The sequence below is a fragment of the Lissotriton helveticus genome, chromosome 3_1 (genome assembly GCF_964261635.1).
Source record: "Lissotriton helveticus chromosome 3_1, aLisHel1.1, whole genome shotgun sequence".
Classification (NCBI taxonomy): domain Eukaryota; kingdom Metazoa; phylum Chordata; class Amphibia; order Caudata; family Salamandridae; genus Lissotriton; species Lissotriton helveticus.
The window spans coordinates 1,707,880,780-1,707,952,868 of NC_136061.1; positions in this window are offsets into that span (position 1 = coordinate 1,707,880,780).

Genomic DNA, 72,089 nt, shown 5'->3' on the forward strand with positions numbered 1-72,089 from the left:
CCAACTGTCAAAGAAGCTAGACTGATGAAGATGCAGGAAAGCGATACCGATCTTTTATCAGTGAATGAATTGACAACTTTGGAAGTTCTAGAGGGCTTACGTCAAGAGAAAGATCTGCAATCCACTATAAGTCTTAGTCAGCGTGTCAGACAAGTAGATGTGGAACAACAAGCACCCATCAGTGGTCTTAAACCAGCTTCTCAGTTTCTTCCTCAAATGCCATTAGATGCTATCGACATCTTTAGCGAGGCAGTAATGAAGGAGCTGTTAAAGTTTAGGGAGAATCCACCTCGTCCCAATAAACTTAACAACTTGACGAAGTCACAGAAGACTGCTATTAAAAGCCTCGAGGAAGATAAATCTGTGATCTATAAACCATCCGACAAAGGAGGTGATATAGTGGTTATGTCCCGGGAACAATATACTAGTGAAGCATATCGATAGCTGAAAAATTGTGAATGCTATGAGACAACCAACATGACCACCTATCAGGAGAGCATTCGACAATTTCACATGCTCATCAATAAGTGGTTTGAGAAACGGATGCTGGACAGTGATGAACATTTGTTTCTTCGAACTATTAATCCCATCTTACCAACCTTCTATCACCTGCCAAAGGTGCATAAGGACTGTGTGAGGCCACCAGGGAGGCCAATTGTCTCCTCGATGGGAAGTCTAACCGAAAATCTGTCAAAGTTCTTAGATCATTATCTATTCGAAGCTGTGTTGGAACTTAAATCTTACATCAAGGATACTACAGATTTTATAAATCATATAGAATCTATAGAATGGCAACCATCATACTGTTTGATAGCATTAGATATCACAAGCCTATACACAAGTATTGATCACCGACAGGGTCTTCATGCTATTAACTACTTTCTGAACAAAAGACCATTGAAATTTGCCATCCACAATACAATGCTTTTGGAATTCATCGAGTTCTGCTTGTTTAACAATATTTTCATTTTCCAGGGAGAACTGTTTAGGCAGGTCTCGGGGAAAGATCTAAATTATTCAGTAGCACGTCACTTTGCCATCAAACACGGTAGTAACAGGGATCTGTTACAATACTTCAGCATTGATTGCATACCGTCCAGTGTCAGAGGGGAAGATAGAGTCTTGAGACTGAGAAGACTAGAGTCTCGTTACATTATAGACTTACAAACCAAATCACCCAATGGATTAAATTCAGGAGAAGAATTAACTGTCCATTTATGTTAATGAGCTGATGAAATAAATAGAAAATTGTAACAGCTCCAATAATATTGTGAAGGGTTTTTGAAAGTATTTTTGTATCTTGTATTTTCTTTTTTGTTGTCTTTCTTTTGGAAGAATGTCTAATTACAGCTGATACACTGTGCAATTCATGACATGAGGGAATCTCGCCAGCAACCGGCGTTGTAGGTTGCTTAAGCCGATCCACGGCGAGATTATTGGACATCTGGTACATGCCATTCATATCGCTATTGAAAACATATTCTCTAAGGTTTTGATGTGTATGATGCTTTTTTTGTACATAAGGTTAACAAATGCTGGCATGTTTTGTTTATTTGAATGTTGATCATTTAAAGATGGCGCGTGTTTTGATTTGCACAGTGGCGCCAGTCCTCTCTTCATTTCATTGAATGTTCCTCTAAAAATGGCGTCCGTCAGCGCGCATTTTGTAAATACACACTGACGAAGGTAATTCACCGAAACGCGTCTGTGTAAATAAACTGCTGCTACCACACTGTGAGTGCTGTGTACTTCTTTCCTGGATTGAAAGAAATAGAGTGACAATATATATAACTCGGAGCACTGAGTTTCGCTATGCTCCCTGACGCTTGCCAGCAGGCGTCAACCAATCGTAGTGAGGCCAGCTGGGTTAAATGGTGGACTTGGAAAGCACTTCCCTAACATTAGGGCATTTGAGAAAGTCTAACGACGAAACGCGTCATGCCTGGAAATGCTTAATAAAGCGCGTTTCTGACCTGCTGAACTGGTGTGGCTTGTTCTTTCCGTTGGAAGGGAACGTGGTTTGGAGATGTTTGTGTGCGGCCACAGCACACAGAGGGCCCCCCACTCAACAAAGATTGTTCGGCGGCAGTAGTGGCAAACAAACTTTGGTATTACCTCACAGACTGGGGATGCTGCCGAACCACCGCATTGCACGTCTGTGACCTGCCCACTGTTTGGATCGTGATCGCACGAGGGAGCGCCTCTCACTTGGATGTCGCTCCTGGCAAACAGAGTGTGCCCTGCGGGTGGGTGATGGTTCCTGGTCAGCCGCTTTTTCCACCGGGATTCGAGCGCCAGGTGAGAGGAGGCAGTCACCGCCCACTTGGGGGAGTACTGACATCGTGACTGCCTTCTGTGAAACTCAGAGCACTGAGTTTCGCTATGCTCCCTGACGCTTGCCAGCAGGCGTCAACCAATCGTAGTGAGGCCAGCTGGGTTAAATGGTGGACTTGGAAAGCACTTCCCTAACATTAGGGCATTTGAGAAAGTCTAACGACGAAACGCGTCATGCCTGGAAATGCTTAATAAAGCGCGTTTCTGACCTGCTGAACTGGTGTGGCTTGTTCTTTCCGTTGGAAGGGAACGTGGTTTGGAGATGTTTGTGTGCGGCCACAGCACACAGAGGGCCCCCCACTCAACAAAGATTGTTCGGCGGCAGTAGTGGCAAACAAACTTTGGTATTACCTCACAGACTGGGGATGCTGCCGAACCACCGCATTGCACGTCTGAGACCTGCCCACTGTTTGGATCGTGATCGCACGAGGGAGCGCCTCTCACTTGGATGTCGCTCCTGGCAAACAGAGTGTGCCAGCGGGTGGGTGATGGTTCCTGGTCAGCCGCTTTTTCCACCGGAATTCGAGCACCACGTGAGAGGAGGCAGTCACCGCCCACTTGGGGGAGTACTGACATCGTGACTGCCTTCTGTGAAACTCGGAGCACTGAGTTTCGCTATGCTCCCTGACACTTGCCAGCAGGCGTCAACCAATCGTAGTGAGGCCAGCTGGGTTAAATGGTGGACTGGGAAAGCACTTCCCTAACATTAGGGCATTTGAGAAAGTCTAACGACGAAACGCGTCATGCCTGGAAATGCTTAATAAAGCGCGTTTCTGACCTGCTGAACTGGTGTGGCTTGTTCTTTCCGTTGGAAGGGAACGTGGTTTGGAGATGTTTGTGTGCGGCCACAGCACACAGAGGGCCCCCCACTCAACAAAGATTGTTCGGCGGCAGTAGTGGCAAACAAACTTTGGTATTACCTCACAGACTGGGGATGCTGCCGAACCACCGCATTGCACATCTGTGACCTGCCCACTGTTTGGATCATGATCGCCCGAGGGAGCGCCTCTCACTTGGATGTCGCTCCTGGCAAACAGAGTGTGCCCTGCGGGTGGGTGATGGTTCCTGGTCAGCCGCTTTTTCCACCGGGATTCGAGCGCCAGGTGAGAGGAGGCAGTCACCGCCCACTTGGGGGAGTACTGACATCGTGACTGCCTTCCGTGAAACTCGGAGCACTGAGTTTCGCTATGCTCCCTGACGCTTGCCAGCAGGCGTCAACCAATCGTAGTGAGGCCAGCTGGGTTAAATGGTGGACTTGGAAAGCACTTCCCTAACATTAGGGCATTTGAGAAAGTCTAACGACGAAACGCGTCATGCCTGGAAATGCTTAATAAAGCGCGTTTCTGACCTGCTGAACTGGTGTGGCTTGTTCTTTCCGTTGGAAGGGAACGTGGTTTGGAGATGTTTGTGTGCGGCCACAGCACACAGAGGGCCCCCCACTCAACAAAGATTGTTCGGCGGCAGTAGTGGCAAACAAACTTTGGTATTACCTCACAGACTGGGGATGCTGCCGAACCACCGCATTGCACGTCTGTGACCTGCCCACTGTTTGGATCATGATCGCACGAGGGAGCGCCTCTCACTTGGATGTCGCTCCTGGCAAACAGAGTGTGCCCTGCGGGTGGGTGATGGTTCCTGATCAGCCGCTTTTTCCACCGGGATTCGAGAGCCAGGTGAGAGGAGGCAGTCACCGCCCACTTGGGGGAGTACTGACATCGTGACTGCCTTCTGTGAAACTCGGAGCACTGAGTTTCGCTATGCTCCCTGACGCTTGCCAGCAGGCGTCAACCACTCGTAGTGAGGCCAGCTGGGTTAAATGGTGGACTTGGAAAGCACTTCCCTAACATCAGGGCATTTGAGAAAGTCTAACGACGAAACGCGTCATGCCTGGAAATGCTTAATAAAGCGCGTTTCTGACCTGCTGAACTGGTGTGGCTTGTTCTTTCCGTTGGAAGGGAACGTGGTTTGGAGATGTTTGTGTGCGGCCACAGCACACAGAGGGCCCCCCACTCAACAAAGATTGTTCGGCGGCAGTAGTGGCAAACAAACTTTGGTATTACCTCACAGACTGGGGATGCTGCCGAACCACCGCATTGCACGTCTGTGACCTGCTCACTGTTTGGATCGTGATCGCACGAGGGAGCGCCTCTCACTTGGATGTCGCTCCTGGCAAACAGAGTGTGCCCTGCGGGTGGGTGATGGTTCCTGGTCAGCCGCTTTTTCCACCGGGATTCGAGCGCCAGGTGAGAGGAGGCAGTCACCGCCCACTTGGGGGAGTACTGACATGGTGACTGCCTTCTGTGAAACTCGGAGCACTGAGTTTCGCTATGCTCCCTGACACTTGCCAGCAGGCGTCAACCAATCGTAGTGAGGCCAGCTGGGTTAAATGGTGGACTTGGAAAGCACTTCCCTAACATTAGGGCATTTGAGAAAGTCTAACGACGAAACGCGTCATGCCTGGAAATGCTTAATAAAGCGCGTTTCTGACCTGCTGAACTGGTGTGGCTTGTTCTTTCAGTTGGAAGGGAACGTGGTTTGGAGATGTTTGTGTGCGGCCACAGCACACAGAGGGCCCCCCACTCAACAAAGATTGTTCGGCGGCAGTAGTGGCAAACAAACTTTGGTATTACCTCACAGACTGGGGATGCTGCCGAACCACCGCATTGCACATCTGTGACCTGCCCACTGTTTGGATCGTGATCGCACGAGGGAGCGCCTCTCACTTGGATGTCGCTCCTGGCAAACAGAGTGTGCCCTGCGGGTGGGTGATGGTTCCTGGTCAGCCGCTTTTTCCACCGGGATTCGAGCGCCAGGTGAGAGGAGGCAGTCACCGCCCACTTGGGGGAGTACTGACATCGTGACTGCCTTCTGTGAAACTCGGAGCACTGAGTTTCGCTATGCTCCCTGACGCTTGCCAGCAGGCGTCAACCAATCGTAGTGAGGCCAGCTGGGTTAAATGGTGGACTTGGAAAGCACTTCCCTAACATTAGGGCATTTGAGAAAGTCTAACGACGAAACGCGTCATGCCTGGAAATGCTTAATAAAGCGCGTTTCTGACCTGCTGAACTGGTGTGGCTTGTTCTTTCCGTTGGAAGGGAACGTGGTTTGGAGATGTTTGTGTGCGGCCACAGCACACAGAGGGCCCCCCACTCAACAAAGATTGTTCGGCGGCAGTAGTGGCAAACAAACTTTGGTATTACCTCACAGACTGGGGATGCTGCCGAACCACCGCATTGCACGTCTGTGACCTGCCCACTGTTTGGATCATGATCGCACGAGGGAGCGCCTCTCACTTGGATGTCGCTCCTGGCAAACAGAGTGTGCCCTGCGGGTGGGTGATGGTTCCTGGTCAGCCGCTTTTTCCACCGGGATTCGAGCGCCAGGTGAGAGGAGGCAGTCACCGCCCACTTGGGGGAGTACTGACATCGTGACTGCCTTCTGTGAAACTCGGAGCACTGAGTTTCGCTATGCTCCCTGACGCTTGCCAGCAGGCGTCAACCAATCGTAGTGAGGCCAGCTGGGTTAAATGGTGGACTTGGAAAGCACTTCCCTAACATTAGGGCATTTGAGAAAGTCTAACGACGAAACGCGTCATGCCTGGAAATGCTTAATGAAGAGCGTTTCTGACCTGCTGAACTGGTGTGGCTTGTTCTTTCCGTTGGAAGGGAACGTGGTTTGGAGATGTTTGTGTGCGGCCACAGCACACAGAGGGCCCCCCACTCAACAAAGATTGTTCGGCGGCAGTAGTGGCAAACAAACTTTGGTATTACCTCACAGACTGGGGATGCTGCCGAACCACCGCATTGCACGTCTGTGACCTGCCCACTGTTTGGATCGTGATCGCATGAGGGAGCGCCTCTCACTTGGATGTCGCTCCTGGCAAACAGAGTGTGCCCTGCGGGTGGGTGATGGTTCCTGGTCAGCCGCTTTTTCCACCGGGATTCGAGCGCCAGGTGAGAGGAGGCAGTCACCGCCCACTTGGGGGAGTACTGACATCGTGACTGCCTTCTGTGAAACTCGGAGCACTGAGTTTCGCTATGCTCCCTGACGCTTGCCAGCAGGCGTCAACCAATCGTAGTGAGGCCAGCTGGGTTAAATGGTGGACTTGGAAAGCACTTCCCTAACATTAGGGCATTTGAGAAAGTCTAACGACGAAACGCGTCATGCCTGGAAATGCTTAATAAAGCGCGTTTCTGACCTGCTGAACTGGTGTGGCCTGTTCTTTCCGTTGGAAGGGAACGTGGTTTGGAGATGTTTGTGTGCGGCCACAGCACACAGAGGGCCCCCCACTCAACAAAGATTGTTCGGCGGCAGTAGTGGCAAACAAACTTTGGTATTACCTCACAGACTGGGGATGCTGCCGAACCACCGCATTGCACGTCTGTGACCTGCCCACTGTTTGGATCGTGATCGCACGAGGGAGCGCCTCTCACTTGGATGTCGCTCCTGGCAAACAGAGTGTGCCCTGCGGGTGGGTGATGGTTCCTGGTCAGCCGCTTTTTCCACCGGGATTCGAGCGCCAGGTGAGAGGAGGCAGTCACCGCCCACTTGGGGGAGTACTGACATCGTGACTGCCTTCTGTGAAACTCGGAGCACTGAGTTTCGCTATGCTCCCTGACGCTTGCCAGCAGGCGTCAACCAATCGTAGTGAGGCCAGCTGGGTTAAATGGTGGACTTGGAAAGCACTTCCCTAACATTAGGGCATTTGAGAAAGTCTAACGACGAAACGCGTCATGCCTGGAAATGCTTAATAAAGCGCGTTTCTGACCTGCTGAACTGGTGTGGCTTGTTCTTTTCGTTGGAAGGGAACGTGGTTTGGATATATATATATATATATATATAAACAGGGCCTTTTCAGGCCGAATCACGTCATGGCGGTGTAAAGGAGAAATAAAAAACATATTCACCAGTCAATCAGAGTCTCAGAGTCCATGTTCATCCTTCCCGGTCTATGGGAATGGGAATTCACAGGAGTGAAGTATATATATATATATATATATATATATATATATATATATATATATATATATATATATATATATATATATATATATATATATATATATATATATATATATATATATACGTCACTCAGACGTGGGTGGTGGCTTGCTACCAAAGTGCTGGTTGAGCCACTGACCTAAGACATCCGTGAGTGCCTCACACATGCAAAAGAATTAAAAAACTGAGAGCAGCACTCCAAATCATGGATCCCAAATGATGTTTATTTCAGGGTAGAGCGAAAGTCAATGCGTTTTGGTTGTCCAGTTACAACCTTGCTCAAGACAGTGAGCGCCATTTCTGCTTCCACTTTAGACAAACTAAAGAACTCAGGCAATGTCATTGTGAAACCCTCAGATAAGGGGGAAAATATTGCCCGATGGGATAAGGAAATGTACCAGAGAAAAGCACACTCCCAACTTAATCACATGAATTGTTATAAACGCATCACTATAGAAGATTACCTACAAGTGAAAGAGAAATTCATGGATATATTGAACTCCTGGAAAGATCAGGAACTTTTGAGCTGAGATGAATTTAGCTTCTTGTAACAAGAACACCGCAAGCTAATGATATTTAATTTAATACCAAAAATTCACAAAGATGCAGCAAGACCAATTATAGCTGCACAGAACAATGTGTTTAGGAAAATGTATCCAAATACATTGACGACTGTCTAAATTTAATCATAGCTATGTTAACCTCATATGTTAGTGATAGCGCAGATTTTCTTTGATGTATATTTTATGTTAAATGGGAAAATTATATGCTTTTAAGGACTCTCGCTGTATCTACCTTTTACACAAGAATTAGATACCACAATGGTGTGATTGTTACACAGCATTATCTCAGAATGAGATTCATCAAATCTATACTCTAGTTGAAGCACAAACGATTGATCGCTTCAAACAGAGGGGATCCCTAGATACAATTCTTAAGACAGCCTCACATAGAGCAAGAACACAGAAAAGTAAGACAGCCCTCTGTGATCTTATAAAAGACTAAGAAAAGCAAAATGAAAAATCAGCCACACAGATTTATTACCACCTACAATCTAGAGCATCAGACTGTACATCATACCTTACATGAACATTGGCACCATATTAGGAAGGATCCTATCATAGGCCATACAATAATAAATCATCCACAGATCACAAATAGAAAGTCCAAATCACTAGGAGATCACCTAGGGGCATATGTAGGTAATCTCCATTTTGCGATTCAGAAATAGCGATTTTTAAGGAATCGCTATTTGAGAATCGCAAAATGGAATGTAGGTAATAATTCGCAATTTTTTTGCGATTACCTAATATTCCTTAATTGCGATTAGCAAATTGCGAATCGCAATTAAGGAATGAGTGTCCCATTCATTCCTATGGGTCAAGAGGCCCATAGGAATGAAGAGGGATACATTCTCAAATTGCGATTTTTTTATGAGAAAATCGCAATTTGAGAATCGCAATTCCAAGGGTGCCAGCGTGTCCAAAGGACACCTGTTGCACCCCTGGAATGTGCCTGTAAGTACACGTGGCGCACAGACATGCCCTAAGGGCATGTCTGTGCGCCACATGGCACTTTGAATTTTAAAAAAAAAGGCATTTTAAAGGAAATCGCAAAATAACATCTACTTGGAGTAGGTGGTATTTTGCGATTCCTTAAGCCTGAATCGCATTTTTTAATTGACTCCTACATAGCATTTAAGGAATCGCAAAATTGCGATTCCTTAAATGCTTGAGCAAAATAAGGAATCGCAATTTTTGCGATTCCTTATTTTGCTAATATGCACCTACAAAGCAAAACGCCGTTTGCGATTCGCAAACGCCGAAATTAGCCGAATTTCGCCGTTTGCGAATCGCAAACGGCTACCTACATATGCCCCCTAGTGAGAAGTGACGTAGAAATGGAACATGTCAAGATAAGATGGCTTCCTTCCAAAGAGGGCTTTCTAAAATGCATGAAATTTAAAGCCTGCAAAAATGGCAAAAACTTGTCCAAAATCTTTACCCCATTGAAATAAGCCATCAACCAAGGGGAACCTGATTTGCAGATCTAGTTTTGTTATGTATGTTCTCAGATGCTCATGTACTAAGGTTTTTGTGGGCAGAACCACTGTGCATAAACTCATATTGCAGCACATTAGAGCAATCACAAACATTGATGGCAGTTACCCTGTAGCATGCCATTTTGAGAAGGTCCACCACAGCAATCCCACTGAATTGAAACACAGCTCCCTGGCACATGTCCCCAAAGATAAAATCAATCAATCAATCAATCAATCAAAGCATTTATATAGCGCGCTACTCACCCGGAGGGTCTCAAGGCGCTTGGGTGGTCCTCTACTGCTCGAATAGCCAGGTCTTGAGTGTGGAAAATGACAATGTATATGTACATAAGTGGCGTTCATTTGTGTTGACCATACCCCTCGCTGTAAGCAGAACGAATACCGCGAAGCATTGCCCGCATCATCTCGCCAGGATAGGCCCATGCACGCACGTACACGGCAGCCATTTTAGGCACCAAGGCCTCTCTGCCCACTCCCGATAGCCAACGTCCCTCTCTCCCCCTCACTCCCCAGCCTCGCAAGCATCCCCGACAGCCCCCGGTCCCTCATGCATAGGCCATAAAACCCTCTCCCTCTGCGCGACCCCGCTCTAAAAATGACACCCCTGCCTGACCGACACCCCCTACATTCCTCCCAGGAACACCCTTCCCCTCTTCTGATGACCCCCCCTCCGGCTACACCTGGCCTCTCGACCCGGTCCCAAGTCATAAACCAAAGTCTCATGGATGTACCCCCCCCCTGACCCCACATAGCAAAGCGTGATACGCCAACCGAAGTGCTCGATCTTATCGCCTGCCCAACCTTAGATTTGACCACCCCCCCTCTTGCCCTCGTGTCCTGTTGGAATGTCCGGCTGCTAGATTACAATCACATGTTACATTTGGGAGGGGAAACGACATCCGAGCGACGGGTGTGGGAATAGGCCTGAAGCTGGGATCCCAAACATGCCTTTTCGTACTTCAAAGTTTCTTAATTACAATAAGGAATGTTTGTGCATCATAAACCTGTGTATAAAAGACGGAGCCTCAGAGAAACTTGTTAGAGCACCTCTTGAAGACATTGTGCGTGTGTCCGAAATGACAGGCTCTCCTCATGAAAAAAATAAATCTGTTCCTGCCTTCCCGCTTCCAGCGCCCGTCTCTTTATTTGGTAACTGTTCAAGATGGGAACTAAGAGGCGTCTTGTGCCAGCAGCCTGGGCATCGGTTGTAAATTGGGCTGTTTTTTCCTCAATTGGCGTCCCAACGCGGGGCCCACCAGCGACATAAGGTCCGGTAAGAGAGGTCCAGACGATGGGGTGAACATCTGAACGATTGGAGTATACCTGCCTTGAGAGGGCCCTCGTCCGGCTGCCGATTGAATGAACGTCACCGATTCCGAACGGACCTCTCTCAAGCGACCTACGGTCCTGACTGGGATCCCACAGGAATGCTGCGGTAAAAACATGGAGTAAGAGAACGATCGGGCGCTGGAAAGGGAAGGCGAAGAACTGTCCACACGGTCCGGTTCGGGTAAGGTTAAGTAGGACGTCTTTACGTCTGATTGATTGTTTATATTGGAATCGGTATTTAAATACTGGTATTTTTCATTGATTGATTCATTTAGCCTTGGTTGCTACTTGAAGTATTGGTTCTCTTTGAGACATTCTCTGTTTGCAAACAGCGACGAATAGGAACGTTCCTCTCTCTTTGCAAATAGTGAAGGATAGGTAATGCGGACTTTTGTCCCCCGTTGTAATCCATCATGCCTATTTTTCTCCCCACTGATTGATTGGTTGCTCTGTTGCTCTTTGAGACATTCGCTGTCTGCAAACCGGGAAGAATAGGAATATTCTGTCTCCCTTTACAGATAGTGAAGGGTAGGTAATGCAGACGTTTGTCCCCATTGTAATCCGTCATGCCTATCTTTCTCCCCACTGATTGTTTGTTATCGATTTTTATCGATTATCGCTCTTTTGAGATATTCCCTGTCTACAAACAGAGAAGAATAGGAATATTATGTCTCCATTTGCAGATAGCGAAGGATAGGTAATGCGGACTTTTGTCCCCCGTTGTAATCCGTCATGCCTGTTTTTCTCCCCACTGATTGATTGATTGTCTGGACATTTATTGTTCAAGGAATAGTTCTTTTGAGGAATTCTCTGTTTGCAAATAACGTGGAATAGAAATATTCTGTCTAGTCTTTGCAAGTAGTGAAGGGTAGGTAATGCGGACTTTTGTCCCCCGTTGTAATCTGTCATGCCTACCTACTCCCCACTGATTGGTAAACTAGTTCCACCCGGACCATTTATTAGAGGTAGACCATCTGGCTCAACCGGAGGGCGCCCCTAATAAAAAGGACATACGTAAAATATGAAGTAATCACCGTATCCTGTTAACAGAACTTTAGCGCAAAAACACACTAGAAAAGGAAGGAAAAAGAAATTGAGCCAAATCAGTAGGCCACTGATGAGTTTTTTTGACTTCGCTAGAAATAAGAAACGTTAGAAATAGCCCGCAATAAGAAATATGAAAGTGGTGAGAGAAGCCAAGCTTGACATCACAGCAGCCACGAGGTAGCTAGGCTCCGCCGCCCCTCACTGCTCCAAACATGTCTGTCCCACCGCCCGCCACGCCCAATAACGGTAACATAAGACAGATACAAGTCAGCAGATACCTACCCCCATTCCGGAAGCACCCGAAGTGCAACAGGTCCACGGTCACGCCCATCCGGAAGACGAGGCCTCGACACGTGCAGGGCGGGGCCCGGCTGGCCGCCATCGGCCGGAGAGGAGAAGGGGTGGATGGCCCGGGAGGTACTGGTCTTCCCATCCTCTTCTTCTAGCGCCTTGCAGGCCACGGGGGGGATGTCTTGCTTATGCCTCCGACCCCCCCCCTCTCTCATCACCTGGTCCGGCCACCACGAATGTCAGTGGCCGGAGAAGTCGTGGGATGGATGGGCCGGAATGTACTGGTATTCCCTTCCTCCTCTTCTGGCGCCTTGCAGGCCACGGGGGGGGGGATGTCTTGCTTATGCCTCTGACCCCCCCCTCTCTCATCGCCTGGTCCGGCCATAACGAATATCAGCGCCAGGAAAAGGCGTGGGGTGTGCTGGGAGGGAGAGGCGGCGCGGACGAGCCTCTCCCACCTCCCCAGGTGGAGGCCCCTCAGCTGCACCCCCAACGCTCCACTCACCCGACAAGGGTTCGTCCACTCTGGCGGTGCAACACCACGCCCGACAGGCTGGAGTCCGTCTGCTCTTGCGAGCCAGCGACTGCTGATTGCCGCGGAACTCGTAACATGACGGTCGACTCTGCAGGATTGGGCCTGGCGTGCAAAGATGACCAGGTCGCTTGCCAGCTAGAATTAAAAAAAAAAAGAGTTCCCCGTCCAGAAGCGTTCTCCTCAACTTTGAAGATTCTATGAGAGCCGCAGGGGCCCCCGACCCCCGCGGGCCCCCGATGGAGAATGACTGCCATGATTGCCCGCGGAACGACCAAGACGTAGCCACGAGACGTCGGCGCTCTCATGCTGGCGCCAGCCTCAGTTTGAATGACCGAAATCCTGCCGACTACCAATTTGATCAGTTCCGGTGGAACACCAGTATGACCCGGTAGGAAAGATTGTTGCCTCCCTCCCCCCTTTGACTGATGGTTCTTATCGGCGGCCCCTTCTGTGCCCTTTAACAAAACTTTTGGACTGCCGAAAGAGGCTCTGGTCCAACCACGAGTTGGTGGAGACATTTTGACTATACTTGGACCTGCCTGACCTCACCCAAAATGGCGCCGGTACAAATGAAATTCGCAACTCCCTGTTGTGTTCCGGTTGCTCAGCCTTGATATCATGAGATATGAATGCAGTTTTTGAAGCACGTGGAGGGAGGGGATGGGTACTGATTGAACACTTGGACAATGAATTGATATTAAGTTCTGACGCGTCATTGATTACGGTATTATTGAAAGTTTGAATTTTCGACACTTATGGTACTTACCCACAATGAATTTTCGATAAGATTTTATTGCACTTGTCGCACCTTTATGAAATCAACGGTCACTGACTCCGTTCAAATAAATATCCCCTCATGTACAGTTCCAGTCTGCTCCGTGGCTGGCCCACGTGGTTGTAGACCCGTATTTGTGCGCCAACATTTTTAAATAAAGGTTTTGTGAAAAGCAAACTTAGTTGTAGCGCTTAAATCTTTTAAGTTTCGAATAGATGGCCACTGTTTCCGATATAAGTAAAATACAGGTGAAATAAAGCCACTCGATTACTTGAAGGTTAAAAAGCAAAGTACACAGAAATATCGCAAATGTGAATGGTCCAGGGGTGTTGTGTATATGTCTTTTATTATATATTTTTATTTTTGTGCAACGTAAAGCAATCGATAAAGGTCCCGGTATTTAGCCTTTACCTTATGTGCCACATGTATCAGGGAAGTTGTTTCAGATGCCCCTAAGCCACTCCGAAGGAATGCCACCTAGCCCCTCTAGTCTCCGTGCCTAGTGACCCTTCCCTACACACGATCCGTAGTACCACACTTGGGCGATCTATGCGATACACAGTCCATCAAAGGTTATCTCTCCCGCACTACCGGTCCCTCTGGGCTTAAACGCCGAGATGAAAGAGATTGCATCCCGCGGAGATAGGTCGAGTATGTGGTAAGTAAAAGCATTTTCGGGTGTATGCGCGCTGATGTGTTTTAAAAACGCTGCCCCCACCCCCTTCTTTTTCCCTTCTTTCTGCAGGACACATCGGAACGTCGACCGAAGTATGGAGAAGGCCTAAACAACACGCCATGGTCGGCACTGGAAAATTGTATATTGTCTATGGGGACTGCACCTGAGAACGTGCCGAATTTGTGTGATATGGATGCACGCGTGTATGCCCTGATGTGTATAGCTCGACTGAATACGCGTTGCACACGTTTGGATTGATAAGAGAAATGTTTTATGTATGACTTAAGTGATGATCGAACGGCCGATGGAATGGGGAAAAGGGGTCTGAACATGGCGCCTATACACAACGAACAGACAAAGATATAGCACTCCCTTACTTAGAAACGACTGTCTCTCTCTCTCTGAACCCAGCGACTGGGAGGGTGACCTGAAGCAGAAACTTGACGGGTTATTGCAGTATGATGATATATGACTCCAACCGGCACCCCAAATAATGCAACCAAGAATGACGTGCACCCATGAGTAAATTCATACGGTGACTAAATAGGGAAAAGTTCAGGAATGTTCCGGGGTGAGGTTTACCCAAGTACCCTCCTCCTGGAAGACTAGGAATATTGTCAATGTTTAAGATTTACCACCTCCTTCTTGCACCCTCATAGACATGAAACTCAAAGCTGCCCCATTGTTCTCCCGACTGACACCCTCCGTTGCCTCAGCCCGGATGCCCATTCGCTAAAACTGATTCGAAGATCCCACCGTGAGTATTAGCCCGACCAGGTTAGTTCCCGAACAATTGACAAAGGTGTAAGTATTTGCAACCGAGGCCACCAGCAAAGGCAGCCAGATGAATTAAGTAGGATACTAAGGATGCACAGCATGCAGGAAGAAATCTTTTCGGCCAAGTACTGTTCTATGTTTTGTCTTGGATTCTTGTATATAATGCATGTACTACTCCCCCCACCTGAATTCATGTGTACGTAATGTATGGATCTACGTCGTCCCTCAGCCCGTGTTTCTATATAACTTGACCCCTGCTGTTCTGTGTTGTGTGCGCACTAAATGGCCTATTATTGTACACGTCTCTCTCTCTCTCTCCATGTCGTACGTGTGCCGAATAGTTCGTTTAGAATGCGGACGACTCTCTCTCTCTCTGAGGGTCCCCCTGTTCCCTCTTCCTTTGTGTGGTAACGTTGTGCCCCGCCGGCACAAGCCTAATTGGTTTTTCGAGCACAAAGGTGTTCGGCAAAATTGACAGAAACTAAAACAATTGTAATTTGCCATATTACTACCTCTCCTTTCTGTAAAATAATGAAACTTGAATTGGCTAAGGAGGAAAGGACAGGTAAGACGACTGATGCCCCCTAATCTGGCCCTTTTATCGGGGGACTACATGTCAGTGGCCTTCTGTTCTCAGTTCATTAGAAACACAATCCCCAATGCCCAGATTGCCCCACCTCTCTGCACCCAAGTACGGATGTCCAAAGCGTCCTCGTTTCTCCCGATTGACCCCAGCTCCATATCCCGAAGTATAACTGATGACCCTGATTAATCGTTGCTCCCTGAGAAAAGAATGTTTAGCCTCTGTCCCTCTCTCATGATGGTAGAAGACTGCCAGGGTTTGGGTTAGAAAGACGAGTCTCTACCGAAGGATCCGATTTCGAGTTTGATGGAATACGCAGTTCATAGGAGCCTGACTTCTCTCCATATACGTCATGAATGAACGCCAAATAGACTTAGTGCAAACTCAGTAGAAATGCTCACATACATACTCCATAGTGATAACTTCTGAACGTGACCGATGAACGTACCCCCAACTACTTAAGATTGGGGGCGGAATTGAAATGTATAAATGTCTTCTCCTGCCAGTTCTCTAAAGCTTGTTTTGTACCCATTCAAAGATACACAATCACCGGAGGAGAGGGGCCGGATGTGACGCACAGCCTAGCCGCAGATCATGAAGCACGTGTGACACCGACCAAAGGTGGAGCCGCAGAGCAACGAGACGCGTGACGAGGCACCACTCTCAAGCACGGAAAATGAAAGGATGGAGGGCTGCCTTGAAGCCCTCTGCTTGCTGACCCACGCGTGCCAGAAGTCCCCGCCCTTTGAGCCCGATCGATGGGCCTGCCTGCTCGTTATCCTTTGCTCCCTTGGTTTGTCTCAAAGATCTGATCCCACTCTGCCCTCTCTTCCCTCGATTATCCGACAACACCCTCCTTTTTTTCACATGGATTTTGACTCAGAGAAGAAGAACAGCATTTAGGTAAATGTAAATGTAAATGTAGTATACTTGTAAAGCGCACAGCTGCCCCAGCAACGGGGCGTCCCGGCGCTGTATAACTCTGGGGAACCCGTCCTGGCTTTCCCTGTGGGATGGTCCCTTGCTGGGAGTCCCCAAGGTGGAGCCAGGCATCCCCGGAATTGGTGGGGCCGTTGTGGAGATTAGGCAAGCTAATGCCCAGAGTTGCCGAGTGGAACCCCTGATTAGAGTAAGCACCGAAGCGAGAATTATCGAGTCCGCTGACCAAGGTCCACGACCCTGCCGCGTCGGGAATTGAACCCTGGTCCCGGGCCGACTTCTGCTCTCAGGCCTGCCGCCTCTAACCAGTGAGCCACACTACTCCACAATAGGGTTTGCCACGGAAGGAGAAAGAAATGCAGGTGCCCAGCATGAGGCACCCTTAAAAAGATTAGTTAGGAAACAGGACTGTGGTCTAACAGCAGAGGACAGATCGCACCCTGCGACGTAAGGATAGATCCGAGCTGGACCTATAGCTCCACCGCCGGTGCTCAACAGCGCCAACGGAAGAAAACGAACTACTAGAGCCCACCAGTGATGGCTCGCTGCCAAAAAGACACTGTGGCGAAGACCCCCCCCCTCCCCTTCCTGGACTTTCTACCCCCCCCTGGACTAATTGCTTGTATTGAACTGAATTCCTCCCTCAACCACTTTGTATTGTTTTCAAAATGTTTCATCGGCCACTCTTTACTGTACATCGATACCGCCGGAAAGAGAGTCAGAACATGGTTCCATAATGTGTCGAGACATTTCCTTGATTGATTCCGACTGAGTTGTATACCGATCTCTAGACTCGTATATATATCACGACAAATGTAAATTCATATGTATTGCACCACGTCTATTGTATCGACTGCACAGGGTTATGCGCAACCCGCCAGTATTGACAAACGCTATTTCATTGACCACCCATGGCTATATGTACACCCCGTCAGTTATGATAAACACGGAAATGAACTAACTCATGTTAAAAAGCGGCGACTGTGGAAAATGACAATGTATATGTACATAAGCGGCGTTCATTTGTGTTCACCATACCCCTCGCTGTAAGCATAACGAATACCGCGAAGCATTGCCCGCATCATCTCGCCAGGATAGGCCCATGCACGCACGTACACGGCAGCCATTTTAGGCACCAAGGCCTCTCTGCCCACTCCCAATAGCCAGCGTCTCTCTCTCCCCCTCACTCCCCAGCCTCGCAAGCATCCCCCATAGCCCCCGGTCCCTCATGCATAGGCCATAAAACCCTCTCCCTCTGCGCGACCCCGCTCTAAAAATGACACCCCTGCCTGACCGACACCCCCTACATTCCTCCCAGGAACACCCTTCCCCTCTTCTGATGACCCCCCTTCCGGCTACACCTGGCCTCTCGACCCGGTCCCAAGTCATAAACCAAAGTCTCATGGATGTACCCCCCCCCCCCCTGACCCCGCATAGCAAAGCGTGATACGCCAACCGAAGTGCCCGATCTTATCGCCTGCCCAACCTTAGATCTGACCACCCCCCCTCTTGCCCTCGTGTCCTGTTGGAATGTCCGGCTGCTAGATTAGAATCACATGTTACATTTGGGAGGGGAAACGACATCCGAGCGACGGGTGTGGGAATAGGCCTGAAGCTGGGATCCCAAACATGCCTTTTCGTACTTCAAAGTTTCTTTATTACAATAAGGAATGTTTGTGCATCATAAACCTGTGTATAAAAGACGGAGCCTCAGAGAAACTTGTTAGAGCACCTCTTGAAGACATTGTGCGTGTGTCCGAAATGACAGGCTCTCCTCATGAGAATTAAAAATCTGTTCCTGCCTTCCCGCTTCCAGCGCCCGTCTCTTTATTTGGTAACTGTTCAAGATGGGAACTAAGAGGCGTCTTGTGCCAGCAGCCTGGGCATCGGTTGTAAATTGGGCTGTTTTTTCCTCATTGAGTTGCTTCCTGAAGGAGAGGTGGTCTTGGGTCAGTCGGAGGTGGATGGGGAAGGAGTTCCACGTCATGGCAGCCAGGAAGGAGAAGTATCTTCCTCCCATGGTGGCTCTTTGGATGTGAGGAACGGCGGCGAGGGCGTGGGTGGTCGATCGGAGTTGGCGGGTGGGAGTGTAGAAAGTCAGGCGGTCGTTGAGGTATCTGGGGCCTTGGTTGTGGAGAGCTTTGTGTGCGTGGGTGAGGAGTCGGCACGTGATTGTCTTGCTGACGGGGAGCCAGTGCAGGTCTCTCAGGTGTCCGGAGATGTGGCTGTGTCGGGGGATGTCCATGATGAGTCGTGCTGAGGCGTTCTGAATTTGCTGGAGTCTTTTCTGGAGTTTGGCTGTGGTTCCGGCGTAAAGGGTGTTCCCGTAGTCCAGTCGGCTGGTGACGAGGGCCTGGGTGACCGTCTTCCTGGTTTCGGTGGGGATCCACCGGAAAATCTTCCGGAGCATGCGTAGGATGTTGAAGCATGACGAGGAGACAGCGTTCACTTGTCTGGTCATCGAGAGGGAGGAGTACAGGATGAAGCCCAGGTTTCGTGCGTGGTCCGTTGGTTTGGGTGCGCTGCTGAGGGCAGGGGGCCACCAGGAGTCGTCCCAGGCGGCGGGTGATGATCCCAGGATGAGGACTTCCGTCTTATCTGAGTTCAGTTTCAGGCGGCTGTTCGTCATCCACTTGGCTACGTCCTTCATCCCTTCGTGTAGGTTGGTTCTGGCGGTGTAGGGGTCGTTGGTGAGGGAGAGGATCAGCTGGGTGTCATTGGCGTAGGAGATGATGTTGAGGTTGTGTTGGCGTGCGATGGCCGCGAGGGGGCTCATGTAGACGTTGAAGAGGGCGGGGCTGAGTGATGATCCTTGTGGTACGCCGCAGATGACTTCGGTGGCCTCTGATCTGAACGGGGGGAGGCGGACTCTCTGGGTTCTTCCGGCAAGGAAGGAGATGATCCACTCCAGTGCCTTCTCCTGGATTCCGATGTTGTGCAGACGCTATACTAGGGTGCGGTAGCAGACTGTGTCGAACGCCGCGGAGAGGTCCAGGAGGATGAGGGCCGCCGTTCCCCCGTTGTCGAGCAGGGCTCGGATGTCGTCAGTGGCTGCGATGAGTGCGGTCTCGGTGCTGTGGTTGGCCCGGAAGCCGGACTGTGAGTGGTCGAGGGATCCATTCGTCTCGTGGAAGACGGCCAGCTGTCTGTTGACTGTCTTCTCGATGACTTTGGCAGGAAAAGGAAGGAGCGAGATGGGGCGGTAGTTCTTGAGGTCGGTGGGGTCCGCTGATGGTTTCTTCAGTAGGGCGCTGAGTTCGGCGTGCTTCCAACTCTCTGGGAAGAGGGAGAGACAGGGAAAAGGAACTCTGTAAATTAGAAACACACTTCATATTGGAGCTAGATAGAAAGAACCACATGGCTTCAATATGGATGAAGAAATGTATACTTGCCTAGGTTGACGTCTGTCTCTCTCATGCACACCCCCAGAGTGCCATACAGTATTGATTGTTTTCAACATGATGATCGAACCAAGAATAACGCATTTTAGCTTTTTTTCAGCATATTTTAACACATATTGTTTTGTAAATAAAAATGTAAAATGTAAAACCCAACTACCGGTTGCAGTCTAGTATTGATGGATATTGTCCATCTAGAGAATCATAATGTGGCCTTTATATGGCCATAAATATACAAGGACTTGCTACAAATCTTTAAATGTCTTTTTGGAATGGACATCGCAATGTCCAATGGACAAACAGTTTCACCTTATTTGTATAAATTGGGATTTTTCTAGTGATCAATACACTATATATACTTGAGCATGGTGACACGACAATGGCTATAGTAATGAATGTGGCGACATTTAACACAATTTTCAGTTTTCTCTCAAATGATTATTCTTATCCTTTTTCTTTAACATTTATGTTTCAATGCTAATAATGTTACACAGAATTCACTGTATTACAAGTGAGAAGTCATTTATTTGAATGATTTAGCATGTTTAAAGACTGTGGTTATAATGAATTGTGTCAATGCCACCACTCCCTTGTTCGTTTCCATGTTTTACACCATGTGACACAATAAAAGCGGAAGCAGAAATGGTGCTCACTGTTGTGTGCAAGGTTGTAACTGGACAAGCAAAATGAATTGCCTTTCGCTCAACCCTGAATAAACATAATTGGGATCCATCATCTGGAGTGCCGCTCTCAGTTTTTGAATTTTAAAGATGAGACTTTTGAATAAGATCTCATCATGATGTCCATTATGTCTATGCTTTGCTTTGCACTGGCTTGTCTGACTCCATACATTGGAATGCATAGCACATTCCGCATGCTGACTTAGAATAGCCTCATGGTGGTGTATCCTGAGGCCATAGCCACTGGAGCTGTCCTTGCATATAGACTCCAATTGTACATGCCTCTTGTACAAGAGGCCAAATTTATATTTGAGTAAAGCCCACACACATGGTACTGTATCCAAGAAGATGCCAGGCTGAATCTGACACATCTCAACATATCCCACACATGTTATTGTTCAATTTTCCAATAAAAATGTTAGGGATGCATAGAACGTCTGAACAATATCTGGTACTCTGCTGCACTGACAGGTACAGAGCTCACCTAACTTAAGGGACAAGTACACATAATGTGTGATCTATGTAATGTACTCATTTCCTGGTGTCACAATTAGGAGGGCATGGGTATTGCTATACCTTGCTGAGTATGGAATGTGAGTTATGTAGGTGCCGAGACTCATCAAAGTCAGCTATCATATTGAAATATAGCAGTGATGAGGTTGAAAAACTGGCTCTGCTAATTAGCCAACTGGTGCATGTTTTGGCTCATCATATGTATATACAGGTCTGCCTGCCTTATCGATGTTTATCATTCAGGCATGTCAACGGTGCTATTTGATTAATAACAAACTGAAGGGTTACATAGACAATAGCTATGCATATGTACTATGCTTCTGTTGCATATAATACATGAGTTGTTAGTTAACTGGTGGGTTTTATATGTTACGCCTTGTAGGCGCACCACCAGAATACTCAGCTGGTGAGGTGGATGGTTTCAAAGACCGCAACTTCACCCGTGAGTGCCTTCATCAATGCTAATTTGCCTAGTGCAAGGATTGACTCTGATGCTGTGTGAATTTCCAGATTCAATGTTCATCTGTATCACAAATAAACTTTTATATAATGATTATTAGGTCAGAAAAAGTGGATGTTAATTGTTGCATGTGCATCAGCCTCTGACTAATGTCAAGGAGAATACATTGCCAGTGACACACTTTGTGAAAATGTTTGGTATTGGATACACATCTGAACATGACCGTGAGTGTGGAAACTTCAGAATGTATGTCAGTTGCACATGCTATAATATTGGGAGCATGTCATGAGCAATGACATGGTCCACCATGGAATTGCAACAGTCCAGATAGAAGAGGTTTTGTTTGCCTCTGTGTGATGTGAGGTACTTATCCAGTGTCCATTTTTACATGTAATACCTGCCAAATAGTTAGTGTAGTTAGCATTGTGTCTGTCTTCAGGCAGGTCGCTCCCCCCATGCCGCACAGCTCCACCAGTGTGCCCTGTGTGCCTCTGCTGCTTGTCACCGCCACTGCCACAGGTTCGAGGCCCCTCTGCCTCAGTAGTCCTGTACTGCTGTTTTTTGTATTGCTGTCTTTGTCTATTTTGTATTGCTGCCTTGTCTCCTTAGTTTTTCCTCCTTTGTCTCTGCACCCCCCCTTGTTTTGGCCTTTGTGCCCTTGCCTTTGCCAGTTTCCTGCCACTGCGTCCCTTGCGGCCCGCCCCCTGCTTGCCCATTTGGCACCCCACTCCTGCCTCCTAGCTGCTCCTCCCTCACACCTCCCCTTATATGGCAGCTGGTGTGCAGCCGTGCTTAAGGCAAGCCCGTCTGTGCCCGTCTGCACCTAGACCGTGCCCAGCACCAGACCCCCTGGGCCCCACGAATGCCACAACGCCTGTCACCGCTACGAGACCAGCACCCTCCACGCACTCAACACCAAACGATCACACACCTGCTTCCTGGCCCTTCGAAGCACACCCAAGGACCCTACTCCTGTCGGAGCTGCAGCTTCACCAGCATCTGATCCGCCAATCCACCCACCGAGAGAGGATGCAATCTCCTCAGATACATCTTACTCAACACCCGCTCTGCACGCAAACACGCCATCAAACTCTGGGACCTACTCGACTCCACCTCCCTTGTCGTCGCCTTCCTGACGGAGACCTGGATGAACCCCTGCTCAGCACCCGGCATTGCCATAGCCATCCCTGATGGCTACAAGATTACTCAGAGGGACCGCACCAGCAGGAGGAATCACCATTGTCCACAGCAACATACTCAGTCTCGACCAGCACCGACAACACACTCAGCACTGCTGAACGCCTGCACTTCCAGATCCACACTGATCCCAACACCACCCTCAGAGGAACCCTCATCTACAGACCCCCCCCCGGACCCTGGCCACAGTTCAGCAATGCCATCACTGACTTCGTCAGTATGCAAGCCCTATCTTCCACTGAGCTGAACTTCCACCTCGAGAACAACAATGACACCAACTCCACCACCTTGATTGACAACCATGCCAACCTCAGACTCAGACAGCTCATCACAACACCCACCCACTCTGCCGGCCACATGTTTGACCCCATCTTCTCCGCAAGCCCCCACGTCTCCTTCAGCCACACCACCGAACTCCACTGGACCGACCATCGCTGCATCCACTTCACTTTCCGAAAACCCACCACCGCACTCAACAGATCCCTCGCCGCTGCTGGAGCAAAGTCACCGGAGACCAGAGACCAGCTAAACACCACAATTCGCCTGAAGCCCACCCGTCGACCCCACCGACCCCGACACCACCACCCGCAACCTCAGACAATTGATCGATGACTACGCCAACACTTTCGCACCGATCAAGAAACCCTCCAACAGACACACCAACAAGAAAGCCAGCTGGTTCACCGCAGACCTCCAGGCCTCCAAGCAAACCTTCCGAAAACTAGAGAAGATATGGCACCGCAACCCGACAGCTATGCAGCCCACAAGAATGCCATCCGCCGACACCATCACCTCATCAGATCCACCAAAAGGGCCTCCTTCAAAGACCGCCTAGACAACAATGCACACAACACATGGATCCCCTGTTCACCTGGACCAACATAAACGACGACGACACCATCAAAATCATGAACACCATCCATTCCAGCTCTCTGTCAGACCCATGCCCACACAACATCTTCAACAAAGCCAGCGATACCATCGCACCCCATCTCTGCAAGGCCATCAACATCTCCTTTGAGACCGCGACCTTCCCGGAGAGCTGGAAGCACGCCGCGATCAAAGCCCTACTCAAAATACCCAAGGCTGATCCAAAGGACCTCAAGAACTTCAAACCCATCTCCCTGCACCCGTTCCCGGCAAAGGTCATCGAGAAGATCGTCAACAGACAAATGACCCGCTACCTCAAGGAGAACAGCATCCTGGACCCGTGCCCATCCGGGTTCCGCAGCAACCACAGCGCCAAAACTGCCCTCATCGCTGCCACTGATGATATCAGCACCCTACTGGACAACGGCAAAACCTCGGCCCTCATCCTCCTGGACCTGTCCGCCGCCTTTGACACTGTCTGCCACCGCACCCTATGCACACGCCTCCATGACGCAGGGATCCGAGACAAAGCTCTGGACTGGACCACCTCCTTCCTCTCCGGCAGAACCCAGAGCATCCGCCTCCCACCTTTCCGTTCTGAAGCCACCGAGATCATCTGCGGCGTACCCCAAGCATCATCCCTCAGCCCGACATTGTTCAACATCCACATGGTACCACTCGCTCACGTCGCCCAGCTGCACGACCTCAAAATCATCTCCTACACTGATGACACCCAGCTGATCCTCTCCCTCACCAAGGACCCCTCACCGCCAAAACCAACCTCCAAGAAGGAATGAAAGCTGTCGCAGAGTGGATGAAGAACAGATGCCTGAGGCTGAACTCAGACAAGACGGAAGTCCTCATCCTTGGCTCCACCCCCTCGGCATGGGACGACTCCTGGTGGCTGACCGCACTGGGAGCAACACCAACACCCACCGACCACGCACGCAACCTAGGGTTCATACTCGACTTAACACTCTCCATGACCAAGCAAGTCAACACCGTCTCGTCCTCCTGCTTCAACACCCTCCACATTCTCCATAAGATATACAGGTGGATCCCCACCGAAACAAGAAGAAAGGTCACCCAGGCCCTCGTCAGCAGCAGACTGGATTACGGCAACGCTCTCTACGCCACAGCCACATCACACCCCACCTGAAAGACCTGCACTGGCTTCCCGGACCAGCATACCTCAACAGACGACTCACCTTCTACACCTCGAACCGCCAGCTCCGCTCCGCCACCCTCTCCTTCGCTACTGTCCCCCGCATCCAAAGAGCGACCACCAGCAGCAGATCATTCTCCCATCTCGCTGCCAAAACCTGGAACACCCTCCCCATCCTCCTACGACAGACCCAGGACCTACTTACATTCAAGAGGATACTCAAAGCTTGGCTATTCGAGCAGTAGCAGCACCCCTCCCTCAGTGCCTTGAGACCCTCAAGGGTGAGGAGTGCGCTTTACAAATGTTATGATTGATTGATTGAACATCTTACTGTGGCAAATGTCTATAGTATAAAGGCCATTGCAGGATGCACAATTGCTAGACCTGGCTCCAATGGTTTGAGTCTCCTTTCCATTTTTCGCTGTTGCCTCATGTGTTTTTCTGGTAATAGATGCTTTGGGCACTGTGCCCCTGCTGTCCAGTGCCACAGTGCAAGTGCTCCCTACTGTAAATTGATGTATTGATTAGTGGTTCCCTGATTGGATGTTTGGTTTACTGTCAGACCCAAGTACAGTGCACTGTGTGTGCCCAGGGCGTGTGAACCAAATGCTGCTAGTGGGCTTGCAGCACTGGTTGTGCCACCCACAGAAGCAGCCTTGTAAAATGTGTCTAAGGTCTGCCATTGCAGAAACTGCATGCACTCTGGTACTGTCATGCTGACTGGGCAAGTGCACCAACTTGCCAGTCCCTAAACCTTCCCTTGTCTTCATATTAGTCACCCCTATGGTAGGCCCAAGGGCAGGGTGCATTGTAAGTATAAGGTATGACATGCCCTGATGTGTGTGGCATGTCATAATAGTGAATTACAGCCATTTTCGTGTTTCACTATTGCAAGGCTACCTGTTCTCCATAGGCCAGAATGGGCTGTTAGAATTGTTACATTCTATAATCCTAACAGACTCAGAGAACATGGTTGAAATTCGAGTTTAGTATACCTGGACTGAGAATAATAAAATACATCTTTTAGTAATTTTTATTTTAATATTCTGTGTTTGCAAATACCACTTTTAGAAAGAGGGTATTTGCTTGCCTAACCATTTGAGCCCGCTTCTGCTAGGTTGTGTATTCCTTGTCTGGGTTTGGGTGTGACAGGACTGGGGAATTCCAGGAGACAGGCTGGGGCTGCCCGGTGGTGAATAGGGAGATCTGCATCTAGATGGGAGGGAGGAGTTGCACCTGGGACCTGAATAGGGATGGGCCTTCCCTCTACAATGCTGGCTCCACCCCCTGTGGTGTGTCTTATGTCTCCGCCCTGCTCACTGAAAGAAGAGAAGGAAGAATGTCAACAAAGTGCTCCAGGACTATACTTGCCTTCCACAATGCTGGCTCCACCTCCTGTGGTGCATCTGATGTGCCTGCCCTGCGCTGTGAAAGAAAAAGGAGAAGTCTGGTAAACAGAATGCTTCAGAACTGGCTTGAACTGGGCACAGGCCCCTCTCCCCTCAGAGAACAAAGGATTTTGGGGTATAAGTATTGGGACCCTGATCCCATGAAATTTGATCGCTCCTGGAACTGACAAGACGAAACCTCTGCTGAGGAGAAGGAACCTGAAGAAACTGAGGAGAGACTATTCCCAAGCTGAAGTGTTTGGGGATTGGCCTGCAGTGGTTTCCTGACTGCCAAAGAGAGGAGAAAGGACTTTGTGGACTTTACCTTTAATTTTCAACTCGTGCAAAGATCTCCAAGGGCTTGGAAGAGAGCTTGCCCCTGACCGAAGTTCCAGGACAAGTGGACTTCACCAGCCTTTGTGAATTGCTGCTGTTCCAGTGGCTATAGAGGCAGGCAGCTGTGACCGACTCTCACGACCGGCCTGGTATCCTGTAGGCACCGCATTGAGCAACGTCCGCCTCGAACAACGCAAGCTGTGCACTCACCGACTCCATCCCGACGCCGTCAACGAGCCGTAGCCTACACCGCGACTGGAAGGACACTGCAACGTGCAACGCCTCGCTACAATGACTCGAACTGGTCTGACCGACGCGTCACTGCTGCTGACTTTGAGTCCTGTAACCACACCAGATTTGGGCACCACCTCGCGCGCTTTGCGACGCAGCGCCTGACTCGCACCGCTGTCCGGACTGACCGGCACCAGCTCCCGAACTCCGGCTCTGTCGCCGCACCGTCAAGCTGGAAGCACCACAACGAGCAACATCCATTTCGAACAACCCAATCTCTGAGCTCACCGACTCCATCTCGATGCCGTCAACGAACCATAGCCTACACCGCGACTGGAAGGACCCCGTGACCTGTACCGCTTTCTTTTTCTACACTGCGACGAACCCCGGAACCGGCTCGCACATCTGTGCCGGCCGCCTCAAGGAAAAGGTACTGTGACTGAGTCTGTCGACATTTGAGTGCACCCGGACCTCCACGGTCCGCTGGATTTATTAGACTCTGTGTTCTTTTCAGCAACGCTGTAGCCGGACAAGGCTACCGACTCGCACAGAACTTTGAACTAAGCTTTTTAAACCTGAACTCTTGAAATTTGATAGTACTGTGGATTCTTTGTGTCGTTTATGGGTCTTGTGGTAACTCTATATAAAGTATACCTTATTTTTGAAATAAAACCTGTGTTGTGTCCATTTGTAGTGTTGTCACTGGGTTACTGTATTTGGTCACAACTGTTGAACTTACATCGCCACTGAAATAAGCCTAGACTGCTCGTGCCATGCCGCCTAGAGTGTGAGCAGGGGTTATTTTGAGAGAGTAATTCCCTTGCCGTGACTAGAGGAGAGGGTCCCTGCTTGTCACAAGTACCTACCTGTGCCAACCAGAGACCCCCAATTCTTACATTGGAAGTCAAGCGGAAAGGATTCCGAATTTGCATTTGTGACTCATGTACAGTGATTGGTGAACACTACTTAGTGAATGCAGACCATAACGTAACCACGTACTTCTGATACTTGTTTTTGCCAGAAATCTCCATTTTGTTTTAAATCATGCCTGGTTCAGTCAGAATAGAAAAGGCAGCATCCATTGCATCTGTTGACTGTGATTGGGAGGAAGAGAAACTAGAAAGCTACACCAACACCCAGGTCAAGATGTGTAGGTCAGGTTATATTAGTTAGTTGGTGGTAGTTAGGTAATCTAAGTAGTTTAGATTTTTTCTGTTGACATCAAATAGAATTGTTTGCTACATACAGGTCTACATCATGAATTACTGTGTGGGAGTTAGCATATGTGCTCAGGTAATGGTATGTACATACATTAGTCTCTGCTAGCAGTGTTTGGCAACATGTGTTAGTAGGCGTTTAACCTATGGACAGGGATCTGTCATGTTGGCCATAGCTTCACATTATCTATCTACAGACAGTGTTGAGTAGTACACTTGACAATCATGATGGAAATGGTACACAGTGCAACACATGTATTCACTCATAATTCCTCTGTGTGGGTATGTCATGCGACATACTGTGGAGGGATGTTGTGGTCAAATCATTTGACTAAATTGTAGGTTTATGGGCTCACACACTGATGGCTGCCCCACATACCCTCACATTTGCATCGTTTACTTGTCAGCCCAATATTATTTGCATGGTAGTATTCATTGGTAGACCCGGCACTTGTGGTGTTACTTAATTCACCAATAATATTGACTGCATGACACCTGTTGCACTTCATGCTTGCATCCTTGATTAACCACTTGCTAGTCAACACACATATATGGTTCACCAATTATGTTTCCCTCTCACTGCCTAGCATTGTCCTGAATCCAAACAAAACATGTCCCTTTGGCAAGTAGTTGGTGTATTTGCCTCACAGAATGCCCATTGGTGAAATTGGTCTAGACTCAAACAGACAGACAACATTCATATAGTACTAAGTGCATTAATTTACTTGTGCAAATGATGATGCGGCTCACAGGTACAGCTCATAGGACAACAACCATAAAAGATGTTTTGAGTCACTGGATTTCCAGACAGAGTCAATGGGGGTAATGTGTCATGGGACATGTGGAGGACAGAAGTGCTTAAGTGAAGAGAATGACCACAATGTCGTTATGCAGGGCAGCCCACACTGACAGTCCTCAAATGTTCAAGGTCAACAGGTGAAAACAAAATGAGGACAGTGGCAGCTGATTTTCTCTGGAATTTTCATAAGCACAGGGCAAAAGAGAAACTGGGTTTGTGGCAACAATGAATGCTGTCTGCCACTTTTTCATTGCAAAGAGGTGCAGTCCACATCTTCCTCCTCTGATGTATGTGGTGTCACCCATGAGGGTAGTGTTATAGGTGCGGCACCTGAGGGAGACACACACACATCAGGGGCAAAAGATGTGTATCCCGTGACTGGAGAACCATTCATCTGTTCCAACACATGAGACAGCACAGCAAGGAGAAGGACCTGCTGGTTGTAGAACACAACAGCAACGTTGATGTGGTAGGTAGCCATGGCATCAAAGTGTGAGTCCTACTTCCGTACCATGGACTCCAAGATGGTTCTCATTGCCCCCAACTGGTTGGCCACCTCATTGGTGCCCCTTTGGCAGGGCATTTGTTCATGCCTCTGCTTTATGATACCAGTGATGTTAGCTAGGGACTTCTGGAGGCCACAGAGTGGAGGGTAGGTACCTCTGATAGCTGCAGTGTTGTCTTTATCAGGACAAAGGCACCCGCAGAGCCCCTCTAGGGTGGCAGCTGTGGTCTCTATCCCTGTCCGCTCCTATTCAACCAACTCCTGATGGACTCCTACCACAGTATATTGGAAAGTAATCTGTGCATCCTCAGAGTCCAGAGCTCTAGGTGGGGTGGCTGGTGGTGACTGTTGGTTGGTAGTTGGTGGATGGTGAGACCCCACGATGCTGTTGACCTTCCCCGTGTCCAGAGATGGTGTCCTGATGAACCCAGGACTTCTTGGAGAATGTTCTGATCGATGGTTTGCAGGTTGCCATCCCCACCCTTCGCTGAAGTCCGGGACAGCATGCTGGCCAGGAGGTGAGGGTTAATCCTCTGCAATGAGATGGAAAAATTCTATTGCTGTTCTCTTGGATGTTGATATAAGTAATCCAGTTGACAATCAAGGTGTAATACATTTCACTTTCAGTTCCTTATTGATGCATAGGACACCTGTTACGCAAGGGTATGGATTGCAAATCACACACTGTATTTTCCTTTCAGATGACTGGATCTCAGCATTGTTCTCACTACCACTGAGTCCCTACTCTGAGTGGATGTACCCTGTCATAATGGTCCGCTTACGATCACTGATGTTGAAACCATTTCATCATGACCAGAGTTGGTTATCCGCAGGGTGTCACCCACCATTGTATTCAGGCCCAGGCACTTGTATGCTTACATCTCTCCGTTGGCTGTTCCCAATTAGCTCCTGACAGCCACCTACTGCCACACAGTGATAGGACCCATATCATAAATTGACTCTCATTTGCCTATGACACCTACATTATGCGTTCAAGTTCAAGTTTAACATTTGCATAGCGCACTACTCACCCAGAGGGTCTCAAGTCGCTTGAGGGAGGGGGGGTACTTTACTTATTGAATATCCAAGTTTGTAGTTGTTTTCTAAAGGAGAGGTGGTTCTGTGTAAGGCGAAGGTGGGTAGGGAGAGAATTCCAGGTTTTGGCCGCTAGGTAGGAGAAGGATCTTCCCCCCATGGTGGATCTATGGATGCGTGGGATTGCTTCGAGGGCTTGATTGGATGATCTTAGTTGACGGGTGGGGGTGTAAAAGGACAGGCGCGTGTTGAGGCATTCGGGTCCTAGGTCGTAGAGGGCTTTGTGTGCGTGGGTGAGGAGACGGAACGTTATTCTCTTGTTGACGGGGAGCCATTGGAGGTCTTTCAGGTGACTGGAGATGTGAGCTTGGCGGGGGATGTCTAGTATGAGTCTGGCTGAGGCGTTTTGGATGCGTTGGAGTTTTTTCTGTAGTTTGGCTGTGGTTCCGGCGTATAGGGTGTTTCCGTAGTCCAGTCGGCTTGTGACCAGTGCGTGGGTGACAGTCTTTCTTGTTTCGGGGGGATCCAACGGAAGATTTTTTTGATCATGCGTAAGATGTTGAAGCATGAAGATGATATGGCGTTGATTTGTCTGGTCATCGAGAGGGAGGAGTCCAGGATGAAGCCCAGGTTACGTGCATGGTCCGTAGGTGTGGGTGCGTTTCCCAGGGCCGGTGGCCACCATGAGTCGTCCCAGGCAGAGGGGGATGAACCTAAGATGAGGACTTCCGTTTTGTCCAAGTTCAGTTTTAAACGGCTGTTCTTCATCCACTCGGCTACTTCTTTCACCCCTTCATGTAGGTTTGGGTCTTTGGTGAGGGAGAGGATCCGTTGGGTGTCGTCTGCGTAGGAGATGATGTTGAAGTTGTGTTGGCGTGCGATGGATGCGAGGGGACTCATGTATACGTTGAAGAGGGTGGGACTGAGTGATGATCCTTGAGGTACGCCGCAAATGACTTCGGTGGCCTCTGATCTAAAAGGGGGGAGGCGGACTCTCTGGGTTCTTCCGGCGAGGAACGAGATGATCCAATCCAATGCTTTTCCTTGTATTCCGACGTTTCTGAGGCGTTGTATAAGGGTGCTATGACAGACTGTATCGAAGGCTGCGGAGAGGTCAAGTAGGATGAGGGCAGCTGTTTCTCCGTTGTCCAGTAGAGTTCGAATGTCGTCTGTTGCAGCGATGAGGGCGGTCTCAGTGCTGTGTTTGGCTCGGAAGCCGGTCTGTGAAGGGTCGAGGGATTTGTTGGATTCAAGGAAGGCAGCGAGCTGACTGTTGACGGCTTTCTCAATGACTTTGGCAGGGAATGGGAGGAGCGAAATGGGGCGATAGTTCTTGAGTTCAGTGGGGTCTGCTGTAGGTTTCTTAAGGAGGGCACTGAGTTTGGCATGTTTCCAGCTTCCCGGGAAGGTAGCGGAGTTGAGGGAGCAGTTGATGACGTCTCGGAGATGGGGTGCGATAATGGAGTCTGCTTTGTTGAAAATGTGGTGGGGACATGGGTCGGTTGGCCATCCTGAGTGGATGGAGTTCATCAGGCGGATGGTGTCTTCAGTGGTGATTGAGTTCCAGGCGCAAAGGTTGTTAGAGGGGGGTTTTGGTTCTGAGGTGGGTGGAGTGGACTGGTCTCCGGACTGGTTTTCAAAGCTGTTATGTATGTCGGTGATTTTGTTGTGGAAGAATGAGGCTAGGGAGTTGCAGAGGTCTTGGGAGGGAGTGATGTCGTTGGTGCCGGCGGTGGGGTTGGTAAATTCTTTGACGATGTTGAATAGTTCCTTGCTGTTGTGAGCGTTGTTGTCAAGTCGATCCTTGAATGCTGATTTCTTGGTGGATCGGATCAGTTGGTGGTGTTTGCGGGTGGCGTTCTTGAAGGTGGTCAGGTTGTCAGTGGTTGGTTTTTTTTTCCAGGCTTTCTCGAGGGTTCGACAGAACTTCTTGGATTTCTTAAGGTCATCGTTGAACCAGGGGGATTTTTTGCAGCCTTGCTTGATTTGATGGTTTTTCAAGGGTGCTAATTCGTCGGCGCTGTGGGTGATCCATTGTGTGAGGTTGGTGGCTGCTAGGTTTGGGTCCGATGATTTGGCGGGAGGGTTTTGGTGAAGCGATGTGAAGAGCTGGTCGATGGTAATTTTGTTCCAGTTTCTTCGGGGAATTGGTTGTGGTTTGTTGTGGGTGGTGGTCTTTTTGTAGTTGAAGTGAACGCAGCTGTGGTCCGTCCAATGGAGAGTTGTGGTGTGATTGAAGGAGATGTGCTTGCTGGAGGTGAATATTGGGTCGAGCGTGTGCCCGGCATAGTGGGTGGGGGTGTCCACAAGTTGTTTGAGTCCGAGGTTTGCGAGGCTGTCCAGAAGGGTGGTGGTGTTGCTGTCGTTGTTCTTTTCCAGGTGGAAATTGAGGTCTCCCAGTAGAATGTAGTCCTCGGAGGGGATGGCGTGTGGGCTGATGAAGTCAGTGATGTCTTCGCTGAATTGTGTGCAGGGTCCTGGTGGCCTGTAGATGAGGGTGCCTCTGAGTGTGGTCTTGGGGTCGGTGTGGATCTGGAAGTGAAGGTGTTCGGCGGTAGCGAGGTTATTGTCGGAACTGGTCGTGATGCGGATGGTGTTCTTATGGACGATGGCGATGCCTCCTTCTGTTTGTTTGGTGCGGTCCTTTCGGATGATTTTGTACCCGTCCGGGATGGCTATGGCGATGTCGGGAGCTGATGAGGCGTTCATCCAGGTTTCTGTAAGGAAGGCGACGTCCAGCGATGTGGTGACGAGTAGGTTCCAAAGGTCAATGGCGTGTCTATGGACCGAGCGGGTGTTGAGCAGGATGCATTTTAGGTGGTTAGTGTCGGAGTTCTGTTTGGGGTTTGTGGATTTGGTATGGGTCCTGATGCAATCGAACTTGCAGGAGTGGCAGGTGAAGGGTCCATGGGTGTGTCCTGGGGCGGCTTGGAAGCAGTCTGGAAGTCGGCCGGGGTTGAGTGCTGAAAGGGTTGCGGCGTCGTAAGTAATGCGGGCAGAGTGGATTTTGCGGGGTCCAGGGGGTCTGGCACCGGGCGCGGTCCAGGCGCGGACGGGCGTAGACGGGCTTACCTTTGGCGCGCCTTCGGCGCGCATGGGGCGCGTCCGCTGCGTGTGAACACTGCGCGCATTGGCATCTGTCATAAGTGGATAGCGGAGGGGGGTGGGGCGAGGGGGGAGCAGCTGGGAGGCGGGAGCGGGGTGGAGAGGCTGGCTACGAGGCACAGCAATCAAAATGGCAGCGAAAGCAAAACCGAAACCAGGACGAGATTGGGGCACAAAGGCACCGGCACAATCAGGCAATAATTGTAAATGTTAAATTACGCAATGCGATAATAAACTAGCACAGAGTGACTTGGACTAACTTGCACCAATTAAATGCGAGCAGAGGGCACAATAATTCTTCAAGGCAGCAGTGAGCACTAGCAGGCAGCAATTCTTTACAATTAATGCAACAAAGCGCTACGATACCCAGGCATCAATTCTTAGGGGCAGTGCATGCAGAGTGCTACGAGATCCAGGCAGGGAGCGTGGGGAGCGACCGCTTCACAGAGAGTCAGACGGTCACCATATCCAATGCGTGACCATATCCAATGGACTGACATGGCAGGCTGTTATAGAGTGATATGGGTCAAGCAGCACCCAACATGGTAGTAGTACTGGGGATGGCGACATGTACCTACCCAGTTTTCTAAGATAACTGGGCTCATCCACTTCAGCTTCTAACCTTCCTGGACTTGTGTGTTTTGTGGTGACTAAGTAGTTCTCCCTATCCCTTGACACTTCCCTGTATGACTTCCTCTGACTTGTACCTGTGCACAGTTTGACAATTTTGGGGCATATTCCCTCCTGGCACATACTCCATCTTCATCCAGGTCCAAATGACATGTGGAATGTAGTTCCACAATGGGCTGTTGTCTGTCATCCCTAACCAGCTACTAAACAAGTGTGATCCAATCAGACATAGCAGGGTATGTATATTCGTGAGGGTACCTTGCAGTACACATGTCCCTTCTCAACTCCTTGTAATGCAAAGTCTCCCCAGTCAGACAGAGTAGCAGTTCTACATGCACAGCAAGCACCTACTATGCACTGCACTATCAGGAGCCCTCCAGGGCCACACACCATCATTTGTTTTGACAAACATGGGGCATATTTACAAGGGCATTGCGCCACCAGAGCATCACTTCTTACAACACTCCGTTTGCACTATGACCTGCTCCATGTTACCAAGGCGGTCCTAAACCATTTTCCATGGCTTTACACCACCTTGTATATATCATCGCCTTTGACACAGTTTTCTGCATCAAAGGCGCGTGCAATGTGTGTTACTGTGGGCGTTCCCAAGCAAAATCGATTTCTGTTTGGCACTGATTCACAAGTAATCGTTAATCTGAGGCTGTACCAAAAACTAATGCCTTTCAAAAGTAGGCTTTAGAGTGGGTCAACGAGGAGAAATACTTTTTTCTCCTTGCTTTTTGCTAATTCTATGTGTGCTGCATTCTGCAGCAAACGTAGCATGAGCAAAACACCATTATTGATTGTTTATGTGCAGGTCGAGATGTAAGTTTTTTACAGGAATATGTGCCACCCCTGCACCGGTGCTTAAAGAACAGCTGTTTGCCAACACAGACACCCTTGCACTCTAGTGCAAAGGTGCCTGCATTGATGCACAACTCTTCTTTTTTTCATTTGCGCAGACATGATCACAGGGGTGGCGCACATTCCTGAAAATAAGGGGCATCCCTGAATTTATGAAATGAGACAGCTCAGAGCAGCAGATTTGTTTGCATCAACACGCTGCACCATTTCACTGTAAATATGCCCCATGGTCTTCTGGTGCACATTGCTTGCATTCACCCCCACACCCAATCAGACTTAGTAGACGAGAAGAGTTCAGGTGGTCCCTACCATGACAGCTGGAACCTGTGTGCTCTGACCCTGCATGCCAGGACAGCTGCTTGTAATGTAGTTTAATCTAGGCTACTATTGACAGAGCTCTTGAAATGTCCCTGTGTGTAGATACTTCTCATGGCCCACATATCCCCCACCCCTCAGGTGGATTGCTATTCCTCTAAAAAACATTCCAAGCTATGGATTTGCAGGTTAGGTTAATGTGCATGGATCCAGGTGAGACAGAGGGGCATGTTTCCTAAACATATGGTGCAGTGCAGCTCCACGACCACCTTGCTGCACCAAGCTTTGTTATTATGAACGTTCAGGGATGTGCTTTGGTTACAACTGTACAAAGCATCCCTGTGTTTTCCTCTGTGCTGGTGCACAATTGGTTGGCTAGTGCCAATGTAGGTACCCTTCCAGCATGGTACAAGGGTGCCTGCTTTGGTAGTCATCTGTAGTTTGTGCACCGGCACTGGCAGAAAGGATAGGAATGTGCAATATCTGGTAGATGTGGTGTATTCCTGCCCTTTTCTTTAGACGTAGGGCCGTACAGCTAGATGGCTTGCGGCACTGCCCTGCATCAAAATGTTGTCAAAATTCCCATGAGTCTTCCATTTATGTTATGTTTAACCATAGATGACCCAGCATCCTACCTTTTGGCCTGTAGACAGTGCCACAGAGCTCTGGGACATAGCTGTTTGCACATCACAACATGACCTAGTTACCCACATTTCCTCTTGTTGCAACTTACTCTATTGCTTTTGTAGTTTGTCATAGCTAGCACTGTCCTGTCTCACAACTCCAACCACCCACCCCTCAGAGATGACAGCGGACACCTGCTCCTCCAGGGGATCCAGCTCCTCCTTGAGCGCAGGACTACCACCTCTGCGTGGTAATGCTGCCTTGAGATTGCTTGTCAGTTTCGCCATTGTCCTGCGCTTGCAGCCAATCCAGCTCTTTTTACAGTCACTCACTGTCCTCTTGACTTCAGTAACACTGTTCACCTTGTCCACAATAGTATGCCATATGAGAATAAGTGGAGAAGTGTGGCTCACTGGTTAGAGGAGGCAGACCCTGAAGCAGAGGTCAGGCCCGGGACCAGCGTTCAATTCCCGACGCGGCAGGGTCTTGAGCCCAAACGTCCACGGACTTGATAATTCTTGCTTTGGTGCCTACTCGAATCACGGGTTCACACTCTGCAACTCTGGGCAATAGCTTGCTTAATCTCCACTACAGCCCCAGCGGCGGGATGCCTGGCTTTCACCTTGGGGATGCCCAGTAGGGGTTATCTTACAGGGAAAAAGCCAGGACGGTTCCCAAAGCAAGTGCCTTGAGACCTTGCGGTGATAAGGCGCTATATAAGAACCTTTGACATTGACATATCGACATTTACCTCCCCAATGACATTTTGGAGTTAATGAAGAGCTGGTGTTGATGTAAACTAATAAGAAAGGGACCCCCTGCGTCTAGTAACGAGTTCCTAGGTCAGGGCACAATATTAATCAAAATAACAATACCTAGGCAACTTCGGGGTCCTGCTAGGGTATCAGGTACAAAAACACATTGATAATGAGAACACAAATGTGGTGTAAAGTGGGGCAGTGTACAGGACAAATAAGCTAGTAAAACAATTTCATATAATTGCAATTTATTTAACAAATTTCGCAAAAAGTATTTTAGATTTTAAAAAGAACATATACATAGTTCATCAATAAGCGAATTGATACATAAAGTTTCACCATATATAACACAGTTAAAAACGATAAGCACAAATAAAATTATACATTTGTAAAAAACAACAACGAAGTGTTGATGTCCATTACCTTGCTAATCAAGATCTCATTCTCCTCCTCACTGAACTTGCACTTCCTCTTCCCCAGGGACTCTGGCTGGCAATCCTGGCTGGTACTGGGGTTTCTGGGGTTCTTGTACTAAGCTGTGCTCACTCCTATCTGCTCTGTTGCTACTTTCAGGTAATTTTGCAAATTTTTTTACAAAGCGGCGTTTTTGTATTTTTTTCCTTCTAGATGCACAAAAATGATGCCAGGATGACTAGCGTCTATTTTCTAGATGCTAATTGGAATAATGTCACTTTTGCTGCATTAACGTCAATTTTTTTAATGACACGGCGCATACAACAGTATCAGTTTTTACGACGCCGGCTTCTTCCTAACACCATGGAGCTCCGTATTGTAAATAAGATGCTAACATGGCGTTGAAATCTGTCATCCTGCAGCGGTAATTTATTTGGCACACAATTGCAACAAAACAGCAGTGCCACAGTTCTTGTGAATATACCCCATTAATGTTTGACACTGCCCCACATTTACAGGAACCCATAAAACTGAGGCAGAGCCAAAACCTAAAGCCAGTGAAAAGCAGGCATTACAGTGGTGCAACGAGAAGAAATGCTCTCTCCATGAGTTCTGCATTTTACAGCACACATAGGAGGAGAGGATCACCTTTAATAATTGTTTATGTGCAGGAATATACAATATATACAATATATATTATACAATAATTCCTGCAACGTAGTGCAAAGGTGTCTGCATTGGTGCTCTGCAGCTTTTTTAGCAACCGTGCAAGGGAAAGCACAGGGGTGTGCCGTATTAATTGCTTTGAAAATATGCCCCCTTTCTGCTGATTTGAAAGCAGTACAAAAAGTATAAATTTTCAACTCTGTCCAACTAGAAGCCAGTGAAAATGTGTGCGACCTGAAGAAATGTACCCTAATTTCTTACATTTCAGGCAGACACTGGCTGCTTGACTCCATAATTTTGTGTTTTTTTTTCGTTTAGAGCTCTCACACTGAAAGTGTTTCAATGGCCGAGTCTTGAGACCATCAAGGCATTAATTAGATAAACTCAGTGGGGCAGATTTATGATGACTGGCGCATCCCCAGGGATGCGCCAGTCATATTGCACCGCTGCTCCGCCACCCATGGTGCGCCGCATTTACAATGCATGGGGCAAAAATGGCACAGATGCGTGACGCATCTGTGCCGTAACGGCGGCGCATTGCTGGAGTTGCGCAGCTCCAGCAAGGCTCGGGGGTGCCCTATCTGACCAATGCTGCGTCAAGACCTACGCCTGCTTCAAGCAGGCGCAGGGTTTTGACGCAGCATTGGCCTGAAAGTGAATCTCATAGATTTCACTCAGCCACTTTTGCGAGGCGCACCTGCCCCGGAACGCCAACCCTGCGCCGGAACGCCCACAAGTGGCGCAGGGCTTTACAACGTGACGCATCTGCCTAGATGCGTCACGTTGTAAATGGGTCGTAGGGATGCACCACGTTTATGCCGCAGTTGCGTGACGTAAACGTGGCGCATTACCATCATAAATCTGCCCCAGTGTGTTTACGAGAGCTTTGCCAGGATCCTCGTCACTGACATAAGATAAAAATGTGAATTTCTTTGCACTGTGGTCATTGACCATCAACTAAACATCCCGTGTGTATCAATATGCCTTATTTCAGCAGAGCTCATCTGGTTTATAGGGTGGCTCAATTATAATCAATTCCCCTAAAAGGCAAGAGTACTATTGTGTCTCTTTCTGATAGCGTGGAAAAGCCCAATTCGCCCACGCCTCCGTGTAGCCCATCATAAAGGCAACATGGATTTGACCAATAGTATAACTTCCACACTGTCTCATGTACACTACTTCTAAGCTCCATGTGCTCATAAGTTTTATGTTCTCAAGTTTTGCTGCAATGTAGGCCTTGAAGCAGCCACTTGGGCACCAAATATGCTGTTGTATAAATTCAATGCCACCTAACATAACAATCAATGTCAAAGGTCATTATTCAGAGGCCACAGTGCTCCAGAATTGCCAAGAACTTAAGAGTACTTCCGAGAGCAGTGTACCTCTCCGCACACTAGTGAGTGAATCTCTGCTCATCAACAATTATTTCTCACTCGATGAGCTCGTGAGGTTGCTTAATGTACATTCAATCATATACCTGATCGACGTGAGAGGCAGTCGACGTGCTGTGATCGCCCATCTAGGACCTTGCAGACACATTACTGAATTTGTTATGCTGCCGGCGATGTTGGCAAACACAATGGATGATCATGCAATAAATGTTTATCAACACCCGCATTCACCCACCTGCTAAGAGGTGCTACGCTTTAATGAAATTGTTTGAATATGAAAACTCGTTGCTAAGATACAACGTAGTCGTTGCTAGGGATGAGAAGCTCACAGATTTTTGTTATCAAATAATGATTAGAGATGTGCTAACCTCAAGGTGCTGAGTGCAGCGAAGGGTTTACCGTGCCACAAATTAGTAAACTGGTTTGCCTGAGCGGACTCTTACAGAAGAGAATGTGCTTGATGAATTTAGCATCAGCTTTGCATATCTGAAAATGTTTCAGAAAAACAAATCAAGGCACTGCACATATTTAATTTGAATTCAGCAATGACATAAATTTTCGTTGTTATTTTTCGCCTCATGCGGTTTTTTCTTTTGAAATTCCCAAGACAACACGTTTCCTTTTTTCTCCTTTAAGGAAGTGTGTCACAGCATGCAAGAGCATCATATTTTGTTGCTAAGATCAAAAGTAAAGAACAAACTTGGCAAAGCACTGCGCAGAATATGGGGGAGTTTCCCAGCAGCAATAGCTCGAGCATTTGGATGACAGAAAGCACAGGGTCACAAGGCTCATGCAACTATCAGTGTGAGGAACTCCAGCAGCTCAGCTGGAGAGAGAACCAAAACACATTCTTTGTCCCACGAACACATTATTTTATAGATCAAACTGCGTCCTTAAGTTGATGGACTCTTTAAATTAGGGTTATTAACATTTTGGTATTTTAAGGGTGATAAAGCATGCACAGTCTGGAGGAAAAGACTCAACTTTCTTTTCCAGGCAATAAAATATAATCTGAGATGCAGTTTCCTCTTTAACAGATAAGTGAAAATGGAATTTTTCATGAAAATAAAAGAAGTGTTAGTAATTGGTATGGTAAAGACAAAGATTTACATTGTCAAAGGGGTTAGACTTATTGTAGTCACACTGAATGCCTGTTTGGTGTTGGAGAGCCAGATCACAAACATTTTGGACTGATGCTGTTTAATGTCCTTGGTGGTTAGTAAGACAGTGACTCATGCAAGCAACTTCTTACAACCACATTATTTAAGCAGTTTTGGAGAAGTGGTAGTCTATGTTAATATGTTCCTGCATGTACAGCTAGACAGATTCCATATGGCAAAAGATAAATGCAACAATAACGCAATAAATGTACAACACAGTGCAATTAAACAACTTTATGGCAGCGTGCTACTAAAAATAAAGCTCAGAAATGAGTGGGAAAAGCCAAGGTAAAGGTCACAACTAGCAGAAAGAGGCAAGATAAAGGTCATAAATGAGCAGAAAGAGGCAAAATAAAGTTCAGAAACAAGTAGAAAGATTAAGAATAAAGGTAAAAAAAAGCAGAAAGAGGCAAACTAGAGATCAGAAACGAGTGTAAAAGAAGCAAGATAAAGGTCAGATACAAGCAGAAAGAGGCAGAATAAAGGTCAGCAATGAACAGGAAGAGGCTAAATGAAGGGAAGAAATTAGCAGAAAGGGGCAGAATAAAGATCAGAAACAAGAAGAAAGAGGCAAAATAAAGATCAGAAGGGAGCAGAAAGAGGCATATTAAAAGTCAGGAGCAAGCAGAAAGAGGCAAAATAACGGGCAGAAGGAGCAGAACTACTGAGAGACACACACACACACTCACAGGCCCACTCAGAGAAACACACACTCACTCGCACTCATGCACCCACTAACAGTTCCGCTCAGACTCACACACCCACTCACAGAATAAAGGTCAGAAAAGACCAGAAAGGGGCAGAATATAGGCCAGCAATGAGCAGAAAGGCAAAATAAAGGTCAGAAATGAGCATAGAGGGGTAGAATAAAGGCCAGGAGCAAGCAGAAAGAGGCAAAATAATAGGCAGAAGGAGCAGAATGACACACGCACACGCATAGTCCCACTCAGAAACTCAGACACTCACAGCACAGACACACTCAGACATTCATGTTCCCATTCAAAGATCCACTCAGAGACTCATGCACCCACTCAAACACTCATGTTCCCATTCATAGAGCCACTCAGAAACTCATGCACCCACTCACCTATCTACTCAGAGACTCCCGCACTCACTCCCAAACCCACTCATACACATATGGATCCACTCACACACCCACTCTGAGACTCACACAACTACTCACAGACCCACTCAGACACTCACACACCCACTCACTCACCTGCTCAGAGACTCACACACCCAATAACCCACCTATGCAGCCACTCACACACCCACTCTCAAAGGTTACAGGTAAGAAATAACATTTTAAAACTGTCAGAATTCACTGAAAATAACCAAGGTTACAGGAACATTATAGTTAGGAAATAGAATGAAAACAACTTTAGAAATTCACTGAGAAAGCCATGGGGTACAGAGAATTTAGAGTAAAAAATAGAATAAAAAAATTAGAAATTCACTGAAAAAACAAAGATTACAGGGATGGTATAGATAGGCTCACATGTCACTTTTACAATACCAGAGAAATTGAGCAGTTATAGTTACCTGAACTTACTGTAGCCTATCCCCCACAATGTAGTGTTTATGCCCTCACATATTACATCACTCATGACATGGTCAGTGACATCACTGATACCATCTCAAACAACATCAGTGGTGACATCACTGATGGCATCATCCACACAACCACTCACACATCCATTCACATCCCTGTACAAGCTCTCATACACCCCCTCGCACACTCACACAACCACTCACATACCAATTCACAGACCCATACAAATACTCACACAACCACTCACTCAACCGTAGAGCCACTCACACCTAGTCACTCATCTATTCAGGCACTCACACCCACACTCATTCACTCAAACAGCCACTCACTCAACAACTCATTCACCCATACAGCTACTGATACAACCAGGCACTCACCTTACAGATGTTCAGTACAAATGGGGCCGCTCCCAGTCAGGTGTCCTAGATGCTACAGTTTTTTACTTTGTGGGTGCAGGCATCTCACAAAAACTGAAGGACTGGTCTCACACTCCACCTAGTGTCATGCTTCATCATTGACCCTAGAAACTTGGTTTGGTAGAGGACAGGCATACACCTGACGACAGGGATGCACTTCTAAACTAAGTGGGGGCCCTTACATACAAAAAGTGAGTTAAAAGGCCACTATCAATGTCACATTCATTTTATTGTGGCTGACATCTATATAGTATTTAAAATAAGTGATAAGTGTGTTGGGGATTCTATTGTCCCCCCACCGAAGTCAGTGTGGTCGACATGTTTCTGCCAGGTGGCCCAGTAGGGTCCGCGGTATTCATCAAGACCTAAAGGAATAATGGCGGGCTTCATTCTTACCGGACTGTGGTGAGAGGGTTTCCACTTTGTGGAGTGATCAAGGTCACACCCCACTATGATGCGGCTTGTATCTATAGCCTGAAAGAAAAAACAATACGTGAAAAACGTACAGTACAATGTAGCACCTGTTTTCAAAGTGTAAAAGAACTTACAATAAGCCACATGCACGGACAAATATTGTGAGTGGCTATAAGTGCAGCAATCATGTCAGACATCTGTGCACTTATTGTCTTATGGAGATGTTGTCTCCACAATGCTTACCCTAAAGTTGGGAAAAGTTGCCCAATAGGAGGGTAAGTGCAGAGGACCCCTTTGGTTGAACGCTAAATAACGAGGAGAGAGAAGAAATAACACCAGAAAATACGGGTAAATACATGTAATACAACCATGAGGTTCTATGGTACATCAGCGTAAAAAGGGGTCTGATAAGAATTAAAATAATAGTAATATTGATCATTCATCCACACATTCACACCCTTACTGGTGTGTCCTGCACGTCTGTGCCTACATGTGTTCTCCTCCCCTCCTCAATGACAAATGAGTGGAGCGAGTGCTGGCTATTTATAGTGCTGGCATCAGATAATTGATTTCGTTAATGATTTAATTGGGCTTAATTGTCTGCTGTAGTATCCAAATCCGGTGTCACAAACCAGCGTTAACTAAAAGCCCACCATTCTGCCTGGTCTGCCTAGGGAGAGGACGGCAAATGGGTGCCTTATAAGGACATCCGATGTACATTCCGGGAAATGCCTGATGTCTGTGTCAAAAAGAACTTGTTAGCCGGGTAGAGATTGGTCCCAGCGGTTTCTCAGAGCGCAAATCGGAGTGTCTGGGTGTCGCGCATGCGCATGGCACACAAACATTGCCTGCAGGCCCAGACGACTAAAAGGGCAACTCCTTAACTAAAGGAGAGATAGGATAGTGGAACAGGACCGCAGCACTCTAAAAAGTGTAATGGCCGGGTCAAGGAGGTTGGGTTTCTCCTTCTTCCTGTATAATATTAACTTAAGTATTTAAGTGTACAGCTGTACCCCGGTTGGGCTTCTCCTTCTTCCCATATAATATTAACTTAAATATTTAAGTGCACAGCTGTACCTCAGGTGGAAAACGTCATAAGCTGATGACCATTTTCTGGCGAATGCATGTCTAAACATAAAGTGTGTACAGGGTGATTTTCATAAAGCTGAAACAGTGAGGTTGTTTTGTGAACAAGTTATAGTGCTATACTTCAATGTCTTGTTCACAACATGACCATAATATTACACACACATTATCTACACTCAAGTTGTGTTTGCACTATCATGGGCTCAGTTGTTGCAGGGGTGTGCAAGGACTGGCAGAATATGTGAGACACCACATAGATCTTTTCAAACATGACCCGAAGAGCACACAGGATGCAGATCCTAATCTTTCTGGTGGTCATGCCCACATCCATCAGGCTGCAGGGGCACATAAGGAGATATACCACATTTTTGGTATTGCAATTGCTGATGGTGTTCAGTTTCCAGGGGCGTGTGGTTTCTATGTCCACTTCCTTTGGTGTCATAGTGAACGGACACGCGACACATCCTCCGCATGCATAGTGTCTTGTAGGTCTTTGGGTGTTCCAGAGGGTCACTTGGTCTTCTCTACCCTTGGGAGGGTCCTCTGCATGTACCAGCACATCTCGTAGATTTTTACTTCTGTTAAAAGCAAAAAGTGGAGGTTCCCAATGTTTATCTGCACCATCCAAAATGTGCCTGTTCCTTCTTATGATTTTTTGTACAGTGTTAGAGACTGGTTTGTATGTTGGCACACACACAATTCTATTTGGTTTTTCTTTTTCTGTGTTGTGTAGTAGGGCTTCGTGGTTGTTATTCCTAGCTCTTTTCTTGGCCGTCTTTATAATTTTTTTGCGATAGTGCCGGTCCAATAGTTTACTCACCTATAAAGACAAACATTCACCCATACAACTACTCAAATACCCATTTATTCACTTATATAGCCACTCACACACCCACTAACCGACCCATACAGCCTCTCAACACAGACACTCATTCACCCATACAAGCACTCACACACACTCTCTCACATACTCATACAACCACGTACATACCCATTCACACATCCATATAAGCACTCCCACATCTGCTCAGTCACTCACCCATACAGCCATTAGCACAGAGAAACACACCCTATTACAGCAACACACAGATCAACTCACTTAATTAAACATCCACTCAAACAGCCACTCAGTCAGACAGCCATTCAGACACTCACTCACTCACCCTTACAGTCATTCACACACCGACTCACCTACCCATGCTGTCACTTATTCAGCCACTTACTCACCCATACAGTCACTAACACACCCACCCATTCACTAATACAGCCACTCATACAGCTACTGACTCATCCACATAGCTACTTACACACCCACTTATACACACATACAACTATACACCTATACAGCCACTCAGACACCCACTCACACATGGATACACACAGTCACTCACATAATATATGTTAGAAATAGTATCACTCATTAATTGCACACCTAGTACACTAATTTAACTTTTGTAGTAACTTATTATATATGTTTAACAAAAATAAACTCTTGGAAAAAACTTACACTCACTGGATGATGTCATTTGTGATGCCATCAATGATGTCATTAGTGATGTCACTGACCATGTCATAAGTGATGTAATAAGTGAAGTCATAAGCAGGCAAGTGTTGGGTGCAGGTTGTAGTTAGCTGAAGTAACTATAACTGGTAAATTATAAATATATATATATATTTTTTTTCCACTGCAAAAAAAAGGCTTTCAGGAATGGTATAGTGAGGAAACAGAATTGAAAAAATAAACCCTTAGAAATTCACTGAAAACCAAAGGTTACAGGTGCTTTATAGTTAGGTTCAGATTTTACACACACAAAAACATAGAAAACCAATAGTTATAGTTAGAATTCTGTCAAGTAAATTTAACTCATGTCCCAAGGTAACTATAACTACTGCCCCTGCAATGGACATTTTTCTCATCAATACCTTTTCAGCTAATGTTGCACTGAATGTATTACTAATGTTATAGAAGTTGTCAAGAGTGATGTAATATGGGGATAATTAGCAGTGCATGGCGAGGGCATGAGTCATAGTTACCTTAGGGCAAGAGTGGCCAAATTGTAAAAAGAAAGTGCTGGTTCCTGCACTACTCTTTAAATCTCCCCCCAGGGTAACCTAGGGCCCCGGGAGCACAGAATATTTGTTTATGAGATGGGTTCTCGCAAATTTCCTCCTCAAGCCTAAATAGACTCTGGGGACCCCATCCTCATTTTCCTCAAGGGAAAAGGGGCAGTGTGGCTCCCCTCCCTGAGCCTCTTTAGGGCCCCAGTGACCCCTTCCCCGGGACACAGTAGTTTCCCTGCCCGGATCAGTGTGGCTGGAGAAACATACATTTGCTCCTACCCAGCGGGCGCATTCTTAAATATCCCTCCAGGTAGGAGCAGACGTGTCTTCCCTGTCTGCAGGAGCGTGGACAGGGAAGATATATCTGCTCTCACTCAGCAGGTACTTTAAAAATGCCTCCACTTTGTGGGAGCAGAATTCTGTTACCTTGCCCATGCTCTGGCAGGCAGGGAGATACACATTGCCCCTGCCCTGTGAGAACAAATAAAACACAGATGCTTCCTCCAACAACAATGTTGGTCCTGCAGTATGTGGGGGCCTGGTGCTTTCCCAAAAGGTCCTAACTTGCTATCTGGTTGGAGAACCCACCTAAAAGAAATACAGGCCCTCTGGGATAGGGTCTTTAGGGTTCCAATAGGCTTGGGTATGAGAGATGCCCCTCCGATTTTTTTATCGCATTAGGACTGGAGGATGGGTCCCCGGGCCTATTAAGGCTCCGGGAGTGGGGTAGCATTCCGTTCTATTTTTAAGTTTTAAGTAGTGGCCCCAGAAGATAGGGTACCTGGGCCCACTATTGTCTCAAGAAGTAGGACTATGCACCCATTCTCCTAAATGCCCCAGTGGTTGGGGTTCCCAGGCCGTCTTGTGGCTCAGGGAGGGGGGCCTGCCCTTTTCAAACATCTTTTGACCTTGCAGGATAAGGCCATGTAGGCCTGAAGTGGATCGGGTGGGTGGGCCACGCGCCCCCTCCCCTTTAAAAGACAAAGGCCTCAGGGGTGGGTGCTTCGGGCCTGAAGTGGCTTTGGGAGGTGGGCTGTTCTAAAGGGTCATGCACTGCATAGGGCTGGCTCCCTGATGGGGGTTGGACGCAGGGTTTGGCTGCAAGCCAGGCACTGCGACCAAGCCCATGACGCACACTGCTGAAACCTTTGCGCTCCATGGGTTTGTTTGCCTCTGGGAGTGGTGGCTACAGGGCCTGGCTACAGGCCAGGAGTTGCGACCAACCCCTACAACGTACGGCTGAAGACCGTGCATTTCAGGGGGTGACTTTACATATGGTAACAAAATATTACTTTACATTAAAAAATCCTGGACATTCTCTGAATAAACAGCGGTTAAATTAATGATACAGTTAGGTAAGAATTTCAGTGACACCGTAATGTTTTAAATGTACAAAATCACTGAAATTCACCAGTTATAGTTACCTCAAGTGATTGGAGTGACTGCAGTGAAGTGTATTAGAGAGGAGTGCCATAGACTGAAGTGGCATAGATTGAATTAGCGTAAAGTGGAGTGGCAGACAGTGTAGCCGCTTACAGTGGAGTGGCATAGAGTGGAGTGGCGTGGATTGGAGTGATGTGTGGTGCAGTACAGTGTAATTTAAAGAGCAGTAGGGTGAAAGTGGCTCAATAGATGTAGAGGAAATTTGGTAGGAATATATATTACGGGATGGAAAGGGTAATTTTCGACATTAGGTGTAAATTTGTTGAGTAATATTAAAGTTATAAGTGACAAAACACTTACTTATATTTAGGCCGTGGTATACCACAGTAACTTTGCGGTATACCATGGTACATGCTGATCACTAGGAAGTATATCATACTCCGGTGGCTGCGTTTGCAAAAGTAAAAGGCAGCCATGTAGGTTTCACCAGACTTTGGCTATGTTCTGGATTAGGGCCTTAGATATAGGTAAATAATAGATTGTATTGCTGTTCTCGACCTATTTCCACGTCATTAAAGTGGTAATAGGTAGCAGGATTTATTACACTTTTTCTATATATTTTTAAATGAACTTATTCAGTACAGTGCTAGTACCTGCAAAGCAGTGTGGTAGTTAGAGGAAAATTATAAAAAGAAATTAGTAAAAATTTAAAAATACACTGTAGTACACTATATTAGTGAAATATAGTATCATACTATGGATTTTTTTAACAAATACATATTTGTCAAAAAATGTCATTAGTGCAGCACTTTCTAAGTATTACTGCAGTATTGGGTCAATCAACTTTTTTAAAAGTAAATATGTAAAAAATTGAAAATGTACTGTAGGTCAGACTATTTGTGAAATATAGCTTAGTTCAGTATATTTTTAATTTTTTTACGCTTATAATTAAAAAATATATGTTAATTCTGCAGTACTTTCAAAGTAGTATTGTGGCACTCCGTGAATTTAAAAAAAATAAATAGAAACCTATAAAATATATAAAATATGAAACCTGCTAATTATCTTTATCAAAGGCCCTAACCCAGACCACAGGCAAAGGATGCTAAATACAACATGGCTGCCTTTTACTTTTCTGAACGATACACAAAAAGGTGTAGGGTCCAACTACTGGTCAGCCTAGACCTCAAATAGTTGCAAAACAGAACAAAACGGCTGATCAGGATGATTAATGTCAAAATTTGGAACTACACAACCAAAGCATGCAGTGTAGCCACGGGATTAATTAATACCCAACAAATTTAATACATTTTCAAAAATGATTTTGTATTATGACACAAAAAGCACATGGCATCAAAGACACTCCATCATAACAGTTAGTGCAAAAACATAGCAGAATATATACAGATATATACAACTATATGGCGACGAAGTAACCATACATTAAAGGAAAAAGAAATGATCAGAATCTTATGGTGACACCAACAATACTCTATACACTTGGTTGAATGACCAATAAATTGCAATTTACACACATTCATAGCAATTAATGAAAAACAAACAACAAAAGCCAGTCCTTTAGTAACAAAAACCTGTGAAACAGGCGGAACTTAGATGGAATAGCCTGCCTGTCACATGACACCTGTGATTAATAGTTTTCAAGAAGTTGCAGACAGGGCCCACGTGAGTGGTCTGAGTATATCCCTAGCTGCACCCTTTGGTTTTTAACACAGGCTGGGGGTCAACGCGTTTCGAACCTTATTGAGTCTAGGTTCTCCTCAGGACAAGGACTGGGTAAAGATGTACCTTCTCAGCCTACACAAGGGCTGCGTGGAGAGAAGTCGAAAAAACCACTCAGTTGTTTCTGGAATCGGTGTCCGAGATGCCTAGATCCGAGGCGCCCTGGGGAGTCTTAATTATCTGTTACAGCCTCGTATTCTCTTCATCCTGCTTGATTTAAATGCATGTGTATATTGGAGGCTGCACTGAAAAATGCACGGTAGGGCGGGGAAGTTCAGTTAGAAGTTCCGAACGGCTCAGCGGGAATGGATCTCTCGCTGTAAGTCGGAGCCCTCAGTTGCTCTGAAACAAAGTCGTGCTTGCCTGCCGGTCCGGTCAGCCAGGTGGACCGGCCTTGTCCTGAGGAGAACCTAGACTCAATAAGGTTCGAAACGCAGGTGTCATGTGACAGGCAGGCTATTCCATCTAAGTTCCGCCTGTTTCACAGGTTTTTGTTACTAAAGGACTGGCTTTTGTTGTTTGTTTTTCATTAATTGCTATGAATGTGTGTAAATTGCAATTTATTGGTCATTCAACCAAGTGTATAGAGTATTGTTGGTGTCACCATAAGATTCTGATCATTTCTTTTTCCTTTAATGTATGGTTACTTCGTCGCCATATAGTTGTATATATCTGTATATATTCTGCTATGTTTTTGCACTAACTGTTGGAGTGTCTTTGATGCCATGTGCTTTTTGTGTCATAATACAAAATCATTTTTGAAAATGTATTAAATTTGTTGGGTATTAATTAATCCCGTGGCTACACTGCATGCTTTGGTTGTGTAGTTCCAAATTTTGACATTAATCATCCTGATCAGCCGTTTTGTTCTGTTTTACTTTTCTGAAGACAGCCATTTTCCAATCATATACTGCCTTGTCATCAGCAAGTGCTGCTAAATCAACTGTAAAATTGCCGCTAAATACAGCGCCCGACATATAACTACATTTTAGAGCTTTATAACTTTAAAAATGCTAACCCTAACTACCTCTACTACCATCTAAACATCATAAACTATATACCTTTCATTCAAATCTGACTGCTCATTTTCATGTTACATCTGAGTACAAAGTCTATGGAAAGTGCACTGGTTGAAAACTTTGTTTTGGGACCCCCTTTTTTTCTTTGCACCCACTTCATAAATCTCAGCAAAACGTTGCATTGTCCACCAATGCAGAAAAAATATAGGTTTGCAAAGTTTCATGGAAATTCAACAAATGGTGGCAAAGTTATTAGCAAGCAAATATCACACAAATTCTTACCTCTGGAAATTCTAACTATAAATAAAGGGTGACTACCAGGAAAGTTAAGATGCACCAGTTCAACAGCATTATCAGAATAGGAAATTTCACAAGTGAAGGCAGAACAGGGAGAAGAACTAGATGTGAGTGCTTTGGGTTGAACCTAGTAGTGGCCAATAATTCACTCTAGTCTAAGCCAACATGCACTGTATTCAGGATGAACATCTACGGATATGTCACTATGACATTAGTTAGGCTAGATAGATACCCAAAAGAGTGCACACAACAGACCAGAACAGCTGCCTCTGTGATCTCTAGCCTCTGAAAATGAATGTGGCAATCAAACCTGGAATTGGCGACCATGCATGTCAAGGGCCTGTATGTCTGGCCAAATATGTGTACTGTGTGTATAAATTGATTGGAAGAGATAGAGTCCCACTTCCGAAGCGGACGGCTTACTACCTACTTTGCTTTCAGACTCACGCATACTGGCCCTTATCAAGGAGGCCCACGCAGCCTACATTGCACACATACATTGTCTCTCCCAGGACTGACATTTTATGCCCTGAAGAAGTTAATTCTTATGAACGAAACACGTTGGCTGGTATTTTGTATTTGGACACTTATGAAAATAAAGGATTGATTAAGACAACTCTAACATGACCATATGAATTAGTGACTTATTAGAACAACAACCTTTTTTAATATCGAGTGGTGCACCACTCCAAAAGATTGGGTTCATCCATTATCTGTATCACAGTTGGCACCCAACTACGACAGGTGCTAGAGTAGCTTGTGCACACTCAACTGTATTGACTGTTGAAACAAACACGAAGGGAACACAGCAGGGGAGTGCGGTCACAGCGCCCGCCGTTGCACATAACCGTACCTTGTAACAGACCAGAACAGCTGCCTCTGTGGTTTCTGGCCTCTGAAAATAAATGTGGCAATCAAACCTGGAATTGGTGAATATGCATGTCAAGGGCCTGTATATCTGGTCAAATATGTGTACTGTGTGTATAAATTGATAGGAAGAGATAGATTGATATATAGATAGAAGAGGACCCTCAGTCCATTTTTCTCCATTGAGTGAAGAGGCGAGCTTAGATGACGGTTCGATTTGTGTTTTCTGATTTCAACTCTCTAGCAATTGTCAAGCTGTTCTCAAGTATTGGCAGCATTTCGTTTGAGTATCCGAAGACGTTGCTTTAATGAACCACTCTGGACTAAGTCTATCAGCAGAGCTGCAGGCTGGGCTATACCTTCTGAGCCATCCACCTCAATAAAAGGAGAGGAATGTTTTTTTTTCTCTCACCAGTACTTGGTTAAAGTGGCTTGCTCGTTTCTTGGTAGTTCTTTCTTGGTATAAATACCTAACCTTAGCTTTAATGAGGGTTAGGTGTTTCTATTCCACATTGGTGGCTATCCCCCCACATCAGAAAGGGTAATACGAACTTTATTTAATACACCAACACGAGTGTGACTTTAAAATTCACTTAAGTTTGGTTATGGGATGGGAATATACAGACAATATTGAAAAGAGAAACATAAAGACTAATGTACAATGCTCAATGTAATCGTTTTAGAAACTCCAAATATTGTAATTATTAAAGTATCATTCATGTATCAGAACACAAATGTAATGTGATTACCAGCCAATGCTGATATCAATTGTATACATACTAGATGCTGAGACATTTGAAGAACAGTGGTGTTCCACACTCCCCTGGCTTGAGTAGGAAAATGTGTCTGGCTAGTAGAGAGTGGTGAAGGGAAACTGCTGTCTGTATGCCTAGTACAATGACACCAAGAGAAAGAGGACACAAATATGAATTGCCATGAACAATATTCCTTTTGGTGCCAGTGCCTAGTGGAAACATGCATATACATTTAAGACTGGTTATTAAATGTAAAAGCAAAACAAAAATTACGTTGGTTCATAAATAAGAAAGAAACATTTTTAAACAGATCCAGAAGTGACTGTGTTCCCATTGGCAATTATCACAGCTATCATTAGTCTTTGAAAGAGAAATATTTGGTTCTTGGCTGACTCTTCTGAAGCCAGAATCTAATTCCTGGGATCTCAACTTTCATGCTATTGATACTGAGCCATTTTGTGACTTACTGGATCTGAAATGACTCACAAAAGATTCACTTTGTTCTCAATATATTTTTTAGAACATTAGTGCATCTCATCTCCAAGAATGGAACTTTGCTTACTTTTAGAGGAGAGAAACGTATGTCAGATTTCTTTATGAAAGGAACATGTCTACTGAGAGAGGGAAGTTAGTTAAGTAATGTCAAAGGAAAGTGAAAGGAAACAATATGGAGAATATGACAGATGTACAATAGAATCTTTAGAGCTGTATAATCAATATGCCTCTTTAAGAGAGCAGTTTAAGAAAATTCAAATATTTTTATACACCGTTATCCGTCAATTGATCTTTCCTGGCAGTTATTCCATCCTGCTGTTCATAAGATTAAAACAGACCGTTCAGCTGCACACAGCAGTAATTGCCACTTTGACCCCCCCACGCATAACACGGTACAACAGGCTGTAAAGAAATGTATTGAGTGCATTAGGTTCCTTCTGAACATTTTGATGTATTATATTGTAATTGCATTTATACATAGTGCTAACTACCCGTGACAAGTCATTGAAGTGCTTTACGGTGGGCACTATGCTGCTCAAAACCAAAGGTTAGTAGTTAATCCAGTGGTTTTTGGTTATTGTTGTTTATTGGGATTAGTCACGTGTGAGAAAACATGTAACACATGTATGGTAGTAGGAGTCTCTGTGTGCAAGTCTGAAAACTGAAGCCAGGGATCCATTCTGGGTATCCGAAGGATTGACGTGATGATAGTTCCCCGGACAACAAAAGTCCTTCATTCCTGTGATTGAAGATTGATGACGAAGACATTGAAGTGAGGAAGCAGACAGGGCTATCGAAATTCTATGAAGACGGTGTGCCCTTTTTCACAAACTGCACGTTGTGTATGTTTTGTAGTACAAGAATAGTTCTACAAATTTACTACAAAATATAATTAGCAAACCTAGGTGTGGAGTTTACAACTCCGCCTTTCCTATCTTTTTCTGTGCAGAGACCCCCCTCCCGACTGCAAGTCTCCACAAATGTTGTTATACGTTTTAGTAGTAAACGTGGGAGTGACAGAAGGGAGTGACTGGAAAATCGAGAATATCCATGAGTAAACAGAGTGGATTCAGGAGGCACAGACTGGGGTTAGGCAGAGTCATGGAGGGGTTTAAGGAGATCGAACACCCATCCACAAAAGTAAGCTCATTGCTAATCACAAAATGTACTTCTAAAGTAACTCCAGTAAAAACAGAGCCCAATACAGTAGCAATTTACTCCAGCTCAGAACTAAAGTGATTCCAGCGCCACATATGGCCACCCACTGGTAACACTCTTTAACAGAAAACAATAGTTAGGAACTTACATTTAAGCTCCATAGTAAATAATGTTACATTAAATGACATTTTTAAAAGTAGTTAAAATATAAATGATTATAATTTAATGATAAAATATGAAATATCAAATATTTATTGTTTAGTTATATGGAATTTTAAGAACTTTTTTAGTTTATCAATTGATATAACAATAACGTTTAAAAAATATATTGTAATTACTTTTAATTAATTCTGCACATCACTTTTAAAACGTATTAATGCATTATAAACATTTTTTTTTTACTTTAGGTTTTTATTTTAGGTTACTGCAGGTGCCAAGTCTCACTGTCTCAACCATCTTGCTGTACTACTTCCCAAAGAGCAGAACCCTGTTTGCAGCCTGCTCGCTTGCAACCCATGAATGTGGCAGGGCCCCTCCTGGAATGAAATCCAGCTTTTATTTGCAGCCAAAAACCAAACTTTAAAGTCACATTTGCTGCAATTACAAGTAAAATTGTTGGGGTTGAAACAGATCACTGCAAGTCTCTCTTCAAAGGCATGTCAAAAAAAGTAGATCAACTGCTTATGTTCCCAGATAATTTTGCGACATAACATGGATCTGTGCCACACATCATTTTTACAGCAATTTTACTTGCTTACTACAAATGAAAGCATAGGTTTTATTTTAATTTTTTACCCTGGAAATATCACCCTTTATATTTTGCCACTGAGTTGCCGTGAAAGGGAATGAAGCATGTACCCACAATCTCCAATTGACAAATCGCACTCTGTGTAAGGCTATAAAGTTAAAAAACGCTTCAGGAGGGAATTTTCTTCCAGGGCTGGATCTTACTACTTGGATTTGTCAACCAGCAACTGCAATAGGGAAAATCTGCTTCAACTTCAGTTTTACCAATTTACATATGGTTTCACTGAATTAAATTACAGCCTTCCTATCCATATCTCTTTCTGTATTTCTGTCTGTCCATCGTGTGTTCTGTCCGTCAGTCCATCCATCCATCCATCCACTCGCCTGTTTTTCTAACTAGCCCCAAATTCAGTTTTTTTAATTATTCAGAAAGCAAACATTTTAATTGAATACGATTTTTATTCAGTGCAATTTCGTAAAGCAATATTTCGCTTGCGCATAGTTAGTTTTCTCCTCAGCAGAAACAGTGACATGGATCGTTCATAATTAGCACAGGAGCAGCTGTCATCCGCAAATTTAACACAGGTTACAAACATCAGAGAATTATTTTGGCAGATATTCTAACATCAGGATAAGGTGCCAAAAGAAAGCAAATTCAAAAATGAATTATTACATTTTAAGACGGAGGGGTAAATTATAGCGAGCAAAATACAGAAAGTAGACTTTAAGTTTACAATGTTGAAACACTCATGTGTATATTGATATAGTGCCCCTCGGGATATCCGTTACCTAGACCAATATTTAATGTCATTGTTCAGTGGACATTGTTTTGAAAAAAAATCAAACACACATCCTAAAGCACATATCAGAAATAAGACGTCATTTGGATATATATTTATGAGGCAAAACAAGAAAAGCAATGCGATTTATAAGGTCCACGCCCTATGGTCGGGGTACAATTATTACATATAAAGGGTTGTAAGTAAATTTACAAAGTTGTTTGCCAGGATCCAGTTTTTGTGAAAGCTTTTGTTATTATTGGTGTTGTTATTATTATTACATGACTTGAGACCCAACTCAGCCACTTAACCCGTCCGCTGTGCTGAACGTTTCGCGCTGGTGCGGAACGTTCTATTGCGCGGGCGGGGCCGCGACGTTCAACGGACATGCGCAGCACTACCAAGTTAGTGCACGCGACGTCCGTTGAACGTGACCGGCACTGAAGGGGTTAAAATGCCAGCATTTGTAAAGCGCACAGCTACTTCCAACGGTGGGGTCACAGTGCTGGGAGCCGTCGGGAAGATGAAGCAAGTTATTGCCCAGAGTCACATGGTGCTGGACTAACCTGCCGCCGGAGCTGGTGATCGAACCGTTAACCCTGTGATCCGGAGTCAGGCACCCTGGCCGCTGCGCCACACCTCTTCCACTTACTGGGAGCTAGATGAAAGGTCAACTACAGAACCATGTTCCTCACACCAATAATGTTGCCCCACCACCTCCACTTCCCTCCATCTCATTTGAAAGTTACTTACCAAGTAAAAATCTGCTTACATCGCAAGCCCTGCCCCCCTCCACCCACACAATCGGCACTCTGGCATAGCATAATGAACAATGTTTTTTTAGGAGCCAAATGAGCACAATCTTGTTAATAGGAGGATAGGAATGAGATGTTCAAGCTGAATGTTCAAAGCTCTTTTCTGCGCATTTATACATTCTGGACAGTAGATTGGTAACACTAGTATCTTGCACTCATTATCAGTGCTTTGTTATCTCTTCAAAAGAGCTGTGAGACTCGAATGCTTGTCTCCTCTCAAACGCCCAAAACATGCAGACAAAAATTATCAAACTCATTAGTGAAATAGTGCCTCATCTCAAAATGCCTGATGTGACTTGAGCACATAAGGGGGCAGATTTATTAGTGCTTTGCTTTGGTTCATTGCCACAGAAAGTGATGCATATCAGCATAAAGTCTTGAATTAGGATTTACTTGCCAGAGCAAATCTTAATTTGCACTGGAAAATAGTTCTAAAGTAGCATATAGTACTGACTAGTGCTACTTTGCATCAAGAGGACAATGCCAGGGGATGTACATGGGTGTTCCATGTAACTACGCTTAGATTCTGATGCAAACCCTATCTATTAAAAAAGACAGACACAGCTTTGTGGCAAAATGTACCCTTCCCTGAGGTAGTGATATAGTTTGAGAAACATTTTTGTTTCTCAGAACCTTTCTAAGTTTTCTAACTTTTCATATGTGATTTAATGTACCATTAGAAAAGTTTCAAACTATGTCTAAGCATAGTATTTTGTACTGGAAGGGTACCCTTCCAGTAAACAAACCTATATTAGACATCATAAACACATACTTGCCCTATGCTCCAAAGTGTGTGCATGGTGCAAGGCTAGAATACAGGAAAAAGGCCAGAGGAGGTTTGAAGACCAGCGAGGGCAAACTCCCCTAATTCATTCAACAAAACAGACAGAAGCCCTCAGGTCTAAAAGGCGAAGTGAAGGCTGAGTAGAATAAACGCCATAGCGAAGAAGGCGTCCCTTTAAAGGGCGATTTCCCTCACCCACCAAAGGTGGCATGCTTCATCATTGGGGACCCTCCATGCACCATGAAGCCTAATCCTGGTGTGGGCTACAACCTCCTCACTGAGAGGGAGCTCAGGGATGTTTTATATACTAGGAGGGTAATTACTAAATACTGAACCCGAGCTGGAAGACAAGATGAGGATGCAGTGCAAGTGATGAGGTGAAAACTAGCTACAGGGTTCGCAACATGTCTTTATTCAGGATGCTATGTGCTAGGATTAAAAACATAGGACACGACGGGCACCATTAGACCCAGTCGTGTTGTACTAAGATTGACATGTTTCAGGCCAATTACCTAATAATGGTTGTGGCTTTCTTCAGGCAACAGACAACGCACCAAGAGCCACTGGTGAGGGAAAAGAGCTGCTTTGGAGGCAAAAGGCAGCGCTTCCTTTTGCCTCCAAAGCGGCTCTTTTCCCCGCCAGTGGCTCTCTAGGGCCCACAATAGGTGCTGGCCATTACCCATACACTCTGGTACTCTCCCAGTGCCAGTTGCGCCCCTCCCTTGCTTTCTTTGAGCCGCCATGCAGCAAACACCAGACCGCAGAGTACAGCAGCAAACAGGAGGAGAGGTTGGAGAAGTGACTGCCCCTTGAGCGTCTATGCCAAGGAGAGCGGAGGTATTATACCCAACTCCTGTGGGTACAACCAGTGAATCCACCATCTTGAAAATCCATGGATCACTGGTTTTGTATATAAAGAATATACTTTAACAATACACTTTTTCTCATATATATCACCTTCATAGCAGTAGCACGTATCAGATCCCGAAGAAAGCCACAGCACTTATTAGGTATTATTGCGTATTTAGTAATTACCCTCCTAGTATATAAAACATCCCTGAGCTTCTCCCTCTCAGTGAGGGGGTTGTAGCCCGCACCATGACTAGGCTTCACAGTGTGAGGATGTTCCCCAATGATGAAGCATGCCACCTTTGGTGGGTGAGGGAAACCGTCCTTTAAAGGGCCGCCTTCTTCACTATGGTGTTTTTTTCCACTCAGCCTACATTTCACCTTTTAGGCATGGTGCAAGGCAGCCTGAAGTGCACAAGCATTAGGCTAAAGAGCAGCAGTGACTTATCTTAGCGGATATGGCCTTGTCCTGCTCTCGCCCTTTCATGTAACAAAGCACAGCAAATGTTTTGCTGCACTGTGTGGTGTGAATTTTTAGTACATTTGCCCAAAAGTGACTAATTGTCTCATCATCCTTGTTCACGTAATTTATCTTGTAACATCTTCCTAATCCAATATGTTTAACCATGTTATGTGTATTTCTCCAATTATGTACAGTGCTCTGCTCCTTTAAAGGTCTGGATCAGAGACAGAGTTAGCTTTATCACCAGACCAAAGTAATTTAAAAATCGTAAATTAAAATACATATATACGTCGAGAGGATTTGGGTCCGCCCTCTTCTTTCATTGATCTGTTCAGCTGTCAACTACATTTTCTTCCACATTCTACACCAGTCAGCATGGGGCAACAGGACAGCGCACTTCAACCATCACCTTACTTGCACAGTGAATGACGACGACATTGTGCACATTCGCCTAAAATGAAATTTACTTTCAGTGCTTGGGCTGGTAGGCCAATAGGAGACATTGTCAATGCTTTTCTTTCCATTCTAGATCCTTTTTTCCCATTTTTTTTTTGTAGTCGCCCTTGTGTGAACTATTCTTCAAATTACAGCAGTTCAAAGTGAATATTACATTTTCTTTCCACCACTAAGCATCATATTGTTATGTTATGTGTATTGAAAGTAAAAAAGGGTTCCATACCTGTTCTATTAAAGTTATCGGTGATGGTTATTTTTTTTAATGTAAATTTTACATTGAAAGTATATGGCTAGCACATTTAGGCGGTTGTATGTGTTAAAAAAAATGTTTTAGTTTTGTGTCTCTGTTGTAGTTTGTGGTGACACTTTGGCCCTCTGAATTAGATAAGGGATTATTCCGAAGAGTCATGGAAAAGTGTGTACCATCCGAATGGGGATTTCAGGTCCCAGTAGAATATTGCAATACTTTCTTTATTTTATCAAGATCAGGCAAGATCAGGGTGACATGTTCAGTTTAAAAAAGCCCACTATTCAGGAAAAGTCAGTATGGAATCAGAGTGGAAGCACCGATTTCTAAGGTAATTTCACATTTTTCTGAATAATGCATTGACATTCATTTTGAATGCGTAGATATTGCATCGGTAATACTCCTCCTTCTCGTAATGAGGGTCTTTGTACATAACCAAAATATGTTTTAAACAATTATGATGAAACAAAATTAGGGGCACCTTCGAATTCACCTATAATTAGTGTTGCTCTTCTATTTCTCGTTGTATATATGCCTCTTCCCGATAAATTCCAAACTGCACCTTAACACTGAAGATAAAAAATGTTTTACTGCCCCCAAATTCCCATATCCAGCTAGCCTCATGTGCGGTGCTGCACATTACAATCTGAAGTAAAACAACCGCACGCACATTCTTTTTTCTCCAATGAAAACTTAATATAATGGACATGTTTATTTTTACAGATCTCAACAAACATTTTATAGAAGCATATGTCTGAAAAATGCAAATGCGTTCCATTGTCTTCTGTTGTCAGACAATAGTGCAGTCTTGTTTATGGCTGCATGTCTTTTAGATAATGCCATCTGAATACTTCACACAACGTTGAGAGGTTTTGATGAATAATCCCCCCTTCCACACAAGGCAGCGGATTTTGTACGATTTAACTCATATCTGCTGCTCAGCATCCGAAGCGAAATCTGATCGCGCTTTCTAGTTTTGTGAGTTGTGGGCAAGGCCTTTGAAATAGAATTACAGGTCCAAAATTGAACTGACATAAATCTGATTCTGGCTTCATCTTGAAGTGTTTGTAATATCAAATCACTGCTCACTGATCCCTGATAAGAAGCAATCAACTCATTTAACTAGCAGTACAAACAACGACAAGCTACTGCAAAATGTAGTCAAATTGATTCAAAGCAGTATTTTTCAGTGTGGAAGATTGAGAACAAACTGCAGATGTACCTTTGACATTGACTGTAATGTGCTGGAATCTGTGATGAGCAATGCTAATGAAATGTAACTTTACTCCGCCGTAGATGGTTTAAATATTTCAGCACTGTGACCAAACATAAGAGATGGACCACTTGGACCAATAATGAACACGAACTGAAATGATGGCTCTTTGCCATTCACAAAGCCAAGCCTTGTCGCCGTCACCTGCCCCCTACCATTCCCAAACTTAAGCACTGACAATTCCAGTCGTTTCGACTTTTGAAAAGTGAACACGTTTTAACATATGACATAAATAGGAAGTGCAATACAAAAGGAAGGGGTGCAGGGATTCCTCATGCATGCAGCAGAGTTGCAGCTAAAGTAGACAAAGAGCATGTTTCCGCACACACACAAAAAGTTATTACAGCACGTGCTACAGCAGTGAAAGTTTCCTTGCACATGCATGGTATTTCAGTTCTTAAGTTACAACAAGCACAAACAAAGGGCAACCTGAATGTTGCATATTTCCATACGTAACATACGTAATTTTCATTAAATTACACATTATACTTAGTTTGCCCTTGGGCTGTTGTCTGCATGTATACATTTTTGCGAGACAGTAGCCCTAAAGCGTAATTCTCATTCTCTCTCACTCGCCTTGACACTGACACAGCATTTTTAGAGAGAGCACACTTGATGACATCATTGGCACGCGGTTCCGCCTAAATGCAGAACTGTGCAGTTCTCTCCCATTGGTACAACTCAGCTACATGCTGCACGGTTTTGGTAATTTCAGGCCTTAGTTAGATTTTTAACATGCCCTTGTGTATCACTGCACCACGACCACCTCATTACAACTATCAGAATCTTACCTGGAGAGATAATTCTGGGTGAATTTTCACCAACCACAATTCCAGGAGTCTCAGGACCTAGATTCATCAGATGTGCAAGCTCCCTCAGTGGCGGCTGCCACAAACAAACAGTGATAGGGCAGGTTGAAGGGGTGCGGGGAGAGCTCGAAGAGGTTTAATATTAATAATTTTCAAAAAAGAGACTTACCTGAAGCTACCGTCTGCCTCCTGTGTCGCACCTCACCCTTCCTGGTCCCAGCAGCCCCTGGGACAGTATCATAGCCTCCCTGTGCAACCCCATTGCTGCTCTCATTCTATGAGAGCAGCATAGGGATTGGACTGAGTGGGCTGGTTTGATGCTCCGCTCAAGACAGGGAGTCTGTCCTGTATCTCCTACCTGGCTGTGCAATGCAGCCAGGTTGGTGAAACCTAAGTGTGCATGGGTGTTTTGCCGGCATTGGACAGCTGGCCAAGCACACATGCACACCTCTAAGTGCACCAATCAGTCCTCCTCCTGCCTCCATTGGCCCATGCACCCCCTCCAGGCACGCAACACCCATTGGGCTCACCAGGCTTCAGCTCCCCCAGTGGTGTGCGTCAGCCCGGCTGAGACAGCTTCACGGGCTGGCAACCCTTTAATTGCAGCAGCACCCGAGTACTTCACAGGTCTTTAAAAGCCCATTTACTTGTTAATGAGGCTTTTGTTGTGTTTTCACTTCTTCTTTGAGCCACACTGCCTATGGCTGTAAGAATTAGCCCCCCCGAAATCTTTTTCAGCCTCCCCCCCCCGAAATTTGTCTCTAGTTGCCCGCCTGCCCACCCCTCTATACAGGGCTGGCCCAGCCAGCAGCTTAAAAATAAAATGATGATAAATGTAGTTTTATTTTTCATCTGCTGGCTTTGAGCCAGAGGGGCAACACTCCTCCGCCATTGCGGAGAAGCAGCCCCTGAGCTCCTTACCTGAAAGTTCTGCTCCCGGAGACACCTGACCGTGTCAGACTGCAGGGACAGAAGCTAAGGGCAGCAGTAGTACAAAATGGTCCCAGCACGACCCCTGCAGCAGTACAGGGTTGGGCAGACAACACTCACCCTGAAGAAAGCATGGCCTGATCTCACCAGAGATTCCTGTCCCCGGCAACCCTGAACCAAATTCAGGCATACTCATCATCAGGGTTTTAATATACTCTGTGGGTGCACCACTCCATGTGTATAGATATCATTATATTTCTCTTCTATATAGTCAAGTCAAGTCAGAAAATGTATATAGCGCGCTACATACCCAGAGGGTCTCAAGGCGCTTGAAGAAGGGTGGGGAATTATTGGTCGAAAATCCAAGTTTTAAGTTGCTTTCTGAATGCTGGGTGGTTTTGAGTGAGGCGGAGGTGAGTGGGGAGTGAGTTCCAGGTTTTAGCTGCCAGGTAGGAGAAGAATCTTCCCCCCATGGTGGTTTTGTTAATGCGAGGTACAACAGCAAGGGCTTGGTTGGAGGAACGTAGCTGGCGGGAGGGGGTGTAGAAGGAAAGTCGTGTGTTGAGGCATTCGGGTCCAAGTTCGTAAAGTGCTTTGTGAGCGTGGGTTAGGAGGCAGAATGTTATCCTCTTATTAACGGGGAGCCAGTGGAGGTGTTTCAGGTGACTAGAAATGTGGTCTTTACGCGGGATGTCTAGTATGAGACTGGCTGATGCGTTCTGGATGCGTTGGAGTTTTTTCTGAATTTTTGCGGTGGTACCGACGTAAAGGGTGTTTCCGTAATCCAGGCGGCTCGTGACCAGTGCGTGGGTGACCGTTTTTCTAGTTTCGGTGGGAATCCAGCGAAATGTTTTTTTGAGCATGCGAAGAATGTTGAAGCAAGATGATGAAACGGCGTTGACTTGACTGTTCATCGAGAGTGAGGAGTCAAGGATGACGCCCAAGTTCCGTGCGTGGTCCGTCGGGATGGGTGCTTTTCCAAGGGCCTCTGACCACCAAGAGTCATCCCAAGCGGAGGGGGAGGTACCTAAGAGAAAGACTTCTGTTTTGTCTGAGTTCAATTTCAAACGGCTGTTCTTCATCCACTCGGCTACTTCTTTCATTCCTTCATGTAAGTTGGTTTTGGCGGTGTTCGGGTCTTTGGTGAGTGAGAGGATCAGTTGAGTGTCATCAGCGTAGGAGATGATGTTGAGGTTGTGTTGGCGTGCGATGGTCGCGAGGGGGCTCATGTATACGTTGAAGAGGGTGGGGCTGAGTGAAGATCCTTGTGGCACGCCGCAAATGACTTCAGTGGCCTCTGAATTGAATGGTGGAAGGCGGACTCTCTGAGTTCTTCCGGTAAGGAACGAGGTGATCCATTCCAGTGCTTTTCCTTGGATTCCGATGTTTCTGAGGCGTTGTAGCAGGGTGCTATGACAGACTGTGTCGAAGGCTGCGGAGAGGTCAAGGAGGATGAGGGCGACTGTGTCTCCATTGTCCAGTAGAGTATGAATGTCGTCTGTAGCTGCGATGAGTGCGGTCTCAGTGCTGTGTTTAGCTCGGAATCCGGACTGTGAGGAGTCGAGGGATTTGTTGGTTTCAAGGAAGGCGGCGAGCTGATTGTTGACAGCTTTCTGGATGACTTTGTCCGGGAAAGGAAGGAGCGAGATGGGGCGGTAGTTTTTGAGTTCGGTGGGGTCAGCTGTGGGCTTTTTCAGAAGGGCGCTAAGTTCGGCGTGTTTCCAGATTTCCGGGAAGGTGGCGGAGTTGAGGGAGCAGTTGATGACGTCTCGGAGGTGTGGTGCAATGATGGAGTCTGATTTGTTGAAGATGTGGTGAGGGCATGGGTCTGTGGGGGATCCTGAGTGGACGGAGTTCCTCAGGCGGATGGTGTCCTCAGTGGAGATTGTGTTCCAGTCATAAAGGATGTTCAAGGGGGGTGAAGGTACGGCAGAAGGTTGGGTGGGTTGGTCTCCGGGTTGGTTGTTGAAGCTGTTGTGGATGTCTGCGATTTTGTTGTGGAAGAACGAAGCTAGGGAGTCACAAAGGGTTTGAGAGGGAGTGATGTCGTTGGAGTTGGCTGAGGGGTTGGTAAATTCTTTGACGATGTTGAATAGTTCCTTGCTGTTGTGGGCGTTGTTGTCTAGTCAGTCTTTGAATGCGGCTTTCTTGGCATTTCGGATCAGTTGGTGGTGTATGCGGGTGGCGTTTTTGAAGGCATCCCTGGTGCTGGTGTTTGGGTCTTTTTTCCAGGCCTTCTCAAGGGAGCGACAGAGTTTCTTGGATTTCTTGGATTATTTGTATTTATAGATAACAACTTTGGCTGTACAAGTAACACTTTCTATACTGTTTTTTTTTCATATGCCTTTTAACGCCAGCAACAATTGTGGAAAGAATTGTAAACACGACTATCAAATGATATTGTGATGAACTAAATGTATTACACAATCTATTATTTATTTCAGTTAATTATGAGGTTAATGATTTCCAGGAAATGTTTCTTTCGGGTTGATAAAATCATTTCAGAAACATGGTTTGATACTTACCTCACTACAACAAAAAATACGAATTCTGTGATTTTGGCTAAATCATTTCCTTTTTTACTTTGCCTACCTGACGTTATGGAATCATGAAGGTAAGTCCATTGAGGGGTTTTAGACAAGGCCTCGTCTCTCAAATTTGGTGAGCTGTTCTTTTTAATTATAGGTCAGAACATATTACATTCAATATATTTGTACATTCAAATAAAAAAAATATGAGTAAATAAATTATCAAATTCATTGTCGACATATATTTTGAGTTGAGACATACGCTTTGTGGGAAAGCACAATTTAGTCGATTAAAAATAAAGAAGCATAAGTCCTCGTAGAGTGGATGAAGATCCTCTTTAATGCAGTCAGTGTGCAAGCGTTAAGAGTTAGTTACAGAATGAAGAAATACGTTACTGTGCCAGTCAATGCACAACACATATTATCTAATCATAACATTGCCTGCATTCTTCCCCACGAGAACTACATCAAGAGAATGGTGAGTATGAGCGCAATACTAATCACACTCATACTCTTGAGGACACACGAGCGGAACAAGGCTTGTGTGCACTCAACACACCTTTCCCCCTTAAAATAAATAATAAAAAATAATAATAATAAATCAATAAATACATAAAGAAAAGAATAAATGTTAAAGTCAAAGTCAAAAATTCAAAAAGTTTTGTATAGCGCTGCATATCACTGTTAGGTGCAGACAAATCGACACACCTAGATTCTAATGTCACATTAATTAGGGAACAGCCAGGTTTTTAATTGTTTGCGAAAACCCAGATGGTCTGGGATGGATGAGATGTGAGGGGGAAGCTTATTCCAGAAATGGGGGGCAAGATAAGAAAAAGATTGGTCACCGTTTCTCGAAGGTGACCAGCAATTGAGTATCACCTTTCTTCGTAGACAGGAATACAGATACTATAGAGATGGCCATTGATGAAAGGTTCCTGGGTAGCCCAATTTACTGAATTATATAAAATAGATGGTTTAGTAGGGATTGGCCAAGTAGAAATAGCTGCGACACCTGAGAAGAATTTAGAGGGATTATTCCCATTAGATATCTATTTTATGTTATCCGAAGTTGAAACAGCCATTACAGAAAGTGCGGCAGGTAAAGCCCCTGGGCCAGACGGGGTCCCCGTAGACATTTATAAGACAAACATGGATTTATGGGCACCCCTTTTGACCAATGTTTTAAACAGTTGCAACAAAGAAGGGTTTTTACATTCATGGCAAGAGACAATCGTGGTCCCCATCTTTAAGAAAGGGGACTGAAACGATCCCAAATGTTACAGGCCAATCTCGTTACTAGACTCTCTGATGAAAGTGGCAGGGAGAGTCATATTAAACAGACTGCAGATATGGGCAGACGACACAGGAGCCCTTTCATAGTTTCAGTATGGTTTTAAAGCAGGATTGGGCACTGTGGAACAAGGGTTGAACCTGGCAATAATTATAGGCAAACACGTGGTAGCAAAAAAAGCCAATCTATTTCTAACTTTTGTCGATTTAAGTTCGGCGTTTGATTGCCTGAGCCACGAAATATTGTGGGAATACCTTGTTACAATTAGGCATTGAACCTAATATGCTGAACTTTATTAAAGAACTATACCGGGGGGCTGGTGCAAAAGTACGCTTTGGAAATGAGGGCCAATGCACTTCAAAATTTCCCATAAAAAAAGGAGTACGTCAAGGCTGCATATTAGCGCCTTTTTTATTTAATCTTTATATAAATAGCGTGGCAACCCATTTAATGAAAGAAAAACAGGACTTCCCTCAAATTGGCAGTAGTCCTGCCCCCATTTTACTTTACGCCGACGACGCGGTAATTATGGCCAGGACCCAGATAGGTCTACAGAGAGCGCTTAGTTCCTTCTCAGACTACATGGGTGACAGAGGATTAAAAATCAACATTGGAAAAACTTTTAGTATGTGCTGCACGAAAAAGAGAAACGTCCAGTGCAATATTTCCCTAGCAAAGTCAAAGATAGAACTAACTAACACTTTTTCCTACCTGGGGATTAGTTTCGATAGGAATGGGACATGGTCGGTAGCTGCTAACACAAGGACATTTTAAGAAAAAAGTTTACCAAAAGTCCTATTTTATATCTAGAAAAATCACACCATATACCTTTTGTGATTTGGGTTGTTTATTTACCCATTATTATTTCTTTCGTTTTTTTTGGAAATTACAAAAAGATTCCCTCCTGTTCTTTGGAGAATCACACATAAACTTTTACACAAACATTAGACATTTCTTACAAATTACACAAACAACATTAATAGCCACGAAACAATCACAAAAATGACCACATAAAACATACGATATGTCAATAGACTATTCAACATTGACGTTGCACCAATATACAGGCAATGTATACTAATCCTTGCTATGCCTACACCTGTTTAAGCATATGCAATCAACCATGAAAAATATTATTTAACATCAAACATTGACACAGCCGACGCGTTTCAAGCCTCGTTGTCTCCTTTACGGGCTTTCATCAGGGCTTCTTAGTTCAAGAAGTTTAGACATATCTACAATAAAAACAAAACACTTCTATTCAATTATCTCCCTTGTCCTTTTCAAACGCATTTCACTACCTAATCTGTCAATTCGTACCTTTCACTGGTGGAACGACCACTCAATCATTTCATTTCAGTAAGACCAACTCAGAGCAGCAAGATGACCCCTACAATGACAAATCCATCAACTAGTTTTATTTCAAATACTCCAACTGGGAAGCATCCTCCAAGGGAGATGTCACGACTCTACGACACGTACCTTGTGCCTTGGTATTAATGCCTCTCTATGTTGCTTCGTGTACCCGTCCGTACTATTGTAACTTGTTGTTCTCCTAAAAGGGACCAAACAAAAAGCCACTCAATTTTCAAATTGAGCTTATACCAAAATTACTTATTGGTCCATTATCACTGTGGGTTACCTTCAAAAATAGCGTGCCAACCCTTACTCCTTGTTAACGTTTATCACTCGAAGGGCAGATGCACAGCTTCTCTCTCCGCTAGCACTTCTTACTTGCCTAAAAGTGAAAACAACAGAGTCCTTAGTATTTAAAGCTAAGGGAGCTGGCCAGGCGGACTGCATAAAAGCGCTATCGAACGTGCACTACTCTCGCTGTTTTTTTTCTTACCCCACGGCGTGGAATATCTCGAGTCACAAACGGGTCTCTTCTTTGGTGTTGGGTGCCATTACAAGCTCCTCGCAACTCCGGCCGCTCTCGGAAGTATCTTTTTAATTACTTCCTGTTAGTTGCACATTGCGCGCTGTGCGCCTAGCATCATGGGACTTGTAGTTCATGTGGCAATCGGGCCTCGATAGAAGCCTGAATGTTATTCATAGCATCTACCTTTTTTTTACAAAAGAAGTCTACAGTCAACAGTCACGGACGGATCACACCAAAGACCGCCGCAAGCGGGCGGAACCACAGAAACACCGTCCGCCGTGGACGCAAAGGCTGCGGAAACAGGCACAAACGCCGCCATACCTTCGGAGGTTCCGGACGCACGATTAGGATAACCCCGCCATCCCAACAGAACTCACCAACTTCTACGACCGCCGCGGAAAAAAAGCATCGACAAACGGAGCTTGGCTGCGGAAGGACCAAACGAACATCACCCCTGCAGTCAAACCGAAGCAAAAATGGCAGACGGTAGTAAATAGCAAACAAAAAATAACAGAAGACACACCCACCTGGAACACCCACCTCCAACAACTACACGCTCCAATGACAACCCCCCACCACAAACAAGAGCACCCAAGTCAACACACCCACAAAACTTCTGACCGCCATAAACCATTGGGACAAAACCACCACACAGAGTATAAAAGGAATCCCTCCCATTACCACAATCCTTTGCATCACAGCACAGCTGGAACAAAGAGGCAGAACATCAGAAACAACAGAGACACACAAACACACATACAACCTGCACACCAACACACCCACCACACCAACCCTCACAGCACCATCCCTACATACCACATACCTTCTACGACCGCCGTGGAAAAAAAGCATCGACAAACGGAGCTTGGCTGCGGAAGGACCAAACGAACATCACCCCTGCAGTCAAACCGAAGCAAAAATGGCAGACGGTAGTAAATAGTAAACAAAAAATAACAGAAGACACACCCACCTGGAACACCCACCTCCAACAACTACACGCTCCAATGACAACCCCCCACCACAAACAAGAGCACCCAAGTCAACACACCCACAAAACACCTGACCGCCATAAACCATTGGGACACAACCACCACACAGAGTATAAAAGGAATCCCTCCCATTACCACGATCCTTTGCATCACAGCACAGCTGGAACAAAGAGGCAGAACATCGGAAACAACAGAGACACACAAACACACATACAACCTGCACACCAACACACCCACCACACCAACCCTCACAGCACCATCCCTACATACCACATACCTGCACACCCCACACCACCAACACCTTGCACATCACACACCATGGCACCCAAGAAAAATACCAAGTTCACAGAGAGTGAGTTAAAGGTCATGGTGGATGAAATCATCCGTGTTGAACCACATTTGTTTGGTACCCTAGTCCAGCAGACCACCTTGGCAACTAAAACCACCATGTGGGACAGGATAGTGACCAGAGTCAATGCTTCAGGGACCGCGCCACGCCCCAAACACGACATCCAGAGGCGGTGGCACGACCTCAAGACAAGGGTGAAGGGCATCAGGGCCAAGAACCACCTGCGGGCACACCACACTGGCGGCAGCACTCCCCCGGATCCCAAACCATTTACCAAATGGGAGGAGAAGGTGCTTGGCCTACTGCACCCTGAGAGCCTGGAAGGAATAGAAGAGGGACTTGAGGCTGGTAAGTACATACCAATGACCACTATCACACTGTCATGTTCTGCCTTGCACAACTGCTAAGACACATCTCCCAGGCTCCAATCCATGCATGTGAATCACACAGTCACCCAAATGTGAAGGCCAGGGCTCAAATGCACCCACCATGATCAACCACAAATGTTGTCTCCTACCTTCCCATGCTCGCATGTGGTCAAGCAGCGAACACTACAACACCCAACAGGCCCACATGTCTCATGGGAGGGTGGGGGTGGGGGTGGGGGTGGGGGTGTTGAGAGTCCAGCACTACAACTCCCAACAGGCCCACATGTCTCCTTGGAGGGTGAGGGTGGGGGTGGTGAGAGTCCAGCACTACAACTCCCAACAGCCCCACATGTCTCCTGGGAGGGTGGGGGTGGGTGGGGGGGTCCAGCACTACAACTCCCAACAAGCCCACATGTCTCCTGGGAGGGTGGGGCGGGTGGGGGGGTCCAGCACTACAACTCCCAACAGGCCCACATGTCTCCTGGGAGGGTGGGGGTGGGTGGTGGGGGGGGTCCAGCACTACAACTCCCAACAGGCCCACATGTCTCCTGGGAGGGTGGGGGTGGGGGAGGGGGTGGTGAGAGTCCAGCACTACAACTCCCAACAGGCCCACATGTCTCCTGGGAGGGTGGGGGTGGTGAGAGTCCAGCACTACAACTCCCAACAGCCCCACATGTCTCCTGGGAGGGTGGGGGTGGGTGGGGGGGGTCCAGCACTACAACTCCCAACTGGCCCACATGTCTCCTGGGAGGGTAGGGGTGGGTGGGGGTCCAGCACTACAACTCCCAACAGGCCCACATGTCCCATCCCAGAGCAAGATGTAGTCCGCCCACCATTTGGTGATCAGTGCATCTCCCCCTTCAAACGTACAGGTAGGTGTGGAATTTTAGTTCGTGTATTGAACATCATCTACGCCATCTTGCAGGCCCTCGTACGAGCATACACGACAGCCATTTTAGGTACCATGGTCTCCCTGTTCACGATCGCCCGTCAGCACACTTCCCTGACCATGCAAGCCTTCCCCGCGCACCCTGGCTGCCCCCGCACTCGCATGCACAAGTCATGAACCCTCCCCTCCCATGACTCTGTCCCAGGGAATCGCACCCCGCGCCTGACCAACACCTCCTTTCCGTCCATGAATACCCCTCCTTTGATGACCCCTTCCTCTGAGCCTGAACGTCAGCACTGACTGCTGGTCATCCTTTAGCCCGAGGATACAGTTTATTGCCCATTACTGTATGCACTCGCCTCCCCTGAAAGAGGCCACTATTGATCATGACATCCCCACCCCGGAGATTCGATCAGGCGCACACATTCCAAAGAGATCGGCAGAACACTCAGCTGCGTGATAGCCCCTCCCAATCATATGAGGGGAAAGGGTCTCTACTGTTGTCATGTGTTGGAATGGGCTGGAACTGGGGGGTGTCGGGGATATCGTTCTGATGTCATTCTCATGCTTCATAAATGCCCTTATTGTAATAAAGAGCGTCCACATGTCTTGAACCAGTGTATAAAAGACCAGGTCTCAGAGAGGTAGAGAGAGCACCTCGAGACGATACCTTGTTGTCCGATCTGACGTGTTCTACTCCGTCGGAATAAAACTTGTTTCCTGTCTTCCAGTCTCCAGCGCCTGCCTCTTTATTGAATAACTTCGTATGGTATTAGAGGCGTTTTACGCCGGGCAAATTTAACTTAGGAAACAACTACTGAAATCGCCTGACCATTGTAATTGATCTTTATCAATTGGCGTCCCAAACGCGGGGCCCATCAGCGACACGTGGATCCAGTGGGAGAGGTCCCGACGACAGAGTGAACGACTGCAATGATCGGAAGAGCTCCTGTCCGATAGACCCTCGTCTGACAGCCGATCATCTGAACTTCACTGATTCCGAGCAGACCTCTCCCGAGTGATCTACGGTCCTGACTGGGAACCACCAGGAGTGCCGCGATAGCAACAAAGAATAGAGGACGATCGGGCGCTGGAAGCGGAAGACGAGAAACTGTCCATGCGGTCCGGGTAAGGTCGTGACACACGACAAATTGCGAAATTGATTGATTGATTGTTTGAAAATACTAGTATTACTTATTAACCGTTTCTGAGAAATTCTCTATTTGCAAACAAACACAGAATCGCCATACTCTGTTTAGTCTTTGCAGATAGTGAAGGGTAGGCAACGCAAAACTTTAACACGTCGTGCCTATTCTTTTTTTTCTCCCCATTGATTGATTGATTGAATCGAGCATTGAATTGTTCGAAGTTGGTTCTCTTAGGGATCTTCTCTGCCTGCAAACGGGGAAGAATAGGAATATTCTCTCTCCCTTTGCAGAGAGTGAAGGGTAGGTAACGCAAACCTTTAACACGTCGTACCTATTTCGTTCCTCATTGATTGATTGTTTGCCCAAACATTGACTGTTTGGAATTGGTTCTTTCTGGAGGTATTCTCTGTTTGCAAATAGCGTAGAATAGACTATTCTGTCCAGTCTTTGCAAATAGTGAAAAGATAGGTAGTGCAGGCTTTTGCCCCCCATTGTAATCCGTCATGCCTATCTTCTCCCCATTGGCTCATAGTTGGGTCAACCCGGACCGCTTATTAGAGATGAACCATCCAGCTCCACTGGAGGGCACCCCTAATAAGGACATGTTTACTAAGCAAGGACTAGTCGCTATAGCTTATAGTAAGTTATGGCATAAATATACAAAAAGGGATCCTAAAAACCAGTGGCCACTGATAGGTTCTTTTGATGAAAATAAAATAAAAACACTAGAAGCAGCTGTAAAAATAAATAAGGTAACGCCCACTATGCTCGTTAGTATTGGCATGTGGCGCAAAGAAGCAGACCATCGCAGGAAAAGAGAGGAAGTAAAAACAGTGAAAGAATTACGAAAAGCAGCCCATCTAGCCGCAGAAGAACTAGATGAAGAAATAAGAAGAAGAGAGAAAGTTAAACAAACGCAAGAATCAGGACTGACAGGTCAATGCCCTGTCAGGACCACCGCTGCGCTCTACCCGGAGATTCCCTCCAAACAGCGAGCAAATGACGAGTTACTGCTCGGTCCTCCAATTATCTACATGCCTCCTCCTTATGCTCCCAACCTCTAGCACAACACTCACCAGTTCAAAATGCAGGTGTGAGTAACCCTAGCGCTAGTGCCCCGGCTCTTACGGCCTTCGCACCAACCGCGTTGGTAACAACAGCAGATGAGCCTGAG